Here is a 72,089-nt window from a genome sequence, read left to right as displayed (position 1 = left end):
TACAATTTCAATATTTCAAGTAAATGTTTTGTAGGATGTTAGTTCGGCTAGGAGAACCTCTGTATTAGAGAATCTGTTAAGGTTAGCCAAACATCGCAATGTGGTATGAAATTGTACATTAATGTTTAAATGTTTTTTAATTTTTTGTTTTAATAAATACGGCCGGGAGGGTCACTCCCTCCCACTTCCAAAAACTTCAAGAACTGTTTCCGGTTTCCCTTCTTTGGGGATTGTGTTGAGAGGGGGTGGCGGGTATCTCAGCCATATAGGTACTCAAGCTCAAACTAATGGATACCTCAACACGTCTTTTGTAGAAAAATGTATAGATCAGCAAAAAACACTTCATGACTCCCCTATTAGCTTATTTGAGAAAGTCAAGGCGATCCCCCAACTCGCATCAGGTGAGGCGGAAGACTCAGGATAGATATGTTGTTCATTGAGTCTATAAGACCTTTTCTAAGAGCTCAATATCCTTTATACATAAACTCTTCAAATCCATTGACACTGATGATGTGGTGCCTCTGCAATAACACATATAATGAAACAAATATTTCAGCTTTGGTAAAGAAAGACGAATATCTTTTTGTGGCTCTTATATGCTCATTTCATTGATTAATTCTAACTGATATATACTAGAATTTTATCCAATCATATTGCCACCTTGGTAACTGACCTACTCTTATGCCACATTGGTTTATTCCTGGTAGAAACACAACAGCTTCACTGATCAACACAGACACAAGGCTGTGGACTAATCCAAAAGAACTCTCAAATAAAATTTTTGCATGCAACTTGTACATCTCATCCTTGAAAAGAGGTGGTCAATTATTTGAAGAAGGGTTCTTTTTATCTTTGCATCAATTACAGAGGCAGTCAAATTTAGTATGTACTGCTGAGACATGTTCACCTCCATATTTTGACAAATAAGCTTAACTTGGCTTACGTTTCAGGGCATTTTTATTATACCCAGAAGAGGGGCAAAAAAGAAGGTCCTATCGACTGTTTCTGAATGATCAGGAACATATTTTCAATTATCTATCTAAAAAATGGTCAAAATGTATGGCCAGAGAATTTTGCCCAGGATATTTCCAGGTCTAAGAATTTAAACCACAGCATTTATTAGTCTCAGCAACGTCTATATAAATGAGGCTTTTGAATATCATCCAGCTGTTCCCACTGTACTGGTACAGATGTGGATACAGCATATATATTTCCAAAATGAACTAATACCAAGTAGTATTTGAATCAAGTGTTTGCTAATCTGGCCGTAGAATGGGAAGTAGTGGGATCCAAGATTATATTATTGGACCACTCTCCTAATATTTCATAAATTGGGGGTGTTCTTTTTTGTGACAATTACTGCAAGACTTGGAATCTCTTGCCCATTTTTACAGGTGATGTCCCCTGCTGCACGTTCATGGATGGAGGTATTCAATTGCCCTAGGCAAAATATCAATAATGCTGGAGTAAGTTGAGTAATTTTGGTTAGTCTTTAACTCTTAATTACCAATGATGACGTGATTACACTCGCTGAGAATGAGTTGCTGTTTATGTTCTGTTGCATATAGCACTATTTCATAGTGGAAATGCATCCTCGCATCCATCATGGATGCGTAGGTGCATTTTCTTCTAAGAAACTAGTGGTAAATGCCATGAGTAAGCTGTAGGGAAAATCCTAAGCAAGTGTACATTTAGCGAGCACAAGCAGCTGATTGCACTCGCTATTCATGGTCTGTTGCATTCATTTCAGATGCAAGAGGGCATTTTTGAATAAGGAAAATAGCTATCAATGCAGAATTACTCTTCTTGCATAATTGCACGGAATCTTGCATACTTTTTGTGTAATTCTGTTGATTATGCTAAACGAGTTAGGCCCACTCTTGGTATTCATATTATTGTGTAGATTAGAGTTCTCACTCTTTCAAAGGGTTTTATGTCAGTGGAATTGAAGGATTATATGGAGTCCTGTTATCGACTGGTCACACACTTTAATTCATGGATATTTGGCTGAATTGATGTAAATCTTATAGGTTGTCACTGCATGCACTTTATTTCTCTTTGCTGACTGTAAACTAATTTGATGCTGATATGACTTATACCTCTCTTATTTATTTTTGAGATAGATACTGTTACAAATAATTCTTTATGTTTTCTCAAATTACAAATATTTTTGATTACTGTATGGTAAAAACTTGTATTAATATGTTTTCCAATAAACAAAAAAGTTACATTTATTTTTTCATTGAAACTAGGTTATTAATATATTTTATCACTGTTGGAACAGAAAGGTCCCCTCTATGGTGACAGACCTGCCCCCCTACAGTGAGTGCCCCAGCATCTTGGATATATCCTGGTACAAATCTTTGGTCACAGGCTAGCATGAATGCTGCATGTGCGCCATTACCTAGGACTGTCTCATGGTAATTCAGTTTTGTTAGACTGGGAGGGGCACACCAAGCACTACCCTCAAAGTGGTAGAGGGCTCCTGCCCTTGCAAGGAGTTAGGAAACATAAGCAGAGTGGGGCAGCAGACTCATTGTTTTGTGTTTGTAGTAATCCGTAGTGTGAACAGGAATTTTACTGTGTCATTGAAGGGGTGCTTACCGGCCCACTCATGTAAAGTTCTGCTGCTGTGTACTTCACTTCCCTTAGCCTACATGATGATTAAATGTAGCACTGTGTAGTGTGTGTTGTTTGCATGTACCTGCTGTTTTGTATGTGTGTCTGTGCTTGGTATATAACATGAAGACCAGTGGGTTCCAGTGTGAAATCCACGTTTTGTAAAGGTTAGTTGGGGGTGATGAATGCAGCCTCAGACAGGAGTTGTGGATTTCTGACATTCCTGAGGGCTGAGGTGGGAGCACACCTCTGGCAGAGTGGGCTGGGTTTGCAGGATCTCCACTGGAGGAGAGAATCAGATCATCTTCTGTGCATATCAAAGATCTGTTTGATTAAAAAAGAATGATTGGTCATTAAGAGAGATAGCGTTAGCACTCCAGCCCCAGGATATCATCAAAGAAGGGAGGGCTTTGACCTTTGAACCTTTGTGAGGCATATTTTATTGGAAGATGACAGCCAGGTTTGATGGCAGTAACTCTCTTGACCTATGGTGTGGATCAATAAGAATTGTAGACACTCCTGATGTGGCAGACCAACCTCTGACAAAGGACAGGACAGACTAAAGGGTACTTCAAAGGAGTCAACACCCACAACACAAATTCCAAAGGATCAGACACTAAATCACATCTGTGTCTTAATATATTGTATAATAGAAGGAGTGTGAGACCCACAAGCAACTCATCAGTGTGGAAAGAAGATCACCAAGACTTCGAGCTACTGCAGCCAAGACTGGGGACCAAGATTTTCTAGTCTCTGTGCTCGGCAAGGTGCCATCATTGAGGAAATAAAGACCAGTTGCTTGGAGCACCTGTATTTCGTCTGCCTGCCAAGATCAGGCATCCTGTGATGAGGAGGAAAGTGTCTAGAGGGAGTGAGGACCAGTGGGGATCCTGGTGAGTGGATCGTGGTGAGTGAAGTGTGAGGCATCCAGTCCATTTGGGACCGTTGTTAGAGTATGGGCCAACTGCCCTATCTTGTAATCATCAAGTTGATGATCCTGGTATGCAATATGGGTGCCATCATGAAGATTTGGGCCATCCTCTTGTGGTAAAACCCTGAATGCAAGCTGGTGACCACAATGAAGATTAGGGCCATTGCCCTGGAACATTGTGGTAAGAAAATCCCTGCTTAAAGATCTAAAAGGGAGGATCTGTCCTAGAGACCGCTGCTTGTTATAACAGTTACCATAAGTCATAGAAGCCACAGAGATACTGCCATGGGCCATCTGGAAACTTCAGCCGCCCGACACTCCATTTGGAAGAGACTGAGAGATGCCATGACCATCTAGTGTCGAGATAGCAGAGAACAGGAAGATGTACCCCTGTCCTCCCTGAACTTAACAGCTGCCCTTGGTCAAATAAAACTATTTCAAGGCTGCCAGACTCTTTAGGACCTACACAAACCTTGCGCTGGGCATTGCTTAACCCCTTGGCTGCAGGGTGTTTTCCCCCCCGCTGTGGGGGGGGGGAGGGTTGCGCGCGGCGCCGCTGTGCTGTTGATGAGCTTGGCTCGTCATGACTCACAGCAGAGCTGCCCTCGTGACGAGCTGAGCTCGTCACACCACACCCGTTTTTAGAACGTTCAGCACAGTGGGGTAATTATCCCCACGTGCGAACGTTCCAACGGCTGTGACGAGCTCAGCTCGTCATGAGGGCAGCTCAACCGTCCCTCATGACGAGCTGAGATTGTCAACAGCACACAAGGGGTGAATTGACTCTTAAAGCCAGAATGAGACTTTGTTGTGTCTTGACAAGGATGGGCCAACACCAGTAATTAGCTTCCAGTTTTGAATGATGACTAACCTACTCCATTAATATTGAAGGGGGATTCGGGGACACTTCCCAGGATTATGCTAGTGTGTCACTCTTGAGAGATATTGGATATTATTTATTGTCCTTTGTATATACTTTGTGTAGTTACATTAAATATATTACTTTTATCACAAAAGTCAGTATTTGACTTGACAATTAGTTTATTGCAGTTGCTGTTCATAACTTGAGTCATGTGTCTATGTATGATCTCCCCTGAGAAACCTTGGAATCCCTGACCAGCTTTACCACTAAGAATCAAGTGCCATTGTAGGTTGGGCCCTGGGACAGCTGAAGTAAAATTCCACACCACCCAGAGTTGAGCCCAGTAACCGCTGACTGCCCATCACCTTCTGAAAGGGGTTTTGGCCATAACTTACATTTTTTATTTTTAAAATATATATTATTTTTTAACATTCAGTTTCATTTATATATATTCTTAAAAAGTCTAAATAATTTGTATTTACCATTATTTCCTATTGGGTTATATTTTACTTGCCAGCCTCCATTATTTTTTATAAGAGGGTCTTGCAGTATCATTGGCTGTAGTAACTTTTACTCACAAGTGTGGCTCTACCACTACTTTAGGGGGTTGAGACCTGTAAAGCTAACTGTTTGAGGAAAGTTACACTCAGAAACGGCAAATAGCCCAATATAGAAAATGTGCTCAAAAGTGTAAGAGTAAACTGACATGTGTAGATTTACTGATGTGTAAGTTGACCAGTGTGAATAGGTCCATGTGCCTCTGTTTTTCATTTATAATATCACAGCCTAAATTTGCTATACCCCAATCAACAGGGTTAGCCCAAAACAAGGCATATGGATAGGCACTTATATCAAACTTCATAAATATATTGATAGGAACCAAAAAAGAAATGTTTGGCTCTTGAGGATTTAAGCAGCTGAAAGAATTGTTTGAGGAGACATTAAATCAGATTTTGAATTGAATTTAAATATGTTTTTTAAAATAGAAAGGTAATAGATGTAGCATCTTGGCACCATATGAAAAATACACAATTCACTGGATTCACTAAAAAGAAATGCAAAAAAATAATACATTTACTAAATAGAAATGAACCAAAGAATTTTCAAACAATAGTAGATACATCTATGTGAGATAATTATTATTATATTTGGCTTATTATGCAATATTACATCCCAATTGAGGCATAAAATTGCACAGTCAAAACTATGGGTTCATAGTCAATAACTGAAGAATAATATTACGACAATAGAGAAAGGAGTCTAATGATATATACATGGGATGTGGAGAAGACTTTCAACTAAAGGACTGCTCCATATTTAGTAGAACTCCCTCCACCAAGCTTCTAAAAGAATTTAGAGTATGAATAAGTGGTTTATTTGGGTTAGATATATGTACTTGCTTTTTAATAATTTGGATGTGTCACCAAAATAGAGATTTAAGCCTTTTTGAATTCATTTTTATTTTTTGACTGAATACACACCTTTTTTAATATTAATAAACATTAGTTTGTATAATATACAATGGACTTTGGGGCATTTAATATGATAGATTAGATATTAATATATGTATTGAATTAGATTTACTCTTTACTAATGGCTGTGCTGCATTGTGTGAATGATAAAAAGTGTGAAGTGCAAGATTTTACAAATGGGCAGAAAAGCGTTTAATGTTTATGATTCTCACCATTACGCTATGAATCAAAGGTAAGCCAGTGGTGTATATCATTGGATTTGTACTTTGGCTACACCCTGGGAAAGATCTACTTTGAGGATTCCAGATGAATTTTTACACATGCAAGTTTCCTGGAGAGATGATTTGCATCACAAAGAAGAGTAAAAGAACATCAGTACCTTGCTGCTTCCTATAGATTACCTTGGCCTGGTGGTGCGGTATGATTTATTACTGAGCTGAAGGTATGCCACCCGGCACTCTGTGGGCCCGTTCAATCGAGAAAAAGTTACTGAGGCCCTTCGGCTTTAAGTGATTCAGCACAATGTTCTCTACAAATAGATCTGGGGCCTGATGCTCCGATTTCTCCGGTATTCCAAGAATTTGGATGTTATTCCTCCTATTACGCCCTTCATACTCGTCCAGCTTCCGACGTGTGTCCTCATGGGCCGCTTGCAAGGCCCAGACCTCCCGCTGCACTTCCGCCATGTCATCCATTAGGCTGGTTATCTTAATGTCTAGCGATTTAACCTTTTCGCTTGTCTTGGCATGGTCAGCTCGCAGTAGGTTAAACTCCAGTTTCACTGTGTCCAACTTATTTTCCAATGCGTCCATTTTTTCCACCATAGACGTCTGCACTTTGTTTATGGCAGCCATGACATTGGCCAATGTAGGCTCCACTGCCTCCCCCAAAGAGTCTCCTCCAAGCGGGGGAGATTTCCTCCGTTCCACTGGCGAACCTTTGGCCTGTGCGTATCTGTCCATCTTATTGGACTGCACCTTCTTCAACCCTCTTCCACACCGCGAGGGGGGCTTTTCGTTGTCCGGTTTCGATGCCATTAGTGGGATCGTAATGGCCGCCGCTTTTGTGTTCCGAAGCAGGACTTCACACCTTGGACTGTGTATCACACCTCAGTCGTTCATACAATACGCAGTCTGTGTCGGTGGTGCAGTGTCGGTCGTCCTCGATGTCGCTACTTTTCATTGGGCGATAGGGAGGTTAACGCCCGTATTGAGCCGGAGCTTCCGGTGTCGCAGGCCGCTATTGTTGCATTAACATCTGGCTCAGAAGCACACCACAGCTCCCGGACTCCGAAGGTGTCAGGCCCAAATCTTCCGATGCCGCTCCAGAGGGGTAGAAACATCCGTTTTCGTCCCAATTTTCACCTACTATAATCTTTCCGACTCAACCGTCGAATTTCGCTCTCGGGTGGCAGGATCAAGACAGGATAGACTTAAAGGAGGAGCGGGCTCTACAGAGCTAAGGTCTCACGTGGCCATCTTGGTCCTGTGCGTAGCTCCTCCCCCTCTTTACATTTTTTTAAGGGCAGGCAGTGGTCCTATCAAACTGATATTTTTGCAACCACATTTCCACATTTATTGTCGCAAAACAATTGTCTGTACCAGTGTGACTTGCTATTAGGAAGGGACACCCTTGGTATGCCCCTTCTAATGGCGGTCATGCAAACCCTATTTTGCGAGTCAGTAATAGGTTACCAACTCACTAAATAGGGTTTGTACATATCACAACCCATTTTATCAGTCGCAAATGGACCGATTTCCCGTTTGCAACCACCAAAAAGGGTCGTACATCTGGCCCATTATGCATTTTTAGACAATTGACTCCCATTTTGGCTTTTGGAAAACTTCATAGTGTCCAGCGGCACAATGTGCTGCTAGCTGTGGGTGCGTTACCTCAAGCCACAGGACAGGAGTATCTCTTTTCCTGTGCATGTTCGAGTTCTTCTGTTACTCTCATCTCTGTGTTGCATATGTGTAGCTTTCACTACCAGAAGTCTGGTAAAGGAGCATCAGAACTGTTGCTAATTATCTGTTTACCATAATGTGGAAGCTCCAGGAGGCTACCATACTTTGTGGGTGTTAAAGGCTTAAGGTCTATATTGGAATTTGGTCAATGGGGTACAAGTCACAGATGTGGTGGATGTCCCATCTGCCCAGTTACAAGTATTATAGCCTGTGGCTCCTGTAACATGGTAAATGGGATGTCCAGTATGTGCTGACGGAGCATACCTGTCACCAAACTCTAAATAAAGCCCTACTCTGATATTGTTTGTACTATGCAGAAAAGGCTTGACTGTAAGGTGAGAGAATCTTACTTTCCCCAATGATTGATTCTGTGTGAGTGTACATAAGCATCAATCTGAAGGACACCTTCTATTGCAGGGCTGCATTTTTTATCACTTTTTCTATCCACTGCGGTCAGAGTGTGCAGTCATCTGTTTTACATAGGCTCCTTGCAGGTAACTTGGACTATTTGTCTATATTACTGAGATATTTCTTCTTGTGGGGGCATGTTTAATACATATGTTTAATGGAGAGAACAGGAAATCTTGAAAATATTTTTATTTTATTTTAGATTACAGTGTGACTTGGATGTCAGTTCAGACAGAAGAGTTAAAGAGGAGTTGCCATATGATAATAGTCAGGATTTTAGCAAAATTTAAGTGTAAACGTAGAATTTTCAATTTGGGCAAAAATTTGAGTGTGTTGTGTCATAAGTATAGGCTGAATGTACAAATGCCTCCATATTTCTTATGTCCATCAGGGTTACACCCCATGAAGTGGAGGAAATGGTGTAGAGTTCCTTCATCGTCTAATATCTATCTGTCTAAGAAAAGTGTAGAACAGAGGACTGCAATGTCTATGCCCCTGAGGAACCAGCTATTTTAGATTAATTTCCAGAGGCAGCAAAGCACAACAAATTAAAGGGTTATATGAAAAAGATTAGATGAACTCTGTAAGAAATTGGGTTATTAGTTGTGAAGGGAGGAAGCTATACTCAAATACTAAATATAACCCTTGTTAGGATAAACCACAAAAGTCACTTAGATGCAATGTGTAAAGTATTTATACAGTACTCAAACAGTAATAAAGTGAAAACACAACAAAACACATGAAAAATCCAAAACTAATTTAGAAAGATAGAGTAAAATAAAATTAATACATTGACAAGAAAATACTAAAAATCACATCAGTAGAACTGGAGATATGGTATTTTGGGCAACAAAAGCACAAAAGTAGCACAAAGCACTACTCACTTTTATCAGGCCACACTGGACTGGTGTAAAGTCACAAGTTCAGGCTGACCACTATAGAGCATTTGTTAGATACAGGCATCAGGTTCATCACACTGAAAAGTTACCATTAAAAGTGCATTTTTTGGAGCTGCTATTTACATTGGTGGGGGCTGCAAGGAGGTGGTTGTCAGTGCGGATAGCAGGTCAGGCATTGTGAATGGTCACTGTTGACGCATGAAAGGAGATCATTTGTTGAAGCTTTACATTGATGGTTAACCAGACTGTCACAGTCGATTCAAAGAGCACATCCCTCTGGAACTTTGATTTGGTGTTCATCACAGACGGTCACAAAGAGCAATTGCCGGCAGTTGTCCCAGGTGTTCATTTTTCTCAGCGTGAAGAAGTCACTTTGTGGCTGTGAGGAAGCCGAAACGTCTGCATCTTCATCTTGAGTTCAGGAAGAGTACACTTTGGTGCCAGCAAAGTATCCAACACATGGGGGCGCCTCCTGGGGATCAGGTCCCACTCCAGCACAGGCTAGCAGGAGGGCTCAGGAAGAACCCGTTGGTGCGGATGATCTGGGTAGTTACAGGGAGGCCTCTAGTATGTTATTGTGTCCTTGTAGCTCACACAGGAGGTCAGCCAACTGACCCTTGGAGTCACTTCTGGGGAGCCTGGGCACAAGGCAAGCAGATCCAATCTTCCTTCTTCAGATATCATGGTGGTCTTTATGAGTCTTCCACAAGTCTAGGAGAGTTCCAGTGAGAGATTCTGAAGGTTCCATTTTACATCCCCAGTGCCAGCCTGTGGGTTGGCATGTCTTTGTCTAAACTTCGCCTTTTCCAGGGTTTGGCTCCAAACTGACTTTGTGTAACAAAGACTAGGCTGATCTAAGTGTGAGCTACATTTGTCAGTGGAAGGGCAGTCATGAATGGGGTGGCTAAGCCATGAGGAAACTCCTTGAAGCTCAGGAACGCGAAATACAATCTCAGGAGAGCAACACCCTGCCCCACACCCAAGGCCATTTTGTTCTCATGTTTGGAAGAATACGCAAAACACCATAAGAGAGCAATTCAGAGTTATGTGACACTGGACACTAGCTATAAGTAGGCCTGGGCAGTGAACTCTGCTCCGTTCTTGGAGTTTGCAGAGTTGTCTGCACTCCACGCTCCACGGACCTCGCGTAGTGCAGCAGAGTTTTTTTCCCTGCTCGCAATCGCAAATGGTGAGTTTGCTAGCGCAAGCTGCCGCTCATGTACAATTTCTACCTGAGTGGCAGGAAGACCAGCGCGAACAGAAGTTTTCACTGCACTCTGCTACTTGCGGAACACTGCAGAGGTTTTTTGTAACTTCGTGGAGTTCCGCATAGCAACACTATGCGAACCACGCCCAGGCCTATGAAGCACATTTGGTTAGGCAGGAAATGCCAACTTTCTAAAAGAGTCATTTTCACAATGGTATCCTAAAATCTGACTTTACCATTAAAGAGGAATTTATCTACCATTCATTTGATTGGAAGCAGCATGACTCTATCTGGTTCGACACGGAAGTTAACACTTGTTAAGTATAATAACGCAATCCAGTATTAATCTATGGGAGAGATAGTCTTACATCAGTGAAAAAGGCCTTTAGGAGTTTATCTTACTGCCTGCACATTTAAAACAGAAACCCATATTTCCTGATTTTTAAATACTATGCACCTTGCCCTATGAGCCTTTAGGGCCTACCATAGGGGTGACTTAAACATATTAAAAAGGAAGTATTATGTCTTTCACAAATATATATAGATTGTGAGCGATCAAAGAGCTAACTTCCAATAACAATCATAGAGAGCCTGAGTTGTTGATAAAATATTACTTTATAGTGGCGGATGGTGGCTGATGCATCCTAGTTACCTCATAGCCATTACCTCTTTACCTACTACATAGGAGCGGTGTACTGAAAATACCAATTCAAATACTATTACTACATTAATTAATGTAAGGCTTATGATGCCCTAGAATAATATGTTTTTTCTCTGCTCTGGAATTCCCTTTACTCAGGGTTCCCAAGAAGTTACAATGCTGAGGGATCACATGTTTTTTAGGGATAACATGTTGGAATCAGTGTCTCTCTTCCAAGCCCCATTTTGGCTTCCCCTAGTGTTTTGTATTGAGATATCAGCTGCTTCTACCAGCCAAATTTCATGTGGACACCACAGCTCATAATTCTGAAGGCTCAGTTACCAGGCTGACTGGAGTTAAGGGGACATATGAATTTGAGGCCTAAGTGTAAGAGCTATGGAAAGGGTAGGACCCAGTTTAACGTGAGGGATTGATTAGGTTCAGAGTATACTTAGGATAGGGTGTGGTTTAATGGAAGAGCCAGAGCTTGATATAGGGGCAATGTGGGATTTGTGAGGTTAAGGTGGATGTAGTTGTACACAACATCAGGGTCATGAGGGTTGTTGCAGTGCTTAATTCAATTATAAATTTACCTCGTCAATGCAGTGGTCAAATGTTCTGATTATGTAGCAGCAGGTTATGCCACTGAACCTTTAAAAAATTAACATACACCCAAACTGGCCACATAGATTTGGGATGTTTCCAATATATTTTCAAGAGGGTGAGGATGTGGTCTCACTGGACTGCCGACCTTGGAGCTAGGAAACCAAGGTTCGATCCACGGGATCGACTCCACATCCTGTGATTCTGGGCAAATCACTTAATCTCCCGGTGCGTATCTAAGAATAAAAATAATGTGTCCTTATGTACTGTAACTGAATCTCATGTAAAGCGCTCCAATACCTCTGGGTCGAGTTCGCGCTATATAAATCTGCAAGAAAAAAGCCCAAAAAAAAGTGCTTGGCTCTGTTAAGACAGAGATGTATTTTTGACAGGGTATTTCGCCAACGAGAAACTACATTTTTGTCATGATGGGAAGGAACTTTGCACTACTTTAATTTCTAGAAATGACACTTTCCTCAAAGCATGTGCATCTTCTGACGCCACAGATCCGAATTAGATGTAGAAGGAAGCTGGGGCCTCTATCAGGAAGTGTTTTGCTGGCTCAGTGCAGCGCCTGTTTTCTTGCATTAAGACTGTCTAAAATGCATACATTTATCTTGGAATTTCTCCGTATTTGAGCATGATTTTCAGAGGGCACAGTTCGAAAACAATAAGCAGTGGTTGCCTCATTCTGTTTTTGAGCTGTGCTGTGTGAAAATCATGCTGTAGTTCTGAGAATTTCCGTGTTATGTGTATGAACCTGAGACAGTGCATTGCACACACAAAACACGGGCGTTTGTCTTTACACTGAGCCAATGTAACAGTTCCTGATACGGACCCTGTTCTTTCAAAAAATGACTATGCAGCAGCACAGAATGGCCAGGCTGGTCCTGCACCCCAGAGGGAGCCATTTCCGAGGTCGGACTGGGAAACAAATACATTCTTTACAAACACGATCTATCTAGCCCCACCTTACAGCATGCCATAAGCAGATTAGCCTGATTGGGGCACGGGTGGGTCACACCGATGTCCACCCTGCCCTTTCCAAGCAGCCCAAAGCTTGCAGCCCACCAGGGAACCGCCAGAGCGCAGAATGTCGAATTCCACCCTGGCCATTTCTTGAAGAAAAAAAATCCTAACATCTTCCTTCGACATGCATGTGCGCTTGCACATTACAATATGGTGCGGCCTCTGGATAACGTGCACTTGGAGAAAATAAGTGTTATTTTTCAGTAACTTATTTTGCATTTTGTCTAAATCCACCGAGTACAGAAGAATCTGTCATTCCCCCAGCACATTGAACAAACACTGCTCCAGTCATCTTCAGAATCATATTTCTCATTTTATTAAGGATGGACCACTGGAATAAAGTTGATGTTTGAGAAAGGTTAAGATGAAATGGTAATCATCTGAATTCATACCATTTCATAAGCCCTTGTTGTAGAGAATGAAAAAACACACTGTCTGAATCGGATATCAATATTACATTAAACTCTTTCACTTTTTCTAACACAGAATAATGTCTGGTTCCTCTTCGTGAACTGTATCATTAAACCAATTACTTGTCATTGAAACCTCTGGCTTGGTTCAAGAGGGTCACAAAAAGGTTCGCTTCTTAGCATGTTCTTACTGCAGTTTCCACTCAGCCAAGTAATTCAATTTCATCGTCTCGTGACTCATCCATATCATTTCCTTCCTGTGGAGGTTCCTGAAGCGCATTGGCATGCAGTGATATATCTATATGTGTGTTCACACTTTCAAATATGCACATCTGCCAATTCCGTCCTGGGCTTTGCTAACATCGTTTACTTAAGTCAGGATGTCCTGCCTTGCTTTATGATAAGACAAGGCACGGAACCGAGGCTGAAGCTGTCTAGAATTGGCCTTGCTGGCTGACTTTGATTGAGTCCAGAGCACACTGTTTTTCATCTCGCAAATGTGCAGACAATAACTCAGGATGCACCGCTATCCAGTGGCTCATTCATGCAAACAGTACATTATTTTAACTCGTTGCACTTTATATTAATGTATCGCAGCTACCATTAGTTAGTTGCCTAGGGTTTCAAAATAATAAAACAAAAAAATAAAAATAAAAATAGTAATCAATTGGAAAATGTTAAAGCGGCAGTCATAAAACATTATTAAAACACAACGTGAGGTCACCTCTTTTCAGTTTCCCCGATTACATGTGAAAAGCTGAAGAAGTACTCTGCTGTCAGCACAAATGCTTGTGATTTTGATCTCTGCCTCACACCAAATTCCATATTCCATTGTTTACCAATTGTTCATGTTATCTATAACAGAGAGTCAATTGCAGGCACCACAAGATGCATAATAGCAACTCTGTTGCAGTGTTTATACTCTGAAGGTGCGAAAGGGTTAATTAGTGATGCTAGAAATGTGCAGGACAATACTCTGCTGGAAAATAAAAGAGGGATTCGTAGACTTGATTTGACCTCACTACTAACGATTATGATTCGAAACAGATGTAATTTATTTTACAGACTGAAAATAAAAGCAACTTTACAATGGCGAACTATATCATAATTGTGGTAAAACACGTTTTTAATTCATTTATATATATTGAGCTAAAATGAAAACAATAAAATAGTATTTTTCAGTGCTATGAATGTGATCAATGAGCATTGAATGTTTTGGTTTAAAAAAGTATTGATTGCTACAAAAATATGCATCACAATGTTATCTTGTCAAATCCAATTAAAAAACCTCATAATACACATGACGTGAAATTATCAGAAAATAGAATAAACATGATTAAAGATATAGCACCGTAAGGACAACTTATATAGTGAATACTTAATAAGGTGAAGAAAAATTAAAGAGAAAGAAAAAAGATGTTCAACTTATATAAATAATTTATCTAAGATGAAAGAAACGTGAAATGAAAGGACAACATATTGAAATGGATTACTGAGATTATAGAAGTAAACGATTGACAAAATCACATTATGGAGCTTTAACAACGTCATCATTCCAAATATTCATTGGTCATTTTATTCTACCAATTCCCAAAAAATTGTCATGGGTAACCAAAAGCAGGAATTTTTAATGAATGATTAAAATTAGGGGCACTTGATAGTGTTATAAATGTGTGACCAACACAGATTCCATTCCTTCCTCGAATAATATGTGATTGATAATCTAAATTTAAAAAGAATTGATACAAAATTACGACGTAAGGATGGCAACAAATTTACCATTTAAAGGGAGATTGAAAAGTGGTGGTGTTAAACGTTAGGAAACTTTGCTGATCTATCATCATCTCTAAGTTCCTGCCTCTAAGGTCCTGGGAACCGTAGAAATGTACTGTTGTAGCTGATTGGGACTTAAAAGACCGAGGGCCTGATTTAGAGTTCAGCAGTCCAGCGGACCCCCAAACTCGTGGTGGAGATGTGGTGGCGAGAACTGCTGCACCAGCAGACTGATAGCCGTATTACGACTATGGTGGTCGGGCCATTTTGGGATCGTCACAACCATCAGAGATATGCGATGCCTGGTGGTCTTGCGGTGGTCTGGAGAAGCAATATGCTTGGCGGTGCTGCTGCGGCACCACCAAGCATATTACGCATTTTCCACACCCAGCCTCTTAAAAGGCTGGTGGTGGAGAAAACAAAGGGAGCCCTGTTGCCCCTGTGCATGGGGATGCATGCAGGGGGGTGCTTGTTGTGCCGCCTGTCTGCATGCACCCCTTTTTCTGCACAACATAGACAGCACTATCCATGTTCTGTTGGAATGGCCTTAGGTGCTTAGCAAACACAAGATGATGGACGGAGCACTGACACTTTTCAAACACTCACCTCAAGTCACAGATCTGGGTTTAATCCATCATTGTTCTTTAGCTTACTTCACAACCGAAGTTCAGACTCAGCCATATGCAAATCAGTCTTGACCCTGTTCTTCATGGGAACAGTCCAGCCCGAACTGCCAAGCCAGGTCTTCCCTGGACTGGAAGCAAGCTTTATGGGACCGGTTTCAGGGTCACACCCCTCATCAGCCATGCTAGCTTGCGTCCAGTGGCAAAGTGAGCAAGGAATCCACATCTGACGGAGCACTGAAACTTTTCAGACATTCACCCCAGTCACAGATCTGGGTTTAATCCATCATCGTGGGCCTTAGGTGCTCCAATTGGGGGGCCTTTTCAATAGCCGTCTGGGAGCAGGGCGCTGCCATGGTGGCCGGCTCCCAGACTGCCAAAGTTGTAATCAGGCCCTTAGTCTGAAGGTAAAATATTGGACCTGGTGGACCTGACACGTGGTCCGTCACAGCCAGCCTGAAATCGTGCCTATATCCAGGTCTGGGAACACCATTGAATACCATTGGTCAATTGTGCTTTTTGGTGTTGTTTTCCCTTAAATCTAAAGAAATTCATAGCTCTGGATGAATTTTTCTCATTTTGGTCTCATTTTGCTTATAACATTTCTGGAATTTTTGTTGTTTTGGCTTTATTACTGCTTTGGTACTGCATACATACTTTACGGATTGCCATAAGTTAAGCCTGTTTGCTCTGTGCCATAGCTACCAATGGGTTGAATGCAGGTTAATTTAATGGCTATAAGGATTCACTCTGACAAAAGTTGTGATTATTCCTTCACCCACCCCAAATGATAATCCATCTTTGTAATGTCCATTGCTAAGAAGCTGGGGTAAGAGACTGTTGGCTGAATCTGAAAATACAAGTGTACCTGTGTGCATATATGTGTGCACTGAGCAAGTGGGATTGCCGTCCAGCTCAGCATGGTACCTGTGCACAAGTAGCCTGTTGTTGAAAGGACCTTTCATGGAATGGTGCTTTGCAGGCTTCATGATTTGAATGGGCATTCACAGTGAGAATCTATAGTTCTTCACTGAAAGGGGTGAGTGTTTTACTACAGTATACATTATTTGAACATTTTCATTTCCTTCAACTCCCAGCTATAGACACTACAACACCTAATCAAATTCAGCAGACGCAAAAGATAGGAAGGGTAATGGCTAACTATCAACTATCAAAAAGATTTGATGCTGAGGAGCCATGGAGAATAGCTTTTCTGACCAAACAAGACTATACCTATATATCAGCCATATTTGAATCTGCCACTCCTATTGATTATTTTCTGATATCCTCTACAATTTTGAATATATATTTGAAAATAAATGCTGGTCCAAAGAATCAAAAGTAGCCATAACTAAATTCTTCATGAGAAATCAAGGTTCAGCTACAATTGATATGATTTTGGATGCTTTAACGGAAATTTTCAGAGCACAGATATTTTGCATATATATTGCGTTCAGAAACACTATGAAAGAAGAAAAGTTTGAACTTCAAGCACCAGTGAGGAGAGTGTATGGCAATGTTATGTCTCATAACACAAACAGGAAAACAAAACAGCTCTTGAAAATTCTAAACTTTTTTTTCGGTGAGCATTAATATTCTGAGCTACATACATAATTCTTCATATCTTCAGAAGACATATGAAGAAAATTGTTATGCAGGTATATATATGGGTTGCCAGATTTGGGAACATATCCTTAACAATTCTATTAGCACTTTAAAATGTCCAAGATCTGGAGTTTGTTTTTTACTCAAGAGCAAAAAAATCTGATTTTATATTTGTACCCTGACTGTTGATCAGAACAAATGTGAGTTCCTTGAATCCCTTATTATTCTGCAAAACTCACCCAAAAATATGTCTTCCTTGTTGGAGCCTTTCACTATGCAAAAATTATAGGAGCAATTGCCAGCTTCTGGTAAGTTGTGTGGTCCAGAGAGCTATCAGACAGCGATTTTTAAGGTCTTTTGAGCATATGGAATTTTCATCTTTTAGGAATTGCTAATGCTATTTTGGCTGGCGGCACAGTACCTCTTTTTTTACTAGAGGTTACAACACCTCTAGTAGTTTCTGAAAAATGGACACAACTCCTGCGGATCTAAACTCATATTGCGTGATTTATATATTAAAATTCTGATTATATATTTAAATTAAATTAATAGCAAATAGGTTAAATAGAGTAAAGCATAAACTAATTCATCAAGAAAACACTGGTTTTACTTTTTGGCTAACAATTATTTACTAAAACAAATTATTCAATTGAAGCCCTGGATTTTTGTTTACCACAAAGCACATTTCTGCAGTTATGTTTTTAATTGATGCCAAAAAGCCTTGACCTTGTGACGTGGGTGCCCTTTTTTGTACTTTAGAAAATTTGTATTTCTCTCCTGGCTCACATGAGTCCCACAGCATTGATATATAGGGGCAGAGGGTTGGTTTGTTTTAAATTCTTCCAATGCAAGTACTTTCAAAGGTTAGTGGGGCACCTGGCAAGGGTACTGTGTCAATCCTATTTTATTTGCTCTTTTTTTAGTGCCATTCAAAGTGATAATATAATTCACACACTACTCCCACAGATGGGTAGGATTAAACTCTATGTGGACAATATAATGATGTTTTTAAGTGCAGATAGACATTTCAAGAAAGATTATTCAAGCCAATTTCTGTATTTCAGGCTTTTGGTGGCCGTAAACTTAACAAATCTAAAACCAAAATTATATTGTGTAAATGTTCACCAGAACGTTTGTTATCTTAATTACAGAGATGTTACCACAATCGACCAAAATGGGTTTTGCGGAAAATATTTTTAGGGGAAATAGTCAAAGATTTGAATTATAAGCCCCTATTAGCGCATGCCAAAATGTTGCTAATGGAATGAAATCATCTACCCATTACTCTTCTTGGCAGAGTAACTTTAAGTAAAAAAACCATTCTCCCTTGGCAAAATTCAAGCCCTAGATTGTCACTGAGTACTCTAGATCAGCCTACATCAGTGCGAGGACTAGTGCTATCAAATGTTAATTCAGATTTATTAAAGTATTTTTTACTCATGCATTTTTGATAAAGGACTAATGGATTTAATGTTAAAACAACAATAGTAATAAGGATATTCTTAGATTAATAAAATCACCCAAAAAGTCTGACATAAGAAGTCACAATGATACGACAAGAGGAAAGCCCAGTTCCATAAAACCTTTTCCATTTCCTACATTAATAAGGCAACATATTTAGATGATGTAGAACCCCAACATCAGGCTACTATTAATAATACAATTAAAATGTGATAGAAAGCAAATAGCTTTTCAAAATTAACTAATTTGTTGATTGGTGATAAACCGAAACGGAATTACAGACATCATGGGTAAAAACCAGATACACTTGATGTACAATGCTAAATAGCTTGCAATAAAGAACACTGTTCTTATGTTTTAAGTTTGAATCATTGTAACAATGAATTAGTTACTGATCTAATTGAATACTCGGCATAGAGACGAGCAGCAAAGTGGAAAAAATATCTGATGAATATTAGTTAAGTAGTGGTCAAGTAGATATATTTACAAAACAATTCTAGTAAGTGGTCTAAACATTGGTTTCTTACCATACATCTGGAATAAAATGAATGGGTTTAATTTTTCTGTTTTAAGAGATGGCAATTTCTAAAAAATGCAATTGTATGCAAAATGGGTGATTTACTGAACTTCACTTAAAAAAACCAAGAGTAACTATATATAATATGATATATAATGATATTATGTGATGGTCTAGATTGGATAATTTCTGATATGCAAAAGTTGGGTATTTGGGTAATGTTTATTACAGATCCAAATTACTCAAAATCCTATTTAACCTGTGTTGGGTAATTTACTGATGAGGTCATTATTTTTACAGAGGTGAAGGACGAAACTAAAACCTTTTTTCCAGTATGGATAAAGATTAAAAGAGAATTTATTTCAGACTTTTTCATTGCCCAAGTCTTTAATGCATGGTTTAACTACAATTGCCTCATGTTTTAGAACCAGAAGTGAGAATTTAGAATATGGTGTTGAAAAATTCATTTATTGAAATAGTATTGCCCTCCATTTCCATCATCGTGTTTACTGAATGCAATTTGGAAAGGTGCTGAACAATTGGAAGCTACAAATGACTTGGTGGAAAAATCAACTTTTTCAATTATCAAATGTCTTAAATATTTATATTTGTGTGTTCTGCTGTCAATGTTTACAAGATATGGGAAAATTATATGGACTGCCTGGCAGGGTACATTAGCTATTTAGGTTAGCTTCCTATGAACACCTGCATTATTTTTGCACTCATGTCTATGCCCATCTTTGTTTAGTCACTGGACTAACCCTATCTCTGTCTCCTCTTAATATTATATCTTTAATGTCACCGAATGGGGGGACTCCAATGGATATAAAATATAATTTGTGTAGCACTATAGTTATGTTATCTAGTAATTCCCTGTAACTGGATTATACCAAACCCACAGCCTTTTGAAGAATAGTGTTCAGAGTTGATACAACATATTCTACTCAACATCTGTGACACAGTAGTAGCATATACAGTATTTTATGAACCTTCGTTTTTATTTCTGCAGCTCAGCAAGTAAGGTAGTGTAGAAATTCACACGGCCTATTTGTTTACCTATTGTTTTCTTCTGCTTCTTTAAGCATATTTAAGTATCATGAAAAAAAAGTGAGTCAGAAATGGAAATATAGTAAACGTTCTCGTTGCCATATTTTCTGCAAAATACATGTCATAATATCAGGAACAGCGTTAGCAATGGAAGTGGTTTTTGGGAAAACAAAATGCCATTTGTTTGATGTACCTGAATACATTTCTCTATCTTCTGTTCATTTCAAGTTTGTTGTTAACACAACTCAAGAGAGTTGTTGAAGTAATATGGGGGTAGGAAGTGATTTCCACCCATTAATCTCCCTGATTCTCTCGCTTTAGATTCCCAGTTTTATTTTAACTATTACTGTGAGCGCATCTTCTCAACTGAGTCTCACTGTAAATTTTATGTGAATGGATGGAGAGTACTGATCATCATTGTCTGTCTTTTAAGATAAGTCTGCTGCTGTGCAGCTAGGGTAAGAGGCTCTGGTCAGGTTATAAGTGAAAATCTAAGCATACGCATGTGCACATGTGTGAGGACTGAGCATGGAAGACTATTGTCGAGCTTAGCCCAGTATCTGTACACATGTAGCCTGTCACAGAAGGCCCTTCAATGACTGGTACCAACCAATGGTAGGCCTTATATCATAAGTGGGCACTCATAGTGTAGGTCTGTAGTGCTTACTGAAAGTATGTGGTGCTTAAGTGAATTACATATTATAGGCGAAATATGTACCAAAGTACAGTTTCCGCCCACTTTGGCCCGCAGTGGCCAGTGAGGTATGTGAGATTCATCTTGAGTGTAGGTTCACAGTCACTCTTGTCTTTACTACACTGCACTTTGCGAATGTTAATATTTCCATGGCTCAACTATAATCAGAGTCGTACTGGAAAATGTTAATTACTCTGCTAGCTAACAGAAGGATTGTAGTGTAGTTCCTATTTTCCCTATAGGCCCTGCGCATTGGAATAACATAAACAGCAGTGTAGACGTATGAGTGCGGTCTCCTCGGTCTCTACTGACTATGTTAGACTTAATTGGGTTTGTACCAGCTAGCTCAGAGGTCACTGGAAACTTTCTTGACTGAATAGGAAGTGATCAGCTTCCCTGGCTCAGACAAGAAGGGATTCAGTTTTCCAACAACCGCATTAACATGACAACTTTGCTCCTCAGAATAAGAGTCAATCTCTAGAGTCGTGTGAAACAATAGACAGCTATTTCACTCAGCCAGTTGTGCAGAATTACTTTCACCAGTATGCAGAGAATAGAGAGACGGGCGTTTTCAATAAAAGATATTATTTATTGAACAGTCTTCCTTCTCATGCAAGAGAAACGAATTGCCACAATTGCAAGACTTGTTATTATAAAAAGTGCGTACAGTAAAAGGAGTATTGCGAAATAATACTGTAAAAGCATTGATATGGTTTCTTAGCCATACGATAGTTAAAATGAATAAAATATATACATTCATATATACATTTGGCTAACGTACTCAACTGGTGCTTCTAACTACGCCTACCCCAGTGTACCTGACCTAAGCCTAAAACGTGGGAGGGAGTACGTAAGTAGCAGTTTAAGTTAAGTTGGTTTTGCCAAGGGTTTGCTTCAAGAATTCTCTCTAAGGGTTTAGTCAGCACCGTACCTCTGGAATAGAATGTTGGAGGTCTGGTATCTCCTCTCAGGACTCGATATTCCAGTCACCCGCAAGGGTAGGCTGGAAACGCCGGAGCTGGATTTTCTCGGCAAGAGAAAAGACAGCGTCTTTCTCAGCGCGTCAAGGAGGAGGGGCAGCGTCCTTGGGCTTCTCGCATCTGCTGGGCTCTCTGCAAGGGACAGGTGTTCTGCTCCCGTATTCACCACCACCGTCGTCTTTGCTTAAGGCAACGTAGGTATTATTTATACCTGAAAGGTGCCGAGTTTGACGTACGTTTTTGGACATAAGACGTCAATAAAGATGACACTAAGAACTGGTCGTTCTTACTGTGCTCGTTAGGAGTTCTATTACAAATCAAAACAAAGCAAGCGTGGCTTTCCCAGGTTGCTGGGGGGTTTGAGTTGTCGAAAGAACTCGGTGTGTTATCTAGGAATCTAAGGAAGTGGCTTCTGCTCTGTCATGTACTGTAATGAGCTGCAGGGACGAGTTACTGAAATATGGCTCTGATCGGTTATACCATTATAGGGATATCAATTGATTATAGCCGTATAGGGGCATGAGGTCACAATATTGATTGGGGTCCTTGATAGAACACAATACCCACTCCACGAATTTATGTCCATCAAATTACTAAAAACGAAAGCAATAGGATGCGCGTGTATTCCTACCCACCCCAAAATACATATTGCATTTGAAATGGTGTATATGAAATACATGAGAATATAGGTACTGTATGTTTTCAAGCATAGTAATCATTCAAAAAATTATTGCATATGTAATCAGTTTGAACGATTTTGCGAAATATTACACATGAAAAGTCTCTAAATACAGAAAAGAAGGGCGAGACTATTTCATCACATATAAATACAATTGCTGTAAAATGTGCTAGAGGCTGAGGTAAAGTTTTTTTTTTTCTCTAGGTCTATTTAACCCCTTCGATGCTGATGACGAGCTCAGCTCGTCATCACCCACGGGTGTCGTGTGCTGATGACGAGCTGAGCTCGTCATGGTGCCACTAAAATGGCATTTTCCAGCACAGGGGGGGGAAAACGCCTAGCAGCCAAGTGGTTAAAAATAGAAGCTCTGTTCTTCATGAATAGTTCTACTTTAAGCAAAAGTACTTGTGCCAGAAAAAAGTAAATATTTTGAAAAAATGTCTGATTCAAAAAAATATTTCATGGGGAGCGGAAAAATAGAGTTCCAAACGCTTTTCAGTAGTTTTGTTGATCAAAACTAAAGGCCGAATTCAGAGTTCATGGGAACGCTGTGCGCCGGATTGTTTTCCAAAATTCATTGTTTCTGTTCAGGGGAAAACATCATATCAGACAGGCTCGCAAAGAATAGGTCTACATATTCAGGTGACAGTTCTACCAGGTTCGATAGTGCAGTAACCTGGCAGTTGTGAGAATGATTGATATCATCGATGTCTGGATCAGCAATGCTCACAGAAGGTCGTACCTGGGTGATGCTGCTTTCATTTATTGCTTCACCTCCGCCACCTAGTCGTAGCGCAGGAGTCTCAACGAATGCCGTCATCAGGATTGGTAGCCGCTGGGGACAACACGATGCGTGAGCCGTTACAGGACTTAGCAGAGTATCGATATCCATTGGTACTGCTGATGGTAGTGCAAGACAGGTGTCTAATACGCATTCTTCTCCGCATAGCATACATCGAAGCACAGGTAAGATGCAGGTCTGCCATAGAGGTCTGAATGAAAGAAACCAGGTCATGTTCAGATCTCTCAGCCGGGCCAATCCAAGGACCTTAGTTATGCGGTCCCAGTAGCGTATTGCTAGGATCGTTTCTTCCATCCTTGCCGAAGTCATGTCTGTGTTTTGGCTTGCCATATCGGAGCAGAAGGGTCAAAAATAAAATGCCTGCTACGAGTCCCAAAAGTAGAGGTAGGCCGCCAAAGACCGAATGGACAAAATTTGAAATAATGCCTAGAACTGCTTTGAATGGTGTTAGCAGTCCTGAAAAAATCGTCTTAAATACATTCGAGATACCTATGGCATCCGACTTATTTAGGATTTGGCTGAGCATTTCGGTGAAATGCACGGGGCAATTTGTTGATAAAAGTTCATGTATCTCCGATGTTGTCCTTGCAACTTGGAGATCATACGTCTCTTTTGATGACGTGATGGGCACTGTTGTCTGCAAAAGCACAGACTTCATTCTGCTTAAAGTATCAATTCGTATAGAAGAGATTTTCAAAGGAGGCCAAATCGGCGTCTCGGAATCTCCAGGGCCGTTTGGATACAATCCCTGCATACAGCAAGTGACCATGGAAGTTACGCTTACGAGATATGCTTTCCCTGGCACCAAGCCACAACAGCTGTGATCCGTTATTAGAATGTAACTCCCGTTAGAAAGTTGCTTAAAGAAAGGCTCTATCTGCGTTGCAGGTGTGACGTGCTGGTGGCATGAAAGGTTGTTTGAAGTCCCTTCACAGGCCCCATGTAAATTAATACCCTGGCACAAAAGTATACCGCTTAGTGAATGTTTGCAGTTTTCACCACTAAGAAATACATTTTTGTTGTTGTCACTGTAGCATGTGTGTGTATACGGTAATTTCCATGACGACTTAATGTACCCTTTACCCAACTTTTCATACTGGCCTGCCGGTATATACTCAAGGCAATTATTAAATTGGAAAGTTGTTATCGGAATTGTGATAATCCAGTGTATTATCCATTCAATGACAGGTCTTTCTGACATTGTCAATGGTAATCTCTCAAGTTTTTCGATGCTCAGGATTGTATAGTCTGCTTCTTTCTGTGCCAAACTGATTTGTTTATCAGTAAGGTTAAAGATGGAAAACAATGACGTTGTGTTGATTAGACGCCATGGCACATAGCCCGAACGAAGATTTTGCAACGTCCAGCCTAGCTGTACAATAGAACGTAATTGGGACTGGCCATGTTGTAACATTAGCAAGTCTTTGTCTATTATATCGATGGCAGATGATACAATACTGTCCAGTGAATATATTCTGGAGGACAAAGTCATTAACCCATTGTCCACGACAGAAAGTGATTTTTCCAAATTAATACGATCAATTTCACGTATTTTCTAGGCTGTTTCAATTTGAGTTTCTTTCCAAGCCTCATTGTATGACGCATATATGCTTGCCGCTATGAAACGTTTTTGACGCTGTTTGCGTGGTCCCATAATGAAATCACGCAAGTCAGCACCATCTTTAAGTAAAGATAAGTGTTGCTTAATTTCTGCCAGTGGGGATGTTTCTAGCCATTCAAGGCAGAGTTTTCCTACACTGTATGTTGTTACTATCCCTGGATGTTGTCTCTGGTAGTATCTAGGGTCTGGTCTGGTCATTGTTAACCCCTGTGTTTTGTTCAGGAATCTATCTTGACAGTTATTTGTGTCTATAGGCCAGATCAACCACTTTTTCCAATCAGGATGTGTTCTGTTTTCATTTAAAATTTGGGATACATCTATTTCAATATCTGTGGTTGCATTATCAGGTATTGGTTTTGGAATAGAGGGTTTGTTTAGGTCCTTAATCTTAGCTAGGCCAAGACAGGTCGTTTGATGAATTGTGTCATTTAAGAACATTATTTGTTCTGGGATCATGCAGGCTCGAAATAATGCTTCTAGGCCTTGTACCTGCCAATCTTTTGTACCCCAGATTGTTTTTGTTTCAATGTTGTTTTTCCAGAAATCAAAACCAAATGTAATCATTTTTTCATAAAATGCTTCTGAATATATCACTTTTGCATTTGTCAGCATGGTTTTCATCCCTGTTTTATCCAACAGTTTAAAATAAAATGTTTCTGCATTACTCGTGTTAAACCCTGAGAAGTATTGGAATTTCTCATAGAATGTTTTTGAACTGCTTTTAGGTGGTGTAGCACAATGTTCCCATTGGTTATATTTAAAAACATTTCTAGGTTGTGCAGATTTATGTAAATAGTGATCTGCGTAATGTGAAAAACAGTACATTTGTTCATAATTAGATGAACCTTGTAAATAATCATGTTCTGTAAATTTTGCTGACAACACTAAATCCGACATCATATTATTTATACTTTCAAAATCCCAATCATCAGAGAATGTACTTGGTTTTACAAAGTCACTTAATGAAACCTTGAACTGGTGAGGATATTTCAAGATCTCGACCGGGACATAGATTTCATAGTCAGTCTTGTCCCAAACTATCCCGCCGAGTATTGGAAAGGCTGTGACATTCACTGATGATAGTTCTCGTTTCTTGACGTGGGATGATCTGTGTGGTTTCAGAACTAAGTTGATGTTCTGACTTGCTGTGTCCATTGAACTGTATTTTCCCTCAATGAATTTTCCCAAACAAAGTACCATGATGAGCCAAAGCAGGAGGAAAAATACACCTAGCCCAAACCAAAACTCTAACCATGGAGAAATTAGATAGGTTTCTTTGAGTTGATGAAAGAGTTCTGTTGCTTTTTCTTTAAATGTCTTTGTTTCTGGCGTTACTTCAGGGTCGCTTTGATCTTCTGCAAAGTTATCGAAGTTGATGAAGTAGCCAGAGGCAGTTCTGTCAATTGTTGGAATTGTTTTCTCCATATGTTTCTCATTAGCACATTCTGATGCCACATCATGGTAGACTGGTGTTTCATGACGAACTGTTTCAGTTTGAGTTCCAAGAGGCACGAGTTCCATAGCATTATTGCATAGTCCTTCTCTGTGCACTGCAGGTTTATCAAATGTGATTAGTCTTTCAGTTTGAACCTCTTGGATTGTTGCAAATGTGGGTATTCTGTTACTTCTTGGGAGTCCACTGGGCCTGCTGTTGATTATAGGCCACATAATTGTGGTTTCACCAGGTCGATGGATACAACTCGGTTCTCCTTTTTACCAGCAAGGGGCAGTAGTACTACTGATCTTGTTCCATTGATACTTAAGACAGGTACTGCTTTTCTGTAAGAAGGCCAAATTCCTTCTTTACCGCTATTTTTTCCCTGACCAGATCCCCAATCTTTGGAATCGAGACAGGTCTTGCTGGGACAGGTGGTGTGTCTTCAGTGGTAGCTGGCTGTTGTTTTAACTTTATGTTGCTTAAGGAATTTCTTGTTTCATTCAAGTCCTGTAAAACAGCCAAACGATCTTTGATGTCAAAGTCTTTATTTTTATCTTTTACCACTGAAGCCTGACTATCAAGATCCTGAACATACATTCTAGTTCCGAACAATAATTCGTAAGGGCTGAAACCTTTTAGAGAATTTCTTGGCAAATTATTAAGACTACGTTGGACACTTGTTAAATGTTTGACCCACCCATCACCCGAACCTAATACCTTCGCTGTTATAGATTGCTTTATGTCTCGGTTTTTTCTTTCCACTACACTGTTTCCCTCAGGGTGAAATGGACAAGAGAATCGCAACCCAATGCCCATACTGGTCATGGCCTCCTTATAAGCTCGAGAGCTGAAAGCAGGACCCTGGTCGGAATGAAGCATGGCAATTGCGTATGTGCCGATAAAGACTCGCAGATCTTTTATAACAGTTTTGGCGTCAGCCGAGCGCTGGGGCCACATTTTTAAAGTGAATGTAGTCTTAAACAATTAATAGGACACTGGATTGCATATAGACAGCATTACGCTATACTCATACAAGGCCATGGAATTACTCCGCTTGACTCGTTACTGCGGTCTCTGTCGCAGTCTGGACAGCTCTTTACAAATTTATATTGGTGCAGGCTCATCTCCGGCCACCAGTATACTGCTTGTAATTCTGTCAGAGATTCTTTCATCTGTTTGTGCCTTGGACATTCACCGATGTGTACGTCTGCTATTAATAACTTTCTCCGGTTCATGTTTGGAATTACCCTATCTCCCACTCCAGGGATTCGAGCAAAAGGAACGGAGTTTGCATCAATTACGTATGTATAATTGAGTGGATAGTTCACGGGCAGTGCTGCACAGTCGCCTTTTAAGGACGTTTTTACTGCCAGCATGGTTTCCCCGTCTATGTATTTTCCTGAACGCTTTTTGTGGCTACGGAAGCCGGTTTACTTGCTACCGCTGTGGCTGTATTAGCCAATGAATTCCCTGCAACGTGAACGCCATCACGTTGATGACTCAGAGTGTGTATCACGTGAGTCTTTTGTAGTTCTTTCTCTAAAAGAACTACTTGTTTCCAAAGCATTTTATGCTTCATTGTGGCACCTGTGTCATCTTTGTAATCCTTTTGAATCCAGCTCTGCAAATCATTATTTTAGGAGTTGACGCAAAAATGCGAATCGCACACGATTAGTGTCGGGAATTCACGTTCCGCATTTTCAAGCGCCATCTTTAAAGATCTGATTTTAGCTCGCTGAGCCGAACGTTTTCTCAGTGATTCAGTTTTTGTTATTTTCGGTCTGATTTACCGCAGAGCCAGCGACCTTTAACAATCGCACAGGCTGCATCGAAGGATTTATTTTCTACATTGTAATGCTGTACAAATCTGTCTGTATAGATTATACAGGAGTACTGTTCTAGAGGGAGAATTTCGATTGGCAGAGGATATTCTTTTTCATAATTTAAATCATTCAGTTTTTTCATATGCGGGGTGAAATAGTATTTCATGTCTTCTGCAGCAAGAGAATTTTCCCACTGTATCCATTTCGGATCCAGTGACACTGTAGGCAGGTTTACTGGACTGAATAGCGCCTCGAAGGTAGATTCTGCTGTGAGGACAGTGATCCTTTTGCCTTGTGCTAGTTCTCGTTCTTTCGCTATAGCAGTTTGCACTGCCTTCACAGTATTTTCTGTGAGACTGAATATCTTTTTCTGCTTGTGTGTACAAGTGAGATTTGTAAGCTATTGGTACCGTTTCTTCCTCATTAGAGGTCAGGTACGTGAATCTGCATCTTCCTGGGATGACTCGGATTACAAGGTTGATTGTATTGTCACGTGTATCTAATTTTGTTTTTGCTAACATGTCTGTTTGCAGTGATCTCAAAATTTCTGTGTGTTTTTGAGTCCAGTTGATTGGTTTAAAATCAGGTTTAATTAATTCGTAGAGAGGTTTAATCCTTTCTGCGTAGTTTAGAATGTAAGTTCTTCTGAAATTCAGGAAGCCTAGAATCGATCTTCAGCGTTTTTGGTGCTTGGAGTACAGCGCACTTCTCTAAGAAGTTGTCCGCTAGGCTTTTTCCTTCACTTGATAATTTGTATCCTAAAAATAAGACTGTCAGATAGGCAATTCTTGACTGTTTAAAGTTGAATGTGTAACCCTCTGCTGCGAAACTAAGTATTATGGTGTTCTCCCTTTTCAAGTGAGTCTCCAAGTCGTCGTCTGTGAGATAGATGTCATTGACATAAGTTAATGCCTCATCATCATATATTTGTAGTAACTCTGTTACTCTGGCTGAAAATAATCCCGGGCTATTCTTGAACCCCTGTGGGGGCCTACAGAAATTTTTCTGTGACACCATTATTGAGAAAGCGGTCAAGTACCTGCTTTCTGGTGCAATATTTTGACAAAAGAACCCATTAGATATGTCTAATGTTGTTTTATATTTTTTCCGAACTATGTTATTCATCAGTGCCGCACTGTGCGAGTTCTGTACTGCAAAGGTTTTGCAACACGAGTTAAGGTGTCTGTATCCAGGACTAGACGATATGAATCGTCTGGTTTGGAGACAGGAAACAAAGGATTGTTCATTTGAGAGGTGCATGTTTCAATCACCCCTTGGTATTCAAGTTGATCTAAAATCTCCCTGACCTGTTTTTTAGCTTCTTGCTTAATAGGGTACTGCCTTTGTGCAGTAGGTTGACTTTTTAACTGGATTTTGTGAGGAGGAGAGTCCTCATCCCATCCTACATGATTTTTATACAATGCTGGTGCCTGGGCTACTGCCCATTTCCTTGCATATATATATTTAGTGTGAATCGGAATGTGATTCGAGAAGGCAGGCATAATCATTTCTTCGCCATGAGGGCACTCCCTGACAAACTCCGGGAGCCAATCTTTTTCAGCTAACAGGATGTCATAGCCTTTTGAGCGATTATCCCAAAATAGACCCCTTATTTTTCTAGTCTTATCTCCCTCTATACGCAGTGTTATTTCGTATATCTTATGAGGTTTGCTAACTCTGATGTCTGCAGTTTCTACCTGAATGTATTCATTCGTGTCCACTGTCTCCAGATGACTCATCAGGATCTTGCGAGCTATGGTGATTTCTGCTGCACTGTCTAGCATTGTCTGTGCCCACTCTCCGTTTTTCAGCTGTGTCCTCAGTATTCTCTGCATGTTCGATTACTCTAATACTGGCTACCTTCTTTCTTGGAAATTTTAATTTTTTACTTTGAGCAGGTTCCTTGTCTTTGGACTTGGTGTGCTCTCCTGGGTCTGACCGTCCTCTTCTTTCCGATTTCTGAGAAAAATATCGAGAGGGACGTGTATCAATACTTTGATATCTATCAGGTTTTTTCAAGTTATCCCTATTTCTAAGGTTATATCTTTTCTCAGAGTGCTCCCTCTGGGGAGACTGGTGTTCTCGAGTCGGAGTTCTTTACCTCCGTCGAGGAGACCTTCCTCTGGGCTGGAAACTTTTTCCTTGGGAGTGGACTGTTTATTTCCATCCCAACTTTTCTTTGGAGTATTTTGATTATTTTTAATAAATAATTTTTCAGGATTTTCGAGTAGTTGGGGTTTTACTGGTTTCCCACCTAAACTATCTCTTCCTAATTCTTCATAGCATTTTTCTATGATTCTGGCAAGCTCAATTGGTTGATCTGTTATATCTGTTTCTTTCAATTTCTGGCGGATCGCCACAGATGCTGCTTCTCCTTTTATGTTGGCTAGTAATATAGCCGAGACCTGCTTGAAGTCTTTCAGTAATTTCATACCAAGAGTTAAAGCAGGTTCTGGACCGTATTCATTCTGAATTTGTTTCAGCACATCTGGTATTACTGCCATTGACGGAACACCATGTGTTTTTGTGTAAATGGAAGCAAAGACTGTATCCCAAGTGTCGCAGTCCTCCACGTGTGGTGCGACCCCCATTGGAAGGCAGATGGTCAGAATTCTGTGTTTCTCAATAGGGGTAGTATTTGGGAATACTGCCTCTATTTGAGTAATTTTCTGTGCTAACCAGAAAGGAATTTGTTCCCGTTTTATGGGTGTTTTACCAAGACATGATTGTATGTTCTGTGGTGTAATTTTATTTGTGTTCCCCTGATGAGGGGTCAGCTGTGGGACATTAACAGCTGTTTGGACTGTTGCAGTCCGCATTACATACTGGACTAATTGTCTATGTATTTTAATTAATGTTTTTAGCTGTACTAACAGCTCTTCTTTTGACATTTTATCAATGTCTGGATGTGGTGTGTAGCTGGCTAGAACCGGCCACGTTGCTCCTGGTCTACCTAGTGGACCGAGCCTGGTGTTGAAAGATCTTACCGCCAAAAATGTGACTGCAACCTACCAGAGCTCTGTTGAGCACTGTGAAATATTGGCGGATTTCTTCTTGGAAAAGGTCAATGCGATCTATCGGGCTTTTCCGTCGGCTATCCCATCTGCAGACATCCCTATTAAATCTTTGACATCTGAGGAGCTGCACTCATTTCCGAACTTAACATCTGAAAGCCTTGGTAAACTGGCTCACCAGGTGAAGTCGGGGTCCCCAGCGGATCCGCTTTGTCCGGCTGTGTTTAAAGACTTGGCTGTGCATGACATCTCACCGCTATGCTCTTTGATCAATACGTTGCTTACATCCGGCGTAGTTCCACACAAGTGGAAACAGGCCATGGTTCGGCCTATTCTCAAGAAGCCTAACTTGGATGGTAGCAAGCCCGAAAGCTATCGGCCAATTTCACTCCTGCCGTGGCCTGCCAAGGTGACCGAGGCGCATGTCAACGCGGTCCTCTCGGAACATCTACACCAAGCTGATATCCTTGATATGACGCAGAATGGGTTTCGGGCCGGTCATAGCACGGAGACGGCTCTACTGTATATGGTGGAGCATTTGCGCTCCGTGCTCGATGCGGGTCAAAAGGCGGCGTAAGTGTTATTAGATCTGAGCGCCGCCTTTGACACCGTATCGCACCCCATCCTTCTGCGTCGTTTAGAGGAGGCTGGTGTCACCGGCATCGCTCTCCAATGGTTCCGGTCTTTTTTAGGCAATCGGTCCTTTAGCGTGACCGTCCCACCGTTTCAGTCCAAATACCATCCGTTGGGTCTGGGGGTCCCCCAAGGCTCCTCGCTGAGTCCTACGTTGTTTAACCTATACGTAAGGCCGCTGGCTGAGGTTGTCCGGCAATGGGCTATGACAATGGTGTCATACGCCGATGATACCCAGCTAGCGGTCACGATCAGCGGGGATGCCGATGTGGATGCACCCAGATTCCAACAAGGACTGTGGGCGGTCGCCGGCTGGATGACGTCCAACTGTCTCCAGCTGAACGCCAGTAAGACCGAGGTCATGATTTTTGGCAGACAACCGGAACTTTGGGGAGAGAGATGGTGGCCAGGGGATTTGGGTCTTACACCCACCCCAGTCCCTGAGCTTAAAACCCTCGGGGTCTGGTTGGACCCTTCCCTTACGTTTGTATGTCATACCAAACGTACGGCGGCCTGTTGCTTCGGCATCTTGCGGGGGCTCCGTCCTGTGCTTAAGTTTTTTGATGCTGCCACTAAGCAGCTCGTGATCCAAGCCACTGTTATCTCTAGGCTGGATTACGCGAGCTCCCTATTAGCAGGCCTGAACCAGGCAGAAATTGGACGCCTGCAGCGGATCCAGAATACCGCAGCGAGATCGGTGGTAGGATTACCTAGATCGTGCCCCACTTCCAGTACCCTGCGCTCGTTGCACTGGCTCCCGGTGGCTCAGCGGATTCAGTTTAAGGTCCTCTGTGTTGCCTATAAAATACTCAAGGGGTCTCCAGCCATGATTCTTTCCAAACTCCTGGTGCATTACATCCCAGCGCGAGCTTTAAGATCTGCTGAGCTAGAACTGGCTTTGTTCCCCGTTTTAAGCGGAGCAGAGCTGGCGGACGCTCTTTCCAAGTCCGTGCGGCGGTGCTTTGGAACTCCCTTCCTCCGGCGATTCGCGCCCTTAGGGATCTGCTTTCCTTTCGCCGTGCGGTGAAATTCCTCTGTTTGTTGTTTTCGTTGTGTTGTGCTGCTACCTTGTCGGGCGCCAGGACGCTCCTTTGCTGGAGCATCTGTGCGCCTAATAAAATCGCATAACATAACATAACATAACATAACATCATTGTGTTTTAGGGCGCCTTTAAACCAGAGCAGGTGCTCTTGGTATTTTAATGGGATTTCAATCTCCTCAAAAGGAGCGTATTGATCCGGTGGTTCCTCTATGTTGTAATAGTGAAACTATGTGTTGTAGCGTTTGCCGCTGGTTTATCCAAGAATAGAATACCTCTGTCTGCCGATATTCGTGTGCTTCTATCACGAAAATGACGGTACCACCTCGTGAGGTCAGTCCGTTTTCTATAAGTTTTAACGTTATAGTTTTTCTTATGTTTGCCGGGATGATATTTGCACCCGGTGGGTAAATTCCTGTTTCATCGGATTCCCGCTGAGTCACATTTACTGCGGCATCAGCGGTCCCGTTGTTTTCTACTGACATTGTATCAATGAAAGTTTTGCAGAGTAGGTCTCCAAGGAGACAAAGATTTGGTGCACAATATTTTGGAACACTGTATCCTTCAACGTTAAATAAACCAGAAGCTTTACATAGGAATCTCTTCCTACTAAGTTCGGGCGGATTTTAACCTTTCACCCACTCCAGACGTCTATTGGAGTATTTACGGTAGAAAGGGTCTGTGTGAAAAAGCACGACTGAGTTACTCTAACATCTTGCGTTAGTTTTATCGCCTTACCAAATGTTGGGCGCCATGTAGTGTAGTTCCTATTTTCCCTATAGGCCCTGCGCATTGGAATAACATAAACAGCAGTGTAGATGTAGGAGTGCGGTCTCCTCGGTCTCTACTGACTATGTTAGACTTAATTGGGTTTGTACCAGCTAGCTCAGAAGTCCCTGGAAACTTTCTTGACTGAATAGGAAGTGATCAGCTTCCCTGGCTCAGGCAAGAAGGGATTCAGTGTTCCAACAACCTCTTTAACATGACAACTTTGCTCCTCAGAATAAGAGTCAATCTCTAGAGTTGTGTGAAACAATAGACAGCTATTTCACTCAGTCAGTTGTGCAGAATTACTTTCACCAGTATGCAGAGAATAGAGAGACGGGCGTTTTCAATAAAAGATATTATTTATTGAACAGTCTTCCTTCTCATGCAAAAGAAATGAATTGCCGCAATTGCAAGACTTGTTATTATAAAAAGTGCATACATTAAAAGGAGTATTGTGAAATAATACTGTAAAAGCATTGATATGGTTTCTTAGCCATACGATAGTTAAAATGAATAAAATATATACATTCATATATACATTTGGCTAACGTACTCAACTGGTGCTTCTAACTACGCCTACCCCAGTGTACCTGACCTAAGCCTAATACGTGGGAGGGAGTACGAAAGTAGCAGTTTAAGTTAAGTTGGTTTTGCCAAGGGTTTGCTTCAAGAATTCTCTCTAAGTGTTTAGTCAGCACCGTACCTCTGGAATAGAATGTTGGAGGTCTGGTATCTCCTCTCAGGACTCGATATTCCAGTCACCCACAAGGGTAGGCTGTAAACGCCGGAGCTGGATTTTCTCGGCAAAAGAAAAGACAGCGTCTTTCTCAGCGCGTCAAGGAGGAGGGGCAGCGTCCTTGGGCTTCTCTCATCTGCTGGGCTCTCTGCAAGGGACAGCTGTTCTGCTCCTGTATTCACCACCACCGTCGTGTTTGCTTACGGCAACGTTGGTATTATTTATACCTGAAAGGTGCCGAGTTTGACGTAAGTTTTTGGACATAAGACGTCAATAAAGATGTCACTAAGAACTGGTCATTCTTACAGTGCTCGTTAGGAGTTCTATTACAAATCAAAACAAAGCAAGCGGGGCTTTCCCAGGTTGCTGGGGGGTTTGAGCTGTTGAAAGAACTCGGTGTGTTATCTAGGAATCTAAGGAAGTGGCTTCTGCTCTGTCATGTACTGTAATGAGCTGCAGAGACGAGTTACTGAAATATGGCTCTGATCGGTTATGCCATTATAGGGATATCAATTGATTATAGCCATCTAGGAGCTTGAGGTCACAATATTGATTGGGGTCCTAGATAGAACACAACAGGATCAACGGCCTTCCCACCCAATGGAACCATTAAGAGTGCTTGGCATAGTTCCTGGGAATGAAAGCGGTAATATACATCTGCAAATTAACTGGTAATACTGCATCTGGGCTGGAAACGCCCGAGTCCCCAGAAGCAAAGGATGAAGGCCTGACCTCTGAGCCTAACCCAAGAGGGGCTCCCCTTTTTAAGTTTTGGTGGTAAGGGATCAGGCAGCTATCTCAGGTGGGGACAGAGCTGAGGCTGCCAGAGAAGGTCTTTCCATAGAGCACTTGAAGTCACCATCTTAAAGTGTCCGAGAATGCTGTCCGAGCAGGTTGGGGCAGGAGTTGAGTATTGTGGTACCCTATGATTGGGCAGGAATGCCCAACTTCTAGAGTGTTCCATCCCACTTAAAAGCCCCTGCACAAGGAAGAGAAAGAGACACTTGAGAAGACACTGAGAGGCATATGTTATGTACAAGCCCCTATTGCCACCTCAACATCACCTATATTGACGTTGTGGTGGCGATAGGGGCTGCACCTTATGTACAAGGCAGCGTTAATCCACTTAACGTGTCTTAACGCTGCCTTGTACATAAGGCCCCCTTTCATGCTATGGTTAGCGTTAAAGGGGTGGGCAGTGGGTGTTGCGGTGGGCGTTCCACCACAAAACTCATTCATTTTGATGATGCCCCCTATGTACATGGGTGGTGTACATAGAAGGCAGCGCCAAAATTAGGACCAGGTAAAAACTGGTCTAAAAATGGTGAAATGAGGAGAAATGCATTATTTCTCCTCGTTTTTGCTTTTTCCATGTGTGTTGCCTTGTGCAGCACATATGGGAAAAGCTAAATGTCATTGTTTGTTTATGTACAGGAAGGTGTCCCTTCCTGTACATAAAAAACATTTTAAAAAATGCAATTTTGTGACTTTCATGTGTGTTGCATGAAGCAGCACACATGAAAGTGACAAAATGGCATTTCTAGGATTGTTCATGTGCAGGAATGGACACCTTCCTACACATAAACAATCTTCCCCTAAACGCAGACACCCTTGCACTCTGGTGCAAGGGTGCCTGCATTGGCGCTAAGTTGCTGAACTTAGCACCATTGCAGGGGGAAATGCAAGGCTGCACCACATTCTTGTAAATATGGTGCAGTCTTGCGTTTCAGAAGTGGAGGAGAGAGGCGTTAAGCCAGGAAGGCTAACGCCTCTCTCCTCCACTTCCTTGTATATATCCCCATGAGTCTTGGACTTGGACACTGGATTAATGATCAGCTGAAGGAAGAAGAAGACAGCTGTACCTCTACAAGAATAGAATTCGGACTTTGACTTTTGCTCCCAGGACTAAGATGGGCTCTCCAGGGCAAGTGGCACTAGGCTCCTTAATCTAACTGAGGAACAGTTGGAGAACGCATGTGCTGAGGGACCCTATATGGTTCCCCTTGTGCTAATGGGGACTGGTCCTTGACTCACTTGATGAACGGGTATGCTTCACATAGCCAGGAGACTTTGGTACCTGGGGAGTGTGACAGAGCGGGTGTTTAGCTTGTTGGCTGTAGCGAATCTGTGGAAGATGCCTCCCTAGTAGGGGAGAGCATCAAAACCCCAAACAGAGGACTGATGAAGGACCAACAAAATCAATTTCCCCAAAGAAAAGCAGCTTTAGCGGTTATGAGGTCTGAAGAAATGTGTGTGGGGATAGGGCCGGTTCCTAGCAGGAAAATGAGACCCAAAGCTTCAGCCCTATGTGGTTGGAGAAACAAGCCTCTGCAGCTCAGTTCCCTGGGACACTGAACAGAAAAAGGAACGAGTAGCGTTGTATGCAAAATTTCAGTTTCCTCTGGGGGGTTCAAGGCTCTAGGCTGCAATGTGAATTGAAATGAAATACAGTATTTGTAAAGCGCACAATTACCCGAGGGTGTCAAGTGCTGGGGGCCGCCGGGAAGATTAAGCGAGCTATTGCACTGAGTCACATGGTGCTGGGCTAACCTGCCGCCAGCACTAGGGATCGAACCATGAACCCCGTGGTTCGAGTCAGGCACCCTGGCCGCTGCACCACACCTGAGTTGAAATCGGAAGTAGCCTTACATGGTGCCCTCTTCCAAGAACCACTTTTTCCTCCATCAACCCCTTTCCCCTGATGCTAGGGCAAGAGAATTGTCCCATGGTATTCCATCCTCCTTGGACAAAGGATCAGTGTCCCCATAATGTTGTTTGCAGTCTTCACTTCCCATGCCTGTGCCCTTGGAGCAGGATACCATCACCACCCACCAGCAAGAACCTGGATGGGAGAGATAAGTTGCTGGCTAGCGCACCAGACCTAATGATGGGTGAGGAGTCAGCTGGGCAGGGCAGGCTTATGCTCACCATGTTGCCCTAACAAAAATGTAGTACCTGGGTACCCAATGATCATCAGCACTGAATAGTTAAATATAACAAAAAGTGACACAAGCGATCTTATGACCACAATATATAGCTTAGCAAGGAAGCAAAGATGCTAATATAATAGTCAAGCCGCATGTAAAGAAAAGCCGTGTAGACCGCTTTGATGGTCATAAACATTGACAGACTGTGACTTGTGGCGCACTAGGAAGAGCATGGACACCACCAACCTTGTTTTAAAGTGTTTGGGTGGCTGCAGGAAGTGCAGCAGCCTCCCCAGATGTTGTTGTCAAACGTGACCTCTGAGATTAACTCCCTTACCCCAGGAAAGGCTCTTCATGTTGTTCGAAGCACTCCTGAACTGGGAGCTTTTGTTCATAAAATCTAAATTGCAGTAACACCTGGTGTTTGGTCATAAAGCTTCAGTGGCTGTATAGGGTTCACTGTAATTCTTTATTGACAATGGTAATGATTGACTATGCAAGGTTTTATATTATGATGAATAGTATTGAATGTTGGTACTCTCACCTTTGACTTCAATGGTATTGCTAATAAATTACTATCAGTAGAAGTAAACTTGTAGCTTGCGAACATAAAAAAAATACTAACATTACACAAGAGTGCAGTAAGTTTACCTTTATGAATCGGGGACAACATATTTCATTAAAGTGAAATTTTAAGTTTGAAGTAGCTTTTTGTTGACTAGTTCAGTCCAACTCAGTTCACCTTTATATGGTTTTAAACACACCATAAAACCACATATGTAAAATACATCTCATGTACAATTTGCTCGTATGTTGTGGTAAAACATAACCTTGTGCTGAATCATTCAGTGTCTATACATATTGGTGCTAGTTGTTCCTGTGCAAATATCAATGTTGAATGAAGTGCCTCAAGTGCAAATCTAATCTAAGCAACTGCTTGCTCACCTGTGCATTGTGCCCAGTACTTGCTTATGCCCTTTGTAATTTAGAGTTCCCACACATGTATTCTCCTTAGACTGGCAAGTGGACTGCAGCATGGAGCCTTCTCCTATAACCTATTAGTAATCCTCGAGACCACCATCTGGTTTTTCAACTTAGAAAGCTTGAAGTGCTACTGCATATTCAAAGAACAGCAGATAAAGAGCTGCTCTGAAGAACCAAATATCAATTTTAATTTAGGATGTGTTTATGTATTTTACAAGAAATATTTATAAAGCTTGGCTTGGGTCTCACAAAATAGAGAGGTGAAAAAAGCATATAGAAAAAGCATATTTTTAAATGCATTATGAACAGAAGATAATCAACATACAAGAAAAAGTAATTAACTCAATGCTTTTGAAGTCGATATGTATAACTCATTGCTTATATGGATTTGCCTTTAAATTGATTTTATATAAATGCATATCTTATAGTCATCCTGCAAATTTAGAATATTTCATTCCCTCTTGGATCTTTATTGGATACAAGTGCTTTACACCATGAACAAACAATCATATATCAGTTAAAAAAATAGTAAATATGGATAGAGAACATGGAATAGATAAAAAATTTCCTACACGTCTAATAGATATTTGAAATATAAAGGAACCATTAAGTCTAGTAAACAGTAGTAGTGACAACAAGTGATCTCTAAGGCTAAAAATGAAACCACAGGATAATATAAGCTGGTGGTGATTAGCCCTTAACTACAACTATATGATGATCGCGTTACATTTCTTATTAACATAATTAAATCAATCAAATCAGAGCTGTTTTTAAATGCTACATCCTGATCTCTTGTGTCCTTGGACTCTGCTTCAGTTAGTCCATCTTTCTGGTTTTACCAAGTGCTCAAGATGAATTTTTGTATATTCTAGCCATCATCACACCTACAGATGAAGATGGTTACTGCAAGGAAATGTGTTTTTAGTAGTGTAGTGAGTCCTTCCCAACTTATTAGTACAAAACATGTTCAGGTCCAATACACTGGTTAAATGAAAATAACTTTTGCCTCAACACCTGGTAGCTACGAACAGACAAGACAGAGGACCTTGTGAAAATGCGCTAAATATTTAGAAGTACCAACATACTGAAAAAGTCAAAGTCAAAGCACAATGCAAAAACCACAACCAATTTCTAAAAATCAAGAAAAAGAGAAATTGCACATAAATATGAATATCCAGTTGCAAGAATCACAGATATGAATGTGTACATTGTGAATTAAAAAATCACCAAGAGAAATAAGAGCAGCAATGAAAAGTCATTTTCTCAGCTGTCATGAACTTAGGCACAATTTCAGACTGATAATGGTGGAGCACAGGTCATACTCACTAAATGGGTTGCCCAGTAAAATGTTTTTGCCTTCTGACTTACTTTTTGTAAGATAGAATCCTCCAGCGAGGCAAGGTTGTAGGCTGTCAAACAAGGTCCATATGTAGTCAGATACCCATTGGCTGTGGTCCTAAATCTCAGAGCAGGGAAATTCTAATTGTTCACCTGGTGAAGTCCACTCATTGGCCAGAAACATTTCATGATTTTGTCTGGTCCAGATTCCACCTTCGTACTGATTTAACGTTTGACAGATGGGTTACTCCATCATAAACATGATGGATATCCAATCCCCCTAATTAACAGTGTATTAGGAAATAATGTACATTTAAGCAGGGGGGATATATGTCATATTTGTGACAGTGTAACCTGTCCTCCAAACTATAAATCAGGCCCTTAGTCTAGTTGTTGGAGTCTAGAATCCTCCAGCTGGGCATGTAGGCAGGCTGTTTTCTGTAAGGTCAGGCTAAAGTTGGATACCTTTACTAGGATGTCTTGTTGAATCTCCAAAAGTCTTGGGACACTAAAATGTTTCTCATTTCCACTATTTCTAAGTTTTTCGAGCAGTTCTTCTTGGTCACTTCTTAGATCCATGGGACCGCAGAGTGAGCAGTGAGGGATATGAATGGCGCCAGCAGAGACCTCCAGCACAAGCCAATCCCTCTCCAGTTGCAACTACTCAGATGGTCACTCTAGGAAAAGAGCCTCTTGCAGCATTTGTTCTTCCTTATAGCCGCACAGAGAGTGCAGCCAACTTACTCCTGGAGTGCACTTCTTCATCTTGGATGCAAGTGTCAGCCCTTATTTCTCTTACTGCAAACTATCCGCTGATGCACTATTGTAATCGAAGTACAACATTATAAAATGCTTCTGCCCTTAAAAGTGACGGTGGCCCAGCTATGGGCATGTTTATGTAAATGAGCAGTCCCTTCTTAAGCAACCACACCAAACTAGTTCTGGGACCAGCTACTACTCCCAATTGAATGGTATCAAGCTGACTGCATTGTATCCAGAAATAAAAAGTCCTCTTTTCCCCAGACTTAACTTTTCACGTAACTATAAAAGGGCAGGCCTCATCCTTGTCCCTTTCAAGTTAATGAATTTTTTGAACTCTCCTTCAACTAGCCTTCCTGAGCTTAGAGAATTCCCATGCCACACATTCAGGACTTTTTGCCAAATGGCGTAAGCAATTGTTTCTGCTCTGTCAACTGCTTTCCCACCTCATTAAGGGGAATGCACAGACAGGTGGCAGCTGCCGGCACACTGTGGAGGGACGGGTGGGAATATGGCTTCAGAGGCTTGCCAGATTTCTTTAGGATGGCTTTTATTTTGATGAGAGGATATTTATAACAACTTAACAAAAAAAATGAAAGTAAAAGTGTCAAAGTCTCTTCATTTTACACTCATCTCTTATGGCTTATGTAGTATGGCTGATACTTTGTTAACCAAGTACTTCCTATGTTTTTCTCTGTCCTTGCAGGGTTTTGGTTCCGGGTTGGTCACCACCAGCACCCTCAGGAGAACAGGAACATATGTAGGTTGATAGAGAGAAACAAGTTATTCCTTTTTACCCCCTTTTTTCTATTATGTATCACCTATTTGTCCTTAATAAAGGCGCCAGATAGTCCATCACCAAACCCCTGTGTCAACTTGAAAAGAGAAGTATCTGAAATAAAAGTTTCGTTTGGAAATCCTGAAATCTCTGACTAGGGAAATTCTTATTCTGTAAGGTCCGGCTTGACAAAAAAATGAGAAACACATAATCCCAAAAAAAAAACGTTTACCCATCTGATACAGTCAGACCTTCACGAACATTTAGCTTTCCTAATTATCTTTTTGTGAAGAGGAAGAAAAAAAAAAAAAGGTTCTGTGTCCAAGGGAAAGTAATGAGGAAAGGGGTGAAAAGTCGAGGGAGGAAAAAGAAACAAACAAATAAAGCAAATCAAATGCTCAGATGTTTTTCCTCCTCTTAGCGTTTTTCACCTATGTGACCAACCATGTTAATTGTCCGTCGTCGTTCTTATATGTGTTCTTCCTCCCCTTTGTACCTGTAGCAGAGAGTCCTTTTTACTGTCTTTGCTTCTGGTGTTGTTAGCCCCACCCCTGTTCTAACAAGCTGTTTCTTTTATTTTCCTTCCAGAGACCACGTCTCAGATGTGGAGTTGTTGAGGACGCTGGTGCACCTTTTCAGGTAATTCAGGAGGGAATTGTAGCGCCTCTTTATACATACTAATGCAAAGTCTACCTATTGAAAGTTATTTTTCATATATATTTATCAAAGGTCCAACGTCATCATTGAATTAGGTTTAATAAATATTACAAGCAGGTTATCAATTACCTTTCTAGTTTATACCAAAACATAGTTTGAGCAAATAGAATTTTATTTGAACCTTAGATTTTCTCAAAGGTTAGGCTACCGCCCTTCACAGTGAAAATAGCTCTGGGTGATATTCACTGTAGAAACAAGACAACTTAAACACTCTAATCTTTGGGCTACAAGGCCTACTTAATATTTCAAAGAAGTTATTTTGACAAGTTTGCCTGCAGGTGTAAAATGTGCAGCAGACTACACATGCCAACTTGAAGCAATGTTTTACCTTGTCATCATACTGAACGGCACAATAGGTGCTTCAGTCCACAGGTAACATTTAACTTTCTATGCAATGGTCGATTTTTTTCTGCACCCTATAGTTAGCCCATATTGAAAAGGGAGATAAGACATTGTCAATGTTATCATGTTTTAGTAGGGAGAGTACATATTCTGGGGACTGAGTATTCGAAAATGATGGTGTTCACACATAAAGCATTTTCTGGACTTAGGTTTGGAGATAGAATAATAGAATAGAAAATATGCCCCTCCTTCTACTATGTACACTATCACTAATGTCAGTTGGACTGAATTTAGAATAGTACATCTGAACCCACACTAATTAATCCACTGATACCTTTTTATGCTGGGCTGGATTTAGAACTTTAAATATCACCAAAACACATTGTTCTTTTAAATGCTTAGTAGAGTGAAAACGTTATTAGCTCTTTTACTATCTTTAAACTTTCATTTTTTTGTATCTTATTTTTAAATTGTTATTTATAAGTTAATAATATCTAAATACGAATTAAATATGTAACAACAAATTATTATGTTAAAGACATTGTATAGTCCATCTTATTGACATGTTTATATAGACATACAATTTACATTGCAAATGTATTGTTTATTGCAGATATTTTTTTGTGTGCTTAATGTATATTAAATAAATAATAAATGAATTCAAATGTAGATAATTAACTTATAATGATGTAATTTTATAAAAAAACATTAGATATGATTTACATGCTGAAATTAAACAAATAGCATGACCTAAACTTTTATGTGTAAAAATGTGATTATAAAATGTACACATATAAATAATTTAATAATTTAATTATCATTTAAAAATATGTAATATTTTTGATTTCCATAAAATAATTATAATTTTATTTTAAGTGTAAATACTATTATTAACAAGTATCGCTATAGCTGGAATTTCAATGCCTTTGCATATTAAATTGTTGTACGTGATAATTTCTATGCTAAGGGGCCGATTCTGATCTGGGTCGGAAAGCTCTCCGACTGAGCTGGATCCGGAGTGTTTCCGGCCGAGCCAGAGTCCTCCAGTCCGACCGAGCGTGTACGATGCGGCCGTATGCTGCCGGACTCGGTTCAGTCGGACTCCCATAGAAGTGAATAGGAGCTGGTCGTTCGATGCGTGCATGGGCTCCCATTGACTGAATGGGTACATCTCGCACAAGGGTGCCCCCTACAGTGGGTACGCATCAGTGCCATCTGCTCCATACATGCCTGTGTTGGGGAGACCCTTGGGTCTCCCCCTGTGTCTGAGTCGAAGGGCTGCGGGTGACAGTGGGTCCGACGCGGACCCCTAAAGGCAACTTACCGGACGTTTTGTGAACCAAACAATTCAACTCGCACCGGCTATCCGATCTGTGCATTGTACTGGCTCGGTCGTAAATCGCATCCATTGCACGTCACAGTTAGCTGATGGCCGAAATGTACGGAGCGATTCGGACCCGGAAATGACTTGATTGGTGAATTTCACGTTGCTCGCATCGTACTTGCTCGCTCGTACAGCTGTCGGGCGAGAAACACACGTACGGCTCGTAATTTTTCCAGCCAGATCGCATTTGGTGCACTTCCGACCCGGATCGGAATCGGCCCCTTAATGATGTGTATTTGTAAAACCAATATTTTTAATATTTATATTTTAACAATATTATGTTTGTTCTATAATATTTTTGAATCAAGAGATAAAAACAGCACTTGAACTCCAGAGATAATGCCGTTGTGACCAGAACAGAATGTCAGGCTTCAACATAGATCAACATTTGCAATTCTTGACAACCCTTCTACCGAAGTGGCACCACACCGTAGCAATCCATTCCTTCTTGGATTCTTGAATTTCTTGCCATGAATTCCATTACAGACTCCTCAGATGAGCAGGGACATTAGGTTTTGGTGCTTCACAGTGAGTCATCAATCAATAGTAGATCTTTTGAGGCATGTTTATGTTTATGTTTGAGCGATTTGTTTAGTGTGTAAATACCCTGGGGCGTCTTGGCGCTTGTGGACTTAGAATCCAGACATGCAAACGCTGCACAGGGCGGTTATTGGTTGAAAAGCCAGGTTTTTAATTGTTTCCTGAAGGTGATGAGTGTGGGACTGGTTTTGATGAGGAGAGGGAGGGAGTTCCAGAGTCTGGCAGTGGAGACTAGGAAGCACCTGTCTCCCCAGGAGGATTTCTTGGTCTGTTGGACAGGTAGAAGACATGCTGTGGAAGAACGTAGCAGTCTGTTGGGTGTGTATAGGCAAAAGGCTTTTTTTTTAAACTGAGGTCCAGAATTATTGATAGCTTTGTAGGTGATGCATAATGCTTTGAATTTGGTCCGGCTTCTGATAGGCAGCCAGTGAAGTTGGCAAATGACTGGTGTGATGGATTTAAACTTGGGGATGCCGAGTAGTATTCTGGCTGCCGCGTTCTGAACCGACTGGAACTTGTTAAGGACCTTTTCTTGGGCATTAAGCAAGAGAGCGTTGCAATAATCAGTTTTAGAAAAGATTAGGATGGTGATCAAAGTTTTGCCGACTGAGCCTGGGAGATATGGTAGTAGTTTCTTAATTTTTCTTAGGGTGTAAAAAGAGGAGGAGATGACAGCATTTGCATGGTGATTGAACAAGAGTTTATCGTCGAACAGGACCCCAAAATTTCTGACCTTGGTGACGGGTTCAGGTGGAGGACCCATCTCATTGGGCTTTTCAAAAGGGGTTTGATAGCTACTTTTTTCCAGATGGAGGGGTAGGAGCCTGTGAGGAACATGGAGTTACAGATATTGGTGAGAGAAATGGTTATGAAGTCCGGAATGAGTTTAAGGATGGACGGCGGACAGGGGTCAAGAGGGGATCCTGATCTAGTGGAGGAAATTAATTGAGAGATCTGTTCGGGGGAGACCTGATGGAAGTTTGAGAAAGTAGTGGTGGTGGAGCTGATGGGGGGGTCAGGATTCGTGGAGTTGGGATAAGTGTGAGAAGTGAAAGCAGAGTATATAGTAGGGACCTTGTTTGTGAAAAACTTGGCAAGAGAGTTACAAAGGTCTTGTGAGGTGTCAGCAATTGGACAGGTGGGGGGATTAGAGAGTTTATTGACAACCTGGAACAACTGTTTGGAAGAGTTTTGAGCAGATTCAATTTGTGTTAGATAGAAGTTGCTCTTCTCTGAGATACTGAGGCGTTTGTATATGTCCAGAGCGTCCTTGTATGTTTGTTTGTCGTGGGAATTGTAGTATTTGCACCAGTATATTTCTAGGTTCATACAATGTTGTCTCTGTAGTCTAAGGGCCTCCTTGAACCAAGGGGCGGAAGGTGTAATTTGGTTGGGGGAGATCAACTTGGGAGGCGCCAGAGAACTAAAGGCGCAATGTAACCAGTCCAGGTAATTGTTGGTTGCTATATCGGGGTCGGGATTGAGCTCATCGAGGGAGTTGGAAAGGGTGATTGTGAGTAGGGGGATGTCCATGTTTTTCCAAGCTCAAGTGAGCTTGGGAATGCGGGCCTTGGACCGCGGGGGGTTAGGGTTCAGGGGCCGGATGGTGAAGAGTACTGCGGCATGATCTGATCAGACGAGGGGGATGGGGAGAGGAGGGTGATATCGGGGTTGTTGGTGAAAAGATCATCAAGAGTGTGTCCGGATTGATGAGTGGGTGTGGTAACTAACTGGCAAAGTCCGGCTGCTTGTAGATCGGTGGTGAGGAGGGCGGTGTCCTTATCGTTGAGAGATTCTAGGTGGAAATTAAAGTCTCTTAGTATAGTATGGTCGGGGGCTCCCGCTGAAGGCTCTATAAGGCTGTCTAGGGCTGAAAGGAAGATTGTTCGGGGGCCCGGCGGGCAGTAAAGAAGAGTGCCTTTAAATGATTGATTGTTGGAGAGAGCAATGGAGTAGGTAAGTGCGTCACAGCCCGAGGGGCCAAGGGCTTCTATTTTGGTGTTGTAGCGAACTCTGTGAATGATCGCTAGGCCACCTCACTTCCTGATGGGTCTGTCCTGTCTGAGAACACAGTAACCCTCAGGCATAGCAGAACAGAAATCATGTCCGGAGGAGAGGTCACCCCAGGTTTCTGTTATAAATAGGAGTTCTAGATTCTGCCTAGTTGTTAGCTCTAAAATGTCCAATTTGTGTTTGGGGAGAGAGCAGGCATTTATAAGAGCAGCGCGGAAGAGGACAGGGGGTCGGGTGGTGCTGGGGGGAGCGATGGCACAGAAGGAGTTAGTTCGAAGGTGCATAGGGGGCACTGAGGAGGTCCTGGATTAGGACCAGTGTTTAGGGCAAGCGGAGGACAGTGGGGCCTTTAGGTAAAGGTGTTAATCTCTCTGAGGTGGGCTGAGGAATAAGTTAGTGGGATGCAGCTAGGTGGGCGGAAGGTAGGGCCAGGGGGGGGCATCATTCACTGGAAGGCTGAGTCAATATTTTGTTTCCTATCAGTGACAGCAGTTTTACCAGAAAATAAAAGGGCATCAGCCAGTCCACCCAAAATTAGGTACCCACTTTGTCAGGCCATCTGTGTAAGTTTTCAGATGGTAGAGTCAGCAGAGACAGCAGAGGTAGCACTGCCAGAAAATGAATGATCTGCTTGACTCAAAATAGAATGGTTTAACCATTGGTGAGGTGGACAGGGTACTCTGTCATGTTTGTCATGTTTGTGAAGGAGTGCCAGTCTGTCAAACTCTAAATCAGGGCCTTTTTTCTCCTTTAGGCTTTTGTCTTATTTTTTTTTCTGGTTCCTTCTGCGGGTCCTCCCTATACTTATCTGGTGTAACACTTGGATACTTTTGTAAGTCAGTAACTTCATGTTCCATCAATCCTGAAGGACTTACTGTTATCATATTTTTCATTTCAATTGATTAAATGATGCGTCTCATACTTATCCCACTAGGTCAATTTCGAGATTCTTCAGCTTCAGAAAAAATGAAAGGAAGTGGGAGCATAGGGTTACTATGACATAGTGCAGGGTCTAAAAGAGAGTTTAAATTACTTCTAGACGCTCAATATTTTTTTGGGCCATTAATAATATTTTTCTTTCTATTGCAGCAGATATTGAGATTGAGACATGTAGAAATACAAACATTATGCATAATAAAAATAAAAGAGTTTCAGATTTACTAAAATGACATAAATATGTTACATTTTATCAAGCAAAGTGTGCGAAAGTGAACTAATGTCATTTAAAAAATAGTATTGTAAAACATTTGTGAGTAACTACATTCAGACACTTGTATGGGAGTTTATTACAATTTCCACAGCTATCTTCACAGCAGTTCTTATATTCTCACTTTATAATCCTATGGGTATTGCTCATTGCCTCAAGATTAAAGCATCTTCTCCTCAAAAATAGTTTTTGCACACATTAATTATGCTTGTGCAAAACATTGAAAATTGAACCATATGAAGCTAGTGGACATTCTTTCTACTGCAAACTATAGCTGATGCATTTTGTCTCTTATCCTTCTGTACTTGCAATAACATTAATCATGTACCTTCTTTGAACTCCTAAAATGACTGTGAAATGATTCTTTTAATTTTGCCTTTTCTTATTATTAAGCACATTTTAAAGTGTTATTGTATGCAGAGTTGAGCTTTGGAATGGGTATAGACATTTTTTTGCCCAGTATACTCTTGCCTTCAGGTTAATGTTATTATTTTGTTATAGCCTGTACTGAGAGCAATAATCTAAAATCTTCATAATGCAGTCCCATGCACAGAGGCAATAGAAATATTATATGATACAGGGTGAGTTAATTCTTGAATGTATGGAACTTACTCATTCCCTTTAGCTCTTAGATCTACACCAGACTTCAACTTCCATATTAAAATTAAAGTGATGCTTCAGAACCCCAGAATATTTAATGTGGACTCTTTGATACCAGTAGTGAGTTAGAAAATACACCACAGCTTTTGTTAAAATAATGCAACAAAAACTTCTCAAATGCATGATGTGAGGAAAGGTACAATATATAACTGCCATTTTCAAAAGACAGCAATTAAATCACTGAATAAATTATTGTAAAGCATGTTCTCATAACAAAATGTGAAATCTGGGCTATCTTGTCACTCATGAATGTAAGAATGAATTGTTCATACCAAAATGTAAGCCGGGTCTGTTTTTTATTATAACTGAAGATTCTTTTTAAAGAAAGATTTGGATAGCTCTTTATCCAGGGTATTGTAAATCCATATATATAATATATCATAAATCACTTGAAATTAGAAAGGCCTTAGGGGACTCATAAAAGAGCTATTATATTTTTCTTTGGAATGAGAGCAGCTTTGCAATTGGTGTGTAGCCAAAACCCAAACTTGGATTTCTTTTTGGTCTTTCAAAAACTGGACAGTGAGATTATGGGCCTCATTATGATGTAGTTCGGAAAGCATTACCACAGACTCCTTGTCAGAACTGGTTCCGACCAACTGGGGTTCGGCGAGTCAGACAGACCAATTATTATGTTTCCGAACACCTTTCGGTCAGACTCCCATTGACTTCAAAGTGAGCCTGTGTTCCAACCCACAACACAAGCTCCCATTGTTTACCCCCACGGGTCCTAAAGGGAAGCCTGCTCGAGGCCTCCAAAGTCAAGTTTCTGACAGCCATTCCATGTTGGGAAGACCAATTCGGAAAGGCTGTCCGAATCTGACATCGTAATACGTTGGTCGGAAACATGGTCCATAGAGCTGTACAATTCGGCTCCGACCAACTCGGAACCGTAATTGGTTGGTCGGAAATGTTTCCAAGTCGGTCAGAAACATGGGTTCCAACACGGGTTAGGAAAATCTGAAAGCCGTTTGGAAGATTTTCGACTGACATCGTAATGAGGCCCTATATGTTTTTGTTGTTACATGTGAAATTGTACATCAATATATATTTTCATTCATGCCTTCTTATTTTTTGGTTCATTTTGAATTTTAAATTCGGCATCTATTATGCTTTTACTTATATAGTTGCTTTGATACCTATCCTAGATTCTTCTAGAACATGTCCCAGAAAGCAACCTTCTTGACCCATCTGCCACTAAAGACTTTGTCAATATGCTAACCCAAAACAGAAAGCCAGCTACACAACATCCCCAAATCCCACAGGGCAATATTTCAGTAAGATGTGTTTCAGGTAACAATCAATCCTATGAAAACATCACAGGATTAGTTAGTTCAATCCAAGCCTTCTTTCATTAAGGAAAGGCACGCTCAAAAACACTACAGAACAATGAATATATTTTAAAATCAAAATCCTATCGTAGTGCACACAATATGAATTCTAACTACAATAATGTTAAACAGAATCATAGTTGCAAGGTTGATCAAAAGGATGAAAATCAAAACAATACTCTACCATAGCAGAAGTTTAGCTTTCTAGCATTTCCATTGTCATTCTATTGACTAAATTACTCATATCATGCAAGTAGAAAGACTTCTTTGAATTTCGTAGATAGTTCATACCTACAAACCTGCTTCAGCAATAAGGTGTTATGTTCAATAAAATATGAGGGTCTTCTATCTTCATGTCAGCTGTCACCCGGGCTGATAATCCTCAGAAAGTGAAGGCTGATTCTCTCCCACACACTTCAGCAAATGTATGTAATGCAATTCTGTATAGCCTATGACATCTAACACTTTCCCTAACACTAATCTTTCTGCCCTGTGTTTAGCTTACATAACATTATTTAGTCAAGTTAAGCTTTCCAAAAATTATTTAGCCTCAAGAGTCATAAGTTGTTGGATGGGGTTTGAACCACCTTTTCCTACAAACATTGATTTATAAGATAAATTGCGAATACTTATGAAGAAATTATTACAAAGTTCCACCTGCATTTCTAGATTCATGTAAAGTAATACAATTCTGCTTATTGTTTTATAAGATGTTGGACCAAATCAATGTCCAATGTTTAAGGGAAATATTTTCTGGTACTCGTAAGAGCAATGAAGCTTATCTAATATTCAGAGAGATCATCTAAATGGGTCAGAGGTCTTAAACAATGTGGATGTGGCACCCTTCCTAGATGCATGCACTATACCTGGGATGCAGAAATATCTTTACAAAAACACTATGGGCCCAATTGATTAAACACCATGAAAATGTATACCAGTAGGCTTACAAATATATCTGGGTCTATGTTTATTACGTTTAGAATTCTCAGAGAATTCTATTATTACCTCTGAAATGTTTGCGAGTGGCAGCATTTCAGATATGCTTAAATAGCCATAACTGTGCATGGTATCTAATTTGATATGGTTCGATGCATGCCAAATGTGCATTTACACCTGCTAAAATGGTGATAACTCTTGCCCTACAATTCAACCTTATTTTCCAAAAAATGGAACAGATGGACAGGAAAATAAATTTTGACAATTTTTTGGGAGGTAATGGGACAGAAAAACATTTTATGGATACCCACAAACCCACAAATTAATACATGCACAAACATTCCAATGCCTACTCACAATGCATAGGAAAGGATATGCTCCCATCTAATAGACCATATTTCTGGACTTACATTCTCATGAGTTATTTAGATTATGAGCTCTGTTGCAATTGAGTTCCACCCAGTCACCAGGATTTTTTTTGCTTTTTGGATTACCCATGTTTAGACTTTTTACTGTGGGTGAGTCTCACTACATGTGTCTCATCCACTGTAATTACTTGGCAAATAGACTGGACATGTTTATCACCAGTGTCTGCCTTTTAAGATAATGGAGATGTGATGCAGCAAGGGCAAGGGGCAATTGGCTGGTTATACATGAACGCGTGTGCATATGTGTGAAGACTAGATGTGTGAGGCTACCGTCGCAAGCAGGCCGTTAACTGCGCACAAGTAGCCTTGCACAGTGGGGATTCTGCAGGATTAGGTTTTGACTTTGGGTAGGCCTTATAATGTTAGTGTACACTAATAGGGAAAGTCAGTGTGATTTATGCAGTTTCACTTCCCTTTGGCCTACAGAGACAAGTGAATAATCGAATTGGGGTGTAACCTGGGTGATTGAAGCAATTCTGCAAGTTCCAAAAATGTATGTGTACAACTTATGGGTCATCCAGAATTATCATATTTCTCTGGCTCTGCTCAGGATCGGAGTCCATGCCTTTTGTCACCCTGCTGCACCAGGTTAATTACATTTCTCTTCAGCAGCAGATAAAAGACCTACCCACATAAAAGGGAGCAATTTACAGTGCTTCACTCAACTCTAGAGGAGGAAAGGGGTGGGAAGGAATAATCTGCATCAATCAATCAGCTGTCTTACAGTACCAGGGATAGCCCTGCACAAACCTACTGAAAAAGAAGGAAGCCCAGACTCTAGACCCAAAACAGGAGATGTTCCCCTTTGAAAATCTAGTGAGGAAGGCCCTGGAAGTGATGTCATTGAGGGGTAGAGCTTGGACTCCCAGAACAGACGTAACTAATGACTTCTGGATGCAACCATTTTGAACTGTCCCAGCATGCTGTGCAGTAGGAAGGGGATAAGGGTGGAGAAGTGACATGGCACCCTAGGATTGGCCGGGGTGCCTGGCTTCTGGAACCTTTCCCTCTCCTTTAAAAAACTCTTGCACACGGGGAAGACTCTCTTTTGCCTGGTCATTTTTCGGTGCTTTGCTGCAAGACTTACAGGGCCACCATGAGCAACTGTAATGCAGAACTCCCTGATGCCCACAAAGGACTGAGGACTTTGCCGCAATTGTCCCCAGGACCAGTGAGTATCCCCAAGGCCCATGAGGCTGGCCATCTGAGGGGAAAGCTCTGGATTTCTGCATCCCGAAACCACAACCAGGCTGGTGCACTGAGACAGTAGAACCAGCTCCTTAAGGACTGCACCACTTTGGAGGTAAGGTGATCGACTGCAACTGCCCCTGTTGGCTAGAGATCACCACCCAGAGCAAAATTAGCCCACTTCAATTTCTTGATGTACAACCCGGGGTGTGGCAGGGTACCGTAATAATCGGAGCATTTTTTAAATTTAATTTCATGATGGAGGGGCGTCCGTGGAGTCTCCACCCCATCTTCACTTTTCCCCCATTGGCTCACATCCGCCCGGGGGCTGGCACACCAGTACCAGGTGAGTGCTGTCACCCCTCCCACAAAAAGCAGTGGCCTTGCCCCTGCTCCCTGTGCCTGTGTCTAGGGGAGCAGGATGGTCACCAGGCAACACAGTCCCTGCATGCCCAAAGCAGGCAGGGGAGAACAGGGTTGCAGGAAGAGAGGCTGCCATTCAGAAAGGAAAGCAGCCAGGAGTAGGCTCCTTGGTTTTCCCCCAACTTTGGGAGCATGTCAGGTGCCCAAATGTGACCTGGCACCCCCAATAAAGAGAGAAACAGAAGAGAAAAACAAAAGGAAAGGCTATGCGACTCTCTTCAATACAGGGGTAGAGATGCTACTAAAATATTCACTGCTCCCGGAGGAGCACCCCATAATGCCCTGCAGGGCTCTGCAATTTTGCAAATTTTTTTCTCCTTGTGAGGGCCTCAGGATGGCAGGGGCACAACCAACAACAGCAGCATGGGTGGGCTGCAGGAGATTTTAAAAAGTACTAATGCTATGTTTACGGGTGAAAAGCAAAAGACACACAAATGATGGATGGAATGCAGAAAAAAATCAAACATTAACCCCCAGTCAAGTGATGTGGGCTAAATCCATCACTCTTTTGCTCACTATGCCACCCCAGTTTAGACACAACAATGTGCAAATCAGTCTTGATTCTGCTCCTCTTGGATATAGTCCAGCCTGAACTGCCAAGCCAGGTCCTCCTGGATCAGAAACAGGCATGCTGGGTCCAGTTTCAGGGAATCACACATCATCAGCTAGGCTAGCTTGAACACAGTGGCAGAGTGAGCCTGGGACCCACATCTTTGAGTGAAAGGCAAAAGATACACAAATGATGGATGAAATGCGGAACAAATCATACATTCACCCAGTCAAGAGATCTGGGTTCGATCCAGTGTTCTTTTACTCACCATGCCATCCCAGTGTAGACCCAGCCATATTGTTTGATTTATTCAGCATTCCATCCATCATTTGATGTCACAGCATTTTCCGTCCTAACTGGGACGGGTATTACCAGAGAAGGGTCCCTTGCCTGCTGTGCAACTGGATTCAAGCTAGCCTGACTGATGAGAGGTGATACCCTGAAACTGGGCCCGGGATGCTTGTTTCCGGTCCAGGGAAGGCCCGGCATGGCAGCTAGGGCTGGACTGTTCCCATGAGGAAAAGGGTAAAGACTGATTTGAAAATGGCTGGGTCTGAACTGGGGTGGCAAAGTGAGCTAAAGAACGATGCTGGATTAAACATAGATCTAATAGTGACTGGGGGTGAGTGTCTGAAATGTTTCAGCACTCTGTCAATCATCTCCTTGTGTTTGCAGCTTTTCTTATTTTAGCCATTTGGTGTATTCTGCCTGTCTCTGATCACATGTTTGGGGTGGGTGACAGTTGGGCTTTGTGTATTCCTACTAGTCAGTCACTCACAATAGGAGCTTAGGTGTGACTTGTTAGGCCATCCTGGTAGGATGAAAGGGAGGAGCTGAACACAACCTTACTTACACCCGAATAGGGTATGGCCTGTCGCCACACACAGGTCTGCATAGCCCCCTGTAGTCTGGAGCCTGGGCAGGAAGGGAGGGCCTCTGTGCACTTTAAATGCGTGACTTTGAAGTCTCCCCTATTTCAAAGGTGCAACTGAATATAAGTCATGGAATTCTGACACTGCCACTTCAGTACATCTTTGGACCGTCAAATACTCTGCCTAAGAGAAGGACTGCTATGCTGCTGAAAGGACTATCACTCTGCTGAACTACCACTCTGAAGGAGCTGCTGCCTTCCTGTGCTAACCTGCAGCCCTCATGCCTGGAGAGGAAGAACTTGATCTGGACCCTATCTTGGACCTAGTACCCCAGAGGGACTCAACAGGGCGGTCGCTGGCCTTCCTCTCTGAGCCTCAGGAACATAACAGGATGGTCAAAACTCCAGGACCCACCTTCAATGAGTGACTGACCTCTAAGAAGCCCCTTTCAGGTCCCTGGGCCCTTGTTGTGGATATGGGGCTATTCAAGTCAAACTTGTGGGCTCTTAGCAAACTATACTGTTCGCACAAATAATCGGCATAAAAACCACCATAAGTTTGTATCTTTGCACAGCAATCATCGCCCATTGGTTTGGATCAGCAACCGTCACATCCGTGACACCCACTCTACTCTTCATGCCACGCCAACCAGCGCGCTCTCCTTACTAACAGCAAAAGTCTTCCCTGTGAATGGGACTCTTGGCACAAAACATGAGAAGGTAAACCTGCAGCGGACCTAATCTGGCACTGTATCCAATCTTCAGTTCATTGCGGTTGATGCTGTTGGCTTAAACGATTGCTTTGTCGATCATATTAAACAGAAAGTTTTCACTCAATGAATACATCTTGGACTCAGAAGAGGTCCAATAAGCAACCCAAATTATATTGATAAGAATAATCATACAATGTAAATGTCAATAATCATTGTTTTGTGCAAAACGTTTGAGCAAATATGGCTGTCATATATATAGTTATTTATCAACAGTGGTGAAAGAAGTGGCATAGGTGGATTAGGTGAAACAAGGTGACACATTGGAAATATCAATGTAAGCATCAGTAATTTTTACTTATATACATATATACAGAGAGTATATCAGTCTGCCCTTTAGTAATTATTCCTGTTCTCCTCAATTGCCTTGGTGATAGTTATTTCAGCTTTATGGTAAGGGGACTGATGGACATGACATGGAGACATGTTGATGTTTCGACCCAAACATGTGCGCTATTCACAAGGCATCACAGTGGGTTTTCATTAGGACTGAAAGTAAGGACAGCCTATAGGGAACAAATTATTGTTTTAGTTTGAAGGAGGAATACAGGGTGATGTGAGAGGTGAGAAGTGCCACAAATAAATATAACTCACCAAACTAGCAAAAACGTGTATTACTAAGTATTGATGGTCAAGGATTGTGCGAACTACATGGAGTAGAAATCCTACGTAGTGGGAGGAAAAAAGGGGATCCTGAGTATCTCTTTAAGCAAATGGATAATCGAACTATGATGTAAGAGCAGGGTAACACATACCTGATTTATGAGTAACTCCACAGTGTGTAGGAGTCTTGAATGGATACTTGGCAGCATGAACCTCTTTATATGCAATCTGAAAAGGCACCAAAAACTTGGGATGAGGGCGCATTTAAAATGAGAGAATTCTATTTATGGAATGCATCTTACCTTGATGTTGATGCAACATTTTTGACCAACAACAGGTGAGTAGCCATTCATTGGATGGACCTGAACGCAATAGCTGTGAGTGTAAAAAGAAAATTCATAATAATAAAGTCACCATAGGTGCTTTGCTAGACGTAGTAAATCCATTTTTTATCTTTTAGTGTACTCTAACCAGCATGTCTTACCTCTAAAATGGATTGGTTGTTTGAGCGAGGATTAAATAATTTGGCTCTAAAACAACAATTAACAACAAGTTACTCACAGGGTTCTTAATAACTGTGAGTCTCTTTATAAGAAGTCCGCGCGCACAGAGCTAGCTGTGTCTCACCTGTCGGGTCCTGGCAACAAATGCTAAAGACATGAAAAATGCGTGCTCCTCACCACCTGTATTTGAAAAGGAGGCTTTGTGTTAGCAGGAGCCCTCACATACCAGCTGACAAGCCATGAGGTGGTGTCAAGAGACAGGAGTCATTTAATATGCACGTCGGCATACTACAAAGTGTTTCTGTGCGTGCGAGAAAACTTGAGTGGTTAAAGTTTTGTTTTAGGGAAAAGCCTGCCTGTCAGAGGACAATTCTTCATGCGAGCATACCACAAAGTAGCTCAGTGCGGGCAAGTGTGTAAGATTGTCTACATAATTTAGAAAGTATTTCTGGTAGGGAAGACTAATTAGTAACGCAAATTGTCTTATATTTAAGTGCGATCGGTTGAGATTTCTATCGGGAACTGATAGTGGTGCATAAGTTCACATGAGCGCCCATTTTGTCAGCTCAGGGATACAGTTGTTTCGTGGTCAATAAAGTTGTACATGGACAGTTGATAGCAGTGAATGAGAGGAACAGATAGAAAATTCACTGTCAGTCACCATATTCGCTTTAAAATTAGTGATACAAAACAATGAAACAGAGTGGCCACATCACAGTACATTTCCATATTCATGATTACCATCGGGTCAGTTTCCTGCATCATGATTTCGCCATACCCAGTTACAACAATAATCGATGAACCGCATGGGTATACACCCGTTACAACGCAACTTTTACTCCGCACTACCATTACAACGCAGGCATTACAACGCATACCATTACAATGCATTGCGCTGGGGGGCGCTCTAGGATAAGAGGTAAGTTTAATTTACTATCCAACACCTTCCCTAGGGTCCACGGGGACTGGAGTTAGAATAGTAAATTATACTTACCACTATCCAGCACCTCAAAGCGCTATGCGTTGTAATGGTATGCGTTGTAAAAACCGCGTTGTAATGGTATGCGGAGTAAAAGTATGCGTTGTAACGACATACATCCACAGCATGGCATTTTACCATACGTTGCTGAGCAATTCAACCAGATCAGTGGCCTAAGATCAATTACATTTCCTGTATCCCTATTAGTGATCAATTGCAAACAGTCAAATTAGAGTGCATTTTGGAAAGTGGGTGCAGGTGAATCATAAGTATAAGAGACAATCCGTTTCTATTTAAAAAGCAGTATCGTTTAACAGTGTGGACTTGATCTGCGATGTGTCAATTAAAGGGGTATCAACAATAGGTAAGTTGGCCCATCTGTCTATTGGTCACTTCAAATTCTATCAGGCCTTGGGACACAGTATCTAAGATGTGTATCCATCTGCAAATTCAGGGCGGATGTGATATTTCCTTTCCTGGGATGTGGGTTAACCTTTTCATCAGCCACCACTTTAGATCCTCTGCGTGGTGTCCATTGTTAATGAAATGTTCCACCAGGGGGCCTCTTGGACTTTACAGTGAATCCTGCTGCAGTCCTGTAGCCTTCTGGGTTGTTTAACCTACATACAACTTGTTACAGGGGCATTTTATGGCACAGATGAAATTTGTAGTGTTGCAGTTTGTGTGTGTCAGTATAGCGTGTGTGCGCCCCAAGTGTGTAAAAGAAGTGCCCTCCATTATCCGTTTCCAAGCATTGCAATGACTACACTTGAAGTGCCCAAATATGGGGGGTAGACCGAATTGGGTCCTGAGATCAGATACAACCGGTGATTTCAGATAAGAGTTAACCACATAGTCTTTTACGTTTTTGTCTGTTATTAAGGCAAAAATTGGGTCTTCTGTGATGGAAATGTCAGTGCTGACCAGATTCCAGTATTTCTTAGATACTTTCTTTATTTCATGATTTCTTGTTTGAAAGTTGTCACACATATCAGTTGTCACACATACCATAGTGGTGTCTTTGGGTTTTACTTCCAGTAGTGCTTCACGAGGGCAGTACTAGGCTCTTTTGCTAGCCCTCACTAGTAGGCCCTTGGGGCAGCCCCCTCCCTCAGTCTCGACAACAGGGTGTCAGTTTCTTTGAAGAAATCAGCCCTATGTGAACAATTGCATCTTTATCTCAGGATTTGCCCATAGGGCAAGTTATCCCTCAAGCTCCTTGAATGGTGTGAGTTGTAGTTTAGGAGCGTGTTGCGTTCTGTCGGCTTCCTGAACAGGTTGGTGTAAATTCTAGCCTCTTCAACTTTTAACACTAGATCCAGGAAGTTAATGGATTTGTTGTTATATTCCTATGTGAATTTAATATCCATTGTTCTTGCATTTCACCATGTCTGGAAGTTCTTCAAATCATGTTTGGTACCGGTCCAAATTAACAGGACATCATCAATGTATCTCTTCCACATAGTTATCTTGTCAGTGTATGAATTGTACATGTTGTAAATGTTCTCATCTTCATATTTATCCATAAAGAGGTTGGCCAGGTTAGGAGCAAAACCTGCTCCCATCGCTACTCTTCTGTACTGGAAGTAGAAGACATCTTAAAAAACAAAAAGATTCTTAGTCATGGTGATTCCCAATATTTCAATCCAATAACTGGTGGGAATTCTGTGTGGAGCTGGTCGTCTGTCCAGTACTTCTTTGATCACTTCCATTGCCTGATTTTGTGGGATGCTGGTATATTGTTTGCTTCAACTTTATTTCGGCTAATATTGCCATAAAAGCAGAAAGTACAAGAAAAAAAACAATTACAGACAAATATATACAGTACCATATACCAACAAATAGTCACAGGATCAGGTTACAATAAATAGAGCGGGGCAAACAAACGATTGATCCATATAAATGATTTTACAAGTACTGCATTAAAATCTAGAACTCACTTTATAATTTAAATAAAATAATTATTTTTCATGATTTAAAAGCCAGAATTTAAAACCTTTAAAAACCACATTTGAAAGATGAAATCAGTGCATTCTATGATAACTATGCTGGGTGGAGAAAACTACGGACCCCATTATTACATTACAGCTTGTGGCCAAGCTGTTTTCTAATGAGGTAGACGTTAAATAAAAACCTACTTATGCAAAACACCATCAGTTGTGAGGTGTTAGACTTAATTATACGCTCTGCCTCTTTGTAGGACTAACACCCATTTTTTTACAGAGAGGTCTAATCCAAAGGTCCCTAGGTGACTTATAGACCGGACAAAAAAACATTAAATGGACATCATCTTCTTTTGCCTTTAGGGAGCAGAGGATACAAAGGCCACTATCATTTTTACCCCCCCCACTTAAGGTATTTGTATTCGTCTGGAGCACCCCATATCTAAATTGCAAGTATAACGTTTTTGCTAATGGTGGTCCTATCTCGTCCATGAATGGTTCAAATGCAGCATTATCCTTTACAATCAGAAATTTCTGGGTTAATATGCCAATGGATGAACTATGCAGTAGCTCACCATTGACATAAGACCAGAAAGTGGACTTTAGGAGCTTTTTACATGGGGGTGTCATATTCTGAGGTTCTTCCCAATAATGGGACAACCCTAACCTGATACACCAAAAGGAAATATGTTTTAACCATGCGATTTTCTTATACTCATCAATCTGAATAATTTCTATCAATCCACTTTCATAATTACACAGCTCCGGGGTTGTCCATAGCCTTACCCAATACAACAATGGCCTTAAGATTGCTTGGTAATCTGTCCGTTTGAGATCAATATCCAGGAACACTGGGACTAGGGGAGTTCTAGTTGGTAATTTGAGCAACCTACGTATAAAGTGATTTTCTTCCCGTTCAAAGTTGCTCTTACAGCAATGCCCCCAAACCTCAGCGCCATAAAGTGCCGCGGATTGGGCCTTTGCCTTAAATACTTCGAGTGCCGGCGTGATAGCTTTAGAATAACTCGCGCCGTGCACTTTTAGGATGGGCATCAAATTTTGTTTGAAGGACAATCTACTTTTTACCAGATGCCCCTTCCATGAAAGGTACTATCCAACATAATACCTAGATAGTTGAAACTCCCCACATACTCCAGTATTTGATTATTTAAGGCCAGATTCTTCCTAAAGGACTTTTGCGGGTTTATGGACATATATTTTGTTTTAGATGAATTTATTTCTAACCCCTTCTCTACACAGTAACCATAGAATGAATTCACCAGATTTTGGAGACCCTTCGGACTCTGTGAGATGAGGATTGTATCATCGGCAAAAAGTAGTGCCGTGATCGCCTCGTCTCCTAGCTTCGGGGAGTCATGGTCGCAATCCCTTAGGTATGTAGGTATGTCATTAACATATAATGAGAAGAGCGTAGGCGCCAGCATACAGCCTTGGCACACACCTCGCCTCACAGGTATGGGCTTTGAAACTTCACCTCCCTTCCCCCATCTGACTTTGCCATAGTTCCCTGTGTGTAGTCTAATGAGCTCTTTGAGTAGCTCGCCGGGGACCCCCATATTTCTTAGTGTGGTCCACAGGAGATTACGTGGGACGAGGTCGAAGGCGGCCCTCAAGTCTATGAACGCCCCGTACAAACTGCCCTTTCTTATATTAATGTATTTCCAGCAGATGCATGTGAACCTAAATACTTGATCCACCGTACTGGTTTTTTATCTAAACCCTGCCTGGTATTTAGTCAATATCTGAGTCCCCTCTATCCATTCTAAAAGTCTATTTAAAATATGTCTGGCAAAAACCTTCTGTAAAAGATCAATTAAACTAATTGGGCGGTAATTGCCCGGGTCATAACGATCCCCTTTTTTAAAAATTGTTACGATTTTTGCCCCTTTCCAACTATCGGGGATTGGCGTTCCAGCCACTATAGAGTTACATAAAAAGTTAATGTAAGGCCCCCATACTTCCACATCGTGCTTCAATAAATTGCCAGGGATCTTATCAGGTCCTGGGGCTTTGCCTGCTTTGATGGCCTGTAGTGCCAGCATGGTCTCCTCTATGCTGAATCGTAAGGGAACAATACTCAATGCTAAGTTGCTCTTTTGGTCTTGTATGGGCAACCCCTCTTCATCGTGTGAATAAAGTTTAGTAAAATGGTCACACCATGTTTTTTTGTCTAGGTAGAGGTCCTTAGATGATCTACCCTTTTAATTCCCCTTTGATATTAAGCTCCAAAAGGTACCCTGATCTCTCAATTTAGCTGCAGTTAGTAGATCATCCCATAGTGCGTCATCCCACGCTTTTTTTGCCTGAGTCAAGATTTTATTATATGCATGCCTGCTATCTCTTATGCACTGGAAATTCTTGGTTTTAACAGCCTGAATCAAGCGGGACTTAGCTAGATGACATTCTTTATTGTACCAAGGATTAGCTAACTCTAAGTGACTTTCATTTGAGTTCTTATCCCTTTTGCAAATTTTACTCAAAAAGGGAGTTAGAGCATCTACCAATTGATAGTGTAGGTCTAGAACATCCTGGGTGCCCAATAAGAGCTCCTGGCAAGATGCAATGGTGTCGGAAAAAACATTATAAATATTTGGCATCGTCGCATCTTTAGCCAGGATGTAGGGCCATCTCAGAGCACGCCTATTATTTGATACCTGAAGATCCCCAAAAGAACTATTTAATGCGACCTCTTCAGCTGGTTTAGATATTAAAGGCTGCGATTTAGCCATAGTTGAAGTGGAAGATGGTCACTCTCTGTCCTAATATCTATTTTAAAGTCAATAATTAAATACCATAGACTCAGAGAGACCAATATAAAGTCTATATGTGACTTACAGTTGCCTTTACAAAAGGTTGGGGCTGCTGGTCTATCAGACTGTAAGCGGCCATTACATGCCCTTAAGTCGTGACCCACGGTCAGCTGTAGAATCTGAATTGCTGCTACAGTACTTTTAACTGATCCAGTGGAATCCAAAATCGGGATATCATTTGCCATGTCCTGTTCATCGAGTAGGTTATCAAGGCCCAACACTGGTTCATATTTACAGTTGAAGTCCCCTCCTACAACCACTTGCGCATTTGGTCCTAGTGTATCTAAAAAGGAGTCCAGTAGCTCTACCACCTTAGATTCCTTATTTGAATCCCCTTGGACTTTACAGTGAATCCTGCTGCAGTGCTGTAGAATTCTGGTTTTAGCCTTCGGGGTTGTTTGGCCTACATACAACTTGTTACAGGGGCATTTTATGGCACAGATGACATTTGTAGTGTGTCAGTATAGCGTGTGTGAAGGACTCGAGAAAGTCCTTCACATCCTCATTTTGAAAAAGGCTAATTTTAGGCAAGTACGCCCGCCTATATCTTTTTAGAAATACTCCTGTGTAGCACAGTTTTTTACGTGCTTAGTTTTTTCACATCTACAGTTAAGCTCAGGTCCAGCTCTGATTTATGAGTAGGTTTCTAACATATTACTAATGCACGATGCACTTTGAATTGTTTTGCAGTCTTTCCTGCCTACTGTTTTTACTGAATGTAATTACTTGATGTTAATCTTAATGACTATTCTTTTTTACTTGGCCTCGATCTTTTGACCTTGGTGTCAATTGCATCTTGATCTTTACTTTTAGCCTAGACCATTATTTTAATTGTTATAGTTTATGAGGAATGTTTTATATACACTTTATGTGTACACTTTATGTGAGCTTTTATGCTTTTAACACATGAACTGAATAAAGTTGAATTTGATTTGATTTGATGTGATACTTGCCCCTGTACGAACACCATAAATATGGAGATATTAGGAACTCAAACTGTTTATCACGAGCACTCTTGAAGGACATACTTTCATACTTTGCACAAGGAAATGTTGATACATTTCATTCCTGCTTTTAATTGTGGTATTGTTCTGAAACAACATAATTCTCTGTTGGTATTGAACAATGCAAAGTTTAGTTGATCAGGCAATCTTATATGCCGCTACACATCAAGATCCCAGTAGGATGTCCACATAAGTAACCAGTGGAAAGGAAAGGAAATCCAAATGTTCCGAACAAAAACTTGTATTACTTTTGAATGATGTAATGTTGTGAAATGAACATCTGCACAAGCCCCTTTCCAAATATTTAATTTTTCTTCAATGCATGCCATTTAGAATAGCAATTTGGAAAATATCATTGATAGTGCTGAGGAAAAACAAGACTATAAAAGTTTCAAGAAGCTTTTGAGTGATCTCATCTTTAACTAGAAGAGAAAATAAATGTTGCTGTGTCCGCCCGTGATCTTAACTATTAACATGGATTAAACCTAGCATGCTGAGAAAAATGAACGTTGAGAGTTGCAGTGCCAATTGGCAGACCTTTTAGGTGTTTCCTCTAATGGCATCCTACCAGCTCTCATCAGGAACAGCAATTGTAATAGTTGCACAACACACACCAGAATTTTTTTCCAATCAAAATCAAAGTCTTCTGAACACTTACCACCCTACACGTTTAAAGGGTGGGTCTGTGATTTCCAGAAAAACTACAAAATACTGATTTGTTGGAGTAATCTTGCTGCTTTTGGATTGGCTTTCCACCTGGATGAGAATTAACAACACCTACCTGAAAACTGCATAGTGCTCTCAAATAGGTATTTACAAAATCCTCTGTTATTAATCTGTGGTGACAGTATTCAAAATTGTGGGTAACTGAGTCAGATCAGCTGTTTTCGCACCTGCATGCCCTGAGTTGAATAAAATCAAAATGGAGGCAAAATAAACACAGAACAAAAACTCCTTGTTTTGTGCAGTGGTGGAAAGCATGGTAAGAGGAATACTGAATCTGTTTGACACTGTCAGAGGCCAGATAATGTAATCACACTTATGGTGAGTTAATTAAACTAGCTGGCCTCTTATGGTTCTCTTCAAAGAGAAATCGTCAGTTGCAGATACTGTATGTAGTGTCTATCTGCTCGAATTCCAGAAGGACCCTGCAGGCAGGCACAGGCACAGCATACATTCATCAGGTCCAGAGTGCAGGCTCTGAGGTGTTAGACCTCTCTCCAATCAGGGTCCTGAGGGTCAATTCAGCAGTCGTTCTGCTACTGATGTCCCTGGAGCAGGAAAACAATAGGACAACCACTTTACCATTAGAGGGCAATTCCAGTTTCTGGATGCCAAGGGAAGTCAGTAGTCTGTTAGTCCTTTGCTTCCAGCGGGAGTTAGGAGTCTTTTATTCCAGCATGGCCTTCTTGCTTAGGTGCACTCTTTTTTTTTTTTTACATTTTTTGATTGTCCTCATACCACCGTAAGCATCTGAAATCGTAACATGTTAGACCCCTTTGATCCTGGGCACCCTGGTCCATGTTCCTGAATTCGCTACGGGCCGCCAGGCCTGCTTCTTTGTACGAGGCTTGGTGTAATCCTTGGACAATCTTAAATCAACCTTAGTGCCATCCCCCAGCACACCAAAGGTGCCCAAATGTTACCTTCTGTACTGTCAGGCCTTGCCATTGCAAATGTAGCCCGGAGCCACTTCTCATACTCAGGAGCAGCAGTATCGTTCCATAGAATGCTTAGTTCCCTTCGGGCCAACAGAATCAGATTTAAAAAAAGGCCAGTCTGTGCTCTAGATATGCAGTTTTCCAATAAAGAATTTAAACCAAAAATAAACAGTGCTGGGTCTAGATTAACCGTGTAACCAAATATACCCGTTAATGCCAATTCCACATTCTGCCAGTACCTTTTTAATCTGGAACATTCATAAAACATGTGCAGATCGTCTGCCTTAAGCACACCACATTTAGGGGACCTAGGGGTTGGGTTACTGACAAACTTAGCAACTCTATAGGGGGTATAATAAATCCTATTGATAGTAAAGAAGTGGTTTTTCTTCAGAGAAGCTGATTTTACGAACTTGTAGAGGTTTATAATAGATGGAAAATAAAGCTCTAAAACTCCATTTTCTAATATTGATGCTCTTCAAACCTGATAGGGTGGGGGGAGTTCGATGTCTTCTCTATCTAGTAGGCTCCTTTACCATATCCCGACTTCCTTTTTCAAGGGGGTGGGGTTTTGAAGTTTGAATTCTATTTCCCAATTTCCGCCAATATTGTTCTTTTCTGCAATATACCATGAACGTAGTTGTAGAAATTTGAATCGTGAAAAAGAGTTCCCAATCCTTACTCTCAAGACCTCCCAGGGAAGAACCCCATCTCCAGATATTAATTCAGACCATGTGGCAATGCCTGCAGATATAATCGACACCACCAAACTATCCTTTAGACTGTCAGGAAGCCCAGGAGAGTCCCAGATTGGGGCGAAGTCTGAGAAATATTTTATACCCCACCTGGTTTTCAGATTCTGCCATGAGTTAAGTGCCGCCCGAATCACCTTTAGACTGACTTTCTTGAAAAACCTTGTAGCTCCAAATTTGTACAAAAAACCATCTCCTCCCCCCTCATGTGTTGCCATAGCCTCCAAGATCCTCCCCCAATTGTTATCGCTAGGACTGGACATGAGACTACGGATGTTTTTAAACTGAAAAGAAAGGCAATAACAAAAGATATTTGGTAATGCAAGCCCCACCCTTAAGTAATCTCCTCTTCAGCTTCTTCCAGGATAATCTGGAGCATTTATTGGCCCATATAAAACTACCGATCTTACTCTGAATTTTACCAAGATGCTTAGAGGGGAATTCGAGAGGGATGACGCTAAAGAGATATGTTAACTTGGGTAAGATAACCATCTTAACTATATTCATTCGGCCATATATTGTGAGTTGGAGGTTTCTCCATCTAAGGAAAAGATGATCAATTTCCTTTGTTACTCTATTTAGGTTAGTCAGGGGGATGTTCAGCAAATCTTGCTCTATAATAATTCCCAAGTATTTAAATACAGGTCTCCCTCGTCTTTCCCAACCTTCAACCCCCCAGCACATTCTCTCGGTCTTAAGAGTGTTGACTTCGTAGCCAGAGAATCTTCCAAACTCACTTAAGGAGTGCTCGACCTTTGGGAAGACCTCAGCCGGGTTACTAGTATAGACTAGCAGGTCATCCGCGTAAAGAGCAAATTTAATATTAAGATCTTGAACTCGGAAGGGGGTTATTTGGGGATCTAGCCTGAGCATTTGCGCCAATGGTTCTATGTAGATATTGAATAAGAGGGGTGAAATGGGGCACCCCTGTTGGGTGCCTCTCCTTATTTCGAACCTAGGTGTTAATTTTCCATTTAGGAGAATAGTAGCTGATGCGCCATCATAGCATTTTGTTAATGATCGTATAAGCAGTGGACCGAATCCCATTACCCTAAGGGTTTCCCAGAGGAAAATCCAGCTAACGCGGTCGAACGCCTTAGCAGCGTCATATGCTGCCACTGCAAGCGGTTCTGACCTTGCTACATCTATGTAGCCTATTAGTTGTCGTGTCTGTTCTTGTATAAACCTACCCAGCGTAAACCCCTTCTGCTCATCCCCTATTACCTGTGGCATCCCCTTGACCAATCTCCCCGCCAAAATGCTAGTGAAGATCTTATAATCTGCGTTTAGCAGGGAGATTGGCCTATAGGAGTCTGCCTTCAGTGGGCTCTTACCGGGTTTTAATATAAGGACAATTGTTGCTTCCTTCCAAGACGGGGGTATTTCCCCCTCCTATGTAGATGTAATTAAGTAACTCAAGAAGTTTAGATGTAATTACCTCATCGAGGATCTTATAGACTTCCCCTGGAAGTGCATCCGTCCCGCTGCATTTTTGTTTTTGATCTTAGCCACATGTAGTTTTATCTCTTCCTCTGTTATAGGTATTTCAAGTGACTTTTGACTGTCATTAGGCAGTCTCGGCAGACCTTTATTATTAAGCCTTGCTTGGATGTAATCAGTGTCAGGGACTGTCTCCTCTTTATATAGCTCAGAAAACAGAGAAACCAGGCATCGCTGCATATCTTCATGCTTGCTTGATGTTGCGCCTAGGTCATCTATTATTAATTTATTAATGTTGTTATTAACCCTCTCAGCTTTTAACTTCCAGGCTAGAGTGGCGCTTGCTCTCTCCCCATATTCGTAATGCTCCATTCTGTGAACATTCAGTTTAGCTTTCACTTTTTCCTCCAACTTAGCTCTATACTCTGAGCGAACTCTTTTAGAGTAGAAGGGAGGATCTCAGGATGGCAGTGCAGTCTAACGTTCCATAATCTGGATATCTCTAATTCCATATTATGGAATTCTAACCTATTCTTCTTGTTTTTAAAGGAAGCAAAGCTATGAAATTCCTCTCGAATATAGGCCTTAAAAGCCTCCCATACGACATCAGGGGTTGTTGACCCTACATTGTCTAAAAAGAATTTAGTTGTTGATTCCTTGATGTTAATGATCAACTCCGGGTCAACCAATATACTTCGGTTTAACGTCCAAGGGAGGGGGGGGGGATTTTGCTTTGCAAGCTACATGTGTGAATGTTACAGGTGCATGATCAGAGAGGATATATGGCTGAACAAGAATATCCTCTATATTTTCTACTCCTACTGCGTCTGTTCAAATGTAATCTATTCTGGAGGAATTGCCGTGTTTTTTGCTGAAGTAGGTGAACCTTGATCCTGTTCCCCCCTTGGCTTCCCACACGTCCACCAAGCCAAGGTCATGGATCATATTGATCATTGTCCTCCGAGAGCGCGATGCTACTACATATTTACTATAATTAGACCTATCTCGAACGGGGTCTAGAAGAACATTAAAATCGCCTCCTATTATTATTGAAGTTGTAACCTCTGTTAGTTTGGCCTGTACTTTGAGGAGACTACCAGGGTCATCTATATTTGGGCCATAGTAGGATACTATAGCGATCTCGCTACCCCCCAGGTGTGCCTGCACCAAAATCCACCTACCCGAGCCATCCGTTGATACATTTTTGATGGTATTGATAGCTCCCTTCCTTATTAGAACCGCCACCCCTTTGTTATGTGTCGAATTTTGGGAGCAAATGGAATGCTCTTTCCATTTATATCTACCAAAAACTTCTTTGGTTTGTACGTGGCTTAAGTGGGTTTCCTTAATAAGAAATACCTGGGCGGTTGACTGCTTAAGATATTTCATAATCAGGCGCTGTCTTCTACTACACCGCAGACCATTGACGATCCACAATAGAAACTTTAGCCTTTCTTCAGCCATTTTGTCTATAGTAATCCATTTCCGTACTTAAATCGGTAATCTCAACTAACATACTTGTCTTTAGCAGAACTAGGTTTAAGGACAATTTTTTTTGGGTTATTTCCCACTGCAACCCCACCCGTGCCCCAGCCTCCCCTACCCCCTTTCCCAACCCCTTGTGACCCCTCTACCCCTCTACCCCCCTGGGGAACCCTCCCTTTCTTCTTGGGCATGTGCCCTTTGGTGGAGATTCCCCTCGATGTGTGGCTATTTAAAGAAAAAGTGATACTTAACAATAAACAAAGTAATGTCGGCGTTTAATTTTGATTTTGCCCTTGATTAATCTATATCAAAAGGGATTTAAATTTTGTTTTGTTCAAAACAGCATCTTAATAGCGTATAATTCATTCTTTACTGACTACCTTACCCCCCCTCTATCCTGGTCTCCTCCTTCTCCTGCCCCCCCTCTTTTTGATCTTGTCAATTAGGAGATCCACCTCTTCTACGTGCTGCATGTGATTATCCCACATAACGCACTCTTACCGGTTCCATGAATGTTCTAAGGAGATGGTGATGACATGCCAGCTGCTCCTTCTTCAGCACTTCATATTTGCTCTACAGCAAAAAATCCTAATTTCAGCAGTGCTGAAAATCTTTCCCTCTGGAGGAGCTCCAGATTGGATTTAGCCATACCTCTATTCAGATTAACTCTTCTCTCCTCTGTCATAGTCAGAACGGGTTCCCCCTCCTGCTGGGATTAGAGCCACAGGGTCTAGGAAGGCTCAGGGAATAAAAGGGATCAGATCCTGTCAGCCTCATTTAGGAAAAGCAAATGAGAAGAAGAAGTGTCAATTATGTCCATTGTTCTGCCAGTTGCCCAGCACCCCTGCCCCCTCCAGATGACTAATTCACACTAATGGGTAATTGATTACAACACTTCTGAATTCCTAGGTCCATAAGGAGGCTCTTGCCCTCTGTAATGCAAACTCAGCAACTTTAGCCAGGAATGAGTATCGACCTCTTTAGATTTTGCTATTAAATCAAACTTTGAAACTTAAGAGGAAAAATGAGAATTGGTTTTTTAGCATTTCCCTAGCAAAAGTGTATTTTCTTATTACCACTAGGCCAACCTAACAGACAATGTAGTTGAACCTGCACAGTGGGAACAGCTTTTAGGATGTTAGTCACTGGGTACCTACTTCAAATACATAGTGTGCCACTTTTTTTTATATATATTAAGCAGCGTGCCTTGTGAGCTTACAAAGCACACTTTAGAGGGATACTTAATGTAAACAAATAGGTTTACCTACATTGCAAAGGCACTTTTTCGTTCCCTCTGCTTTAAAAATGCAGTCTAGTTAGACCACATTTGTGCTTCTGGCTGCCATATATTGTTATCATAAAAGGAGGTGGTGTAAACAAACACTGCAACCTATGTATTTACCTGTAATGCAATTAATGCATTTTCTTCACCATGTACTTTAGCTTTGCAGGTACGTTAAATTAACTAATTGGATCAACCTAATTTTAACAATACCATTTTAGGGCCAGAGCACACACACATTGTGGCATGGAATAGCAGTGTCATAGGGCAAACAATCAAAATAATAGGGTCACGCAAAAGGCTTAAAATCCAAGGATATCAATCAGAAATGTGTGAAGTTGCTGCTGAGCAGTTCAACACAATTACGATTTTCAGCGGCACGTCAAACAAATCTGAGCATTTCCACACCAGCCGTTTGACACATAAAGAAAAGATTCAGATGGCATCAATGCCACAATTTCTAAAGATACCTAAATCAAAGTAAAGGTTTCTTCTTAATTAGACCAAACCACAGCTGTTTGTTCACTGTTCAACCATTCTATACAGGTAACTGTGCTGTGCCATGTTTACAAATGAGGAAGCAAATCTTGAATGCAAAGATGACACTGAGCAGAATCTTCTTGAAGAAGCAATTAAGCAGTGGTAGTCACTATAATTCCTAAACTAACGTTCAGGAAAGATGATACCGCAGCTGTGGCTATTGTTGTCACACTTCGTTTTTTAAACACTTTATTTAAAGTTTGTTGCTGGACTACGAACAACTGAGCCATGAGAAACCAAGTATGGTCAACCACTATATTTAACAGCTTAGTAACATACTAATGAAAAAGAATGCAACTATTAAATAGGTAAGGAAGAGGAGTAAGCAGATAGAAGATAGTTAGTACTATCATTTATAACACTGAAAGACATAGTAAACATTCCCAGTGTGATTATTCATTGTGTCCCTTAGTGCCATCTTCAGTCTCAGACTTCAACAGCCAATCTAATGTTGACTTTGTTAAGGTTGCAGAAATTGCTCACTCTAGCTCCTGAAACCTCCCTTTCTCTTTTTTGAATGACAGCCAAACTGCATAGAATTTAGTAAGATAATAAGACCCTTTCCCCACACCCTTTCCAACACTGAAGTCGAACCAGTGAATAAAGTACCAGAGCATAGGCATTATATGCCCATTAGCTTTGAGATCCACTGATGCCACTCTAAGGGCCCAGAACCTTAGGGGCACCTCTTGGGGATCAGGGTCTCACTCTAGCACAGGTCAGCAGGGCTCAAGCAGGTCCAGTTGTGGTTCAGTTACAGCTCTGGGCAGCAGGTCAACTGGGCAGGTGCAGGTAGCCTCTGGAGCATGTAATGTCCTTCTAGCTCTGAATATAAGGTCAGTGAGCTGACTCTTGGAGTTACTTTAGCCTGGGATTAAGGTGCAGGAACAGTTTTCGATTCAATCAAGCAGGAAAGCAGGCTGCAGGGCAGCAGAATAGCAGGGCAGTGGGTAGCCGTGATTCTGACAGTAAAACAGTCCTTCTACTGTACTATCTACTGGTCAAGAGGAGTACAAATGAGCTGGGTCTGAGGGTCTACTATTTATACCTAGTGCCCACTTTGAAGTAGGAGAAGGTTCTAGAGGTTTCCACCCCTAGAGGTAATTGGAATTTCTCCCTCCCTCCTTGTCTTTGGAACTGCTGGATGGAATTAGACTGAATTCGGCGGAAAGGTAGCTTTTGGTTCACAGATCCTGCGTTCTGATATTTTGTGTAAATACATTCAGCAGTTTGCAAGAAATTAAAGGTATCCAAATTTATATACTTGAAGTCAAAGCCTTCACGAATAATATTGAGCTCATGCAGAGATCTGGAGTTCTCTCATTGGCTGCCAAAATTTCAACCAAGAAGTGTTGGCAGCCATCTTGGGACTTTACTTCAGCTGAGTCCACCAAAAATGCAAGAAATAGGAAAAGGGGGTAAGTTATGAATATCTTAACCCCAGAGAGACCCTGGCAGGGCAAAAAATATATTATTTTTTTAATTGACAGTGAAATTCCTGAATATTCATGAATAGTCAAGAATATCGCTGTGAATTGAAAAAGAAAAAAAAAGCATTGTCTCCTGCACTTACTTTTAACACTGCCCCGGGGGCTATGCTGAGTTTAATTAATAAGGAGGGGGTGCATGGGCCTCCTTCCTATGGCTTATTTATGCCCTGGAGACCACCACCTTCCCAAGGCTGATGTTTAATAATGCAAGAGGCAACACAGACTTCCAAGCCCTGGGGACCACCATCTCCATGTGTCTAAAATGTACATTAAGGAGGGGGCCCTCGTGGATGCCCGGCCTGGGGACCACCACCTCCAAGGGGACTTCTAATTTTTGAAGGAGGGTGACTACAGGGCCCCCCTCCCTGGCCATCCTTGGCCCCAGAGACCGCTACCTCCCAGGGGCAGGCCTTTTAAACTCAAAAAAGGGGGGCAGCATCTCCCACCTCCTGGAGCCATACATGGCCCTGGGGCCCGCCACCCCCCCCCAGGCCCAGCTCCAGCAATGTCCTGGGGTGCTTCAAGGAAGCAGGAGCTGTCAAACCACTCCCATTTGCTGGAAGCAGAGTTTTCATCTCCCTCCCTGACCGCAGATGTGGGCAGAAACAGAGATGAATGTATTGCTCTCACATGCATGGACCTGCATTTCCAGCATATCTCTGTGTTCAAGAGCAATGCTGGCTCCTGCAGGAGGTGAGAGCTAGCTAGGACTGTGGTCACCTTAAAGTTCCCCACACAGTCCCATAGCACACTGAATGCCCTGGGTAAGTTTCAGGGCACCCAGGGTGATATGGCTCTGCACCAAGGGATGGGCTCCCTGGTGCCAAAATTGGCCTGGTTAGGGGGAGTCGCACAACCCACTCCCCCTTTAAGTTTTTGTAGGGTGGTTTTGGCCCTAATGCTCATCTCACAGAAATGAAACCTCAATTGGGGCAATTAGAAATATAAACATAGCAGGTGCAACTCTTGAAGCTCATGTATTCTGTAAAGAATAAATGATCCTAACTCCTGGACTTGGTGAAGGTGAAGCATATGTGCTTTCTTGTCAATTCCATATTGAAAAACAATCTGAAATCCTACATAGAGGTGACTGAATCATTGATTTATTGGTGCACAATCTGTAGCAACTGTG

This window comes from Lissotriton vulgaris, chromosome 5, assembly GCF_964263255.1.
Source record: "Lissotriton vulgaris chromosome 5, aLisVul1.2, whole genome shotgun sequence".
In the NCBI taxonomy this organism is placed as follows: domain Eukaryota; kingdom Metazoa; phylum Chordata; class Amphibia; order Caudata; family Salamandridae; genus Lissotriton; species Lissotriton vulgaris.
The sequence above is the reverse complement of the archived record's forward strand: the minus strand, read 5'-3'. Positions refer to the sequence as shown.